Here is a 72,089-nt window from a genome sequence, read left to right on the forward strand (position 1 = left end):
ATTCCACTGTGAATAAAGTGACTGCGCAACAATTCTTCTGTACTCAGTGCAACACTCCGTGCCCCCCTCTTGTACCGCACTCACTAGAGATTTTTGACCTCTTATTAAAGGTATACAACACTTTGCATATAGGTATTCTCTGTCACTTCAAATCCTATAGTTACACTCCATTGGGGGGTCTCCCAGGATGCATGAATGTTAGGGAGAGAAGAAGACCAGAGGCATCCTCCAATAGCGTGATACTATATTTATTAAATATAATTTCTTCTTCCTCCTCTTTTTGTAAAGTTTTTAAGGATTTTATTTTGAGTCAGAAGGTAATTTATTTATATATAGAATGAAGGTGATTGGAGTTCCCCTTTAATAGGAATGGGAAATAGGAATGTATACATATATTTTTTAAAGGATAAAACCTGAAGGATGAACATATAAATGTATATACAAATTTTAACACATTTTATAGAGATTGGAGTTGGAGTGTCCCTTTATAATGTGACCGTACACTTAAATATGAGATATACTAGTATACTGAGATGTAGAGAGTTGGTTAATAAAAAAAAACTATTGTAGTGAGATCACCCCTTGTAACATTACATTTATATTTTGGAACTGCCTTGAAAAAAATATATAATAAATAAAAATAAATAGGAGACCCCCTTTAACTTAGGCGTAGGGGCCCTTTAAGAACACGGATGAGGGATTTGTACACTGTGAGGGATTAGTGCATTTCTATATATGACCATCGAGATATAGTATAGAGGCATTTATTGATGTGCAGATATTGTAGGTCAGTAAAGGGATACATAACATAAGTGTACTTAAGGAATGGAATCGCCGACATGACGCCGCTTCTGATGATGTCAGAGTGACGAAACATGTTGGGAAGGGCTTGTTGCATCAATTCAATTCCCAAACATCAGGTTAAAGTATAACTAAAGGCAAAGGGATTAGAAGGCCTGTCAGTTTGTATTGCTGCCTGTGCCCTCTTTAAGGAGACCCTCTCTATCTGTCCTGTTTATCATTATAGTTCAAAGTGAAAGAAAAGAAAAAAACAAATTTGAAGTTTTCCCAGAAAAGTAATAAAGGGGAAATCTTCCAATGCAGACACTAGTTCTGGTGACCTGGGGGGCCCCAAGGATTTTTCTTAATTTGTAGGGATTTCCACTCACTTCCTTTTTGGCTGTGGGACAGGAAGTGAAGGGAATATCTGCAATGAGACGCAGATGGAGAAAAAAAAAATCTGAAAGTGTTTATAACTCTCCCTTCCTCCAAAAATTTTAAAGAAAGTTAATGGAACGCAAATGGTTTAACTGCTGGCTGGAGAGTGGACAGGATTCACAGCTGGAAGGATAGAAGACTGGATCACAGCTGGAAGGATAGAAGACAGGGGTTACTGCTGGAAGAATAGAAGACAGGGGTCACCGCTGGAAGGATAGAAGACAGGGGCTACCGTTAACAGGGCAGAACACAGGGGTCACTGCTGGAGGGAGAGATGACAGGGGCTACCACTAACAGGGCAGAACACGGGGGTCACAGCTGGAAGGAGAGATGACAGGGGTCACCACTGGAAGACTACAGTACAGGGGTCACCACTGGAAGGATAGAGGACAGGGGTCACCACTGGAAGGAGAGAGGACAGGGGTCACTGCTGGAAACAGAAACGACTGTAGTCACCTGCTACAGACAGTATAATACATGAAGCTGTATAAGAAAGAAGAATGCTACTTTCTTGTTCTTTTCTCCCTCACCTGCTTGCAGTTCAGGTCAGCTTTTCCCCACATCTTCGCTGCTCCATCCAGCGTCATCTGTACTGAAAGGAAGCCTGCGGAAATCGGGATGAACTTAAAATTGCACACTTTACCAATTGGCTGGGAAGGCAGTGCAGTCTGTAGGCTACAGGCTGCACCGTCCCCACTGCCTCCTCAGCAAATGGGTAGCTTAAGCTGCCTCAGTCCTTACCTCATGACATCTCCCTACGGTATCCCAAGTCTTGGCCTGCCCGCACAGTGAACTAACAGGCCAGGACAGCGGGACTGACACATTATAATAATCAGGAAACTGTGACTGCGCAGCTCCCTTCCCGGTCCCGCAGCTGAAGTAGCCTAGCTGCTGCACCATTGACAGAGGCTCTGGGAAGGGGTTTGACCCCCTAACCCCCCTTATCTACATCCCAATGTTTGATGGAGGACTACTTTCTCACATGGATGTATTTATAAAAGGATATTTTTTTTGTGAATTCACATTATAGTTGATGTGTTTGAACAGTTTAGAGTTTGTATAGGGCAAAACTATATCTGTTACTATACTATAATAAACAATTTATGTCCACCTAAGGTTATGTCATGCCCCATAATTCTAGTTCTGCCTTTCATTTTAATAGCACAATCATATTGATTTAATCAGAATTTCAGAATGCATAAAAATAGTCTACAAAGAATCTTTCCTCACACTTACCACGTTATTTGTGCATTGTTTCGCTACATGCATAGGGCAGCTCATTAATTTCAATTTGTTGCCCTACACATAACAAATGATGCAAAGTAGCCACTTTTTTGAGCAATTCTTCACTGGAAAAACAAGATTCTGCTTGTTATTTGGAGTGCCATTAAAGAGGAGCTCCAGTCTCCCAGGAATCTGTCCAGGGATCCAGCCATGTCGGCATCTAAGCTGATTCTTCAATTGACTTTAGGTGCAGGCATCGTCATTGTAAGGAAGGGAACCCGTCAGTGAAGCCTTCCAGTATTAAGCTGCGCTTTGTGAATGGTCCCACAGTCTTTCTGGGACCTGTGTGTGTCCCGGAAGGTTGCAGGGGTAAGGAAAAGGGGCCGAACATGCTTGTAGATCACAGCGACGATCTGAGCCAGAAGTGGGAGCGGGTACCTGTCAAAACCAGGTACATGCTCCCCCCAAAAAGTGCCAGATGTGGCAGTGGAGGGGGGAGGTTGCAAACAAGCATAGCTTCCCCTTTTGGGTGGAGCTCCGCTTTAACAATGAATGGCAGCACAAGTGCAAAATGCATTTTACGCTCTGCATAAGTGTGAATGCAGCCTTAGCCCGGTTCGCACCAGAACGTTCGAACAGACCGCGGGTTCGCACGAACATTTAGAACCCCATTGAAGTCTATGGGACTCGAACGTTCGAATTCAAAAACGCTCATTTTAAAGACCAATATTCAATTTAATGTTGGAAAACGTCTTTCAGAACCCGGGTCTTGCCCCAGGGAACATGTATCAATGGAATTTTTTTTTTTTTTAAACGGCCATTTTTCCGGAGCAGCGATTTTAATGATGCTTAAAGTGAAAAAAAAAAATGAAAAATTCCTTTAAATATCACACCTGCTGTGTGTCTATAGTAGTGGCACGTGTTTAGAAATGTCCCTGCACAACATGAAATTATTATAAGAACAAAGTAATTTAATACTGCTTGCGCACGTGCTGTGTGGCAACAATATCTTGATTATTTTAGGGGTGGTGGGGGGGCCATTATTTTTTTGTGAAAGCAAAATTGTAGAAAAAAGGGCACCACTCAAACATACTGTAATTGGAGCGCAACAAAGAGCCACGTGCAAAGTATTGCATCAAAAATTGTTATTAGGCGCCCCTGTTACACAGGGGCACAAACATTTGTCCTTAGGCACAACACAACACTGCAACCCCTCCCAATAACTGTAATTGGAGCGCAACAAGGAGGCAGGTGCAAAGTATTGCATCAAAAATTGTTATTAGGCGCCCCTGTTACACAGGGGCACAAAAATTGTGCCTTAGGCCACGTGCAAAGTATTGCATCAAAAATTGTTATTAGACGCCCCTGTTACACAGGGGCACAAAAATGTGTCCGTAGGCACAACACAACACTGCAACCCCTCCCAATATCTGTAATTGGAGTGCAACAAGGAGCCACGTGCAAAGTATTGCATCAAGAATTGTTATTAGGCGCCCCTGTTAAACAGGGGCAGAAAAATTGGGCCTTAGGCACAACACAACACTGCAACCCCTCCCAATAACTGTAATTGGAGCGCAATAAAGAGCCATGTGCAAAGTATTGCATCAAAAACTGCGCTTAGGTGGTATTAAAATGCACACGCGCAGTAAGAGCGACTGTGTTCAGGTGCTATGTAACAGCACACACGCAGTCACACCAACTGCGTTTAGGTGGTATTAAACTGCACACGCGCAGTAAGAGCGACTGCGTTCAGGTGCTATGTAACAAAATAGACGCAGTGACACCAACTGCGTTCAGGTGGTATTAAACAGCACCTGCGCAGTAAGAGCGACTGCGTTCAAGTGCTATGTAACAGCACACACGCAGTGACACCAACTGCGTTTAGGTGGTATTAAACAGCACCCGCGCAGTAAGAGCGACTGCGTTCAGGTGATATGTAACAAAACAGACGCAGTCACACCAACTGCGTTCAGGTGGTATTAAACTGCACACGCGCAGTAAGAGCGACTGCGTTCAGATGCTATGTAACAAAACAGACGCAGTGACACCAACTGCGTTCAGGTGGTATTAAACTGCACACGCGCAGTAAGAGCGACTGCGTTCAGGTGCTATGTAACAAAATAGACGCAGTGACACCAACTGCGTTCAGGTGGTATTAAACAGCACCTGCGCAGTAAGAGCGACTGCGTTTAAGTGCTATGTAACAGCACACACGCAGTGACACCAACTGCGTTTAGGTGGTATTAAACAGCACCCGCGCAGTAAGAGCGACTGCGTTCAGGTGCTATGTAACAAAATAGACGCAGTGACACCAACTGCGTTCAGGTGGTATTAAACTGCACATGCGCAGTAAGAGCGACTGCGTTCAGGTGCTATGTAACAAAATAGACGCAGTGACACCAACTGCGTTCAGGTGGTATTAAACAGCACCTGCCCAGTAAGAGCGACTGCGTTCAAGTGCTATGTAACAGCACACACGCAGTGACACCAACTGCGTTTAGGTGGTATTAAACAGCACCCGCGCAGTAAGAGCGACTGCGTTCAAGTGCTATGTAACAGCACACACGCAGTGACACCAACTGCGTTTAGGTGGTATTAAACAGCACCCGCGCAGTAAGAGCGACTGCGTTCAGGTGCTAGGTAACAGCACACACGCAGTGACACCAACTGCGTTTAGTTGCTATTAAACAGCACACACGCAGTAAGAGCGACTGCGTTTCTGTGCAATTCAATAGCCCACTTGCATTAACAGCGACTGCGTTTCTGTGCAAATAAATTGCACACGTGCAGTAACAGGTAATGCGTGTATGTGCAATTAACTAGCACACGTTGAATAACACGGAGTACTATGTTTAAGCTAATCCCTAATGCAGGCAATACAACACGTTAGAGCACTGCATGAAGAACAATCTCCTGCCTGACAGATACTAATAGCAGATCTAGCTGAGCTATACAGTTTATAAATATATTGACAACTCCTAGGGATGTGAATATATTCTGTACAAACTGTAGATTTAACTATACTGACTAGCCTTCCTGCTCTATCTATCTATCTATCTATCTATCTATCTGGTAGAAAAGACACTGTGGGCCAAATTCTCAAAAGAGATACGCAGACTTAACTCCATTTTTCTAAATTTACACGGCGCGTATATTTGCGCACGATCGTCAAAACGACTTAAGCAAACATTTCCGTATTTTCAGCCGTACTTAAATTAGTTACACCTGCGCATTCCCGGGCGCAAATTACGCTAGGCTCGCCGCTGTTTTTGATAGGCAAAGATGCAAATGAGGGAGTTAGGGCGATTCTCAGAATTAAGTGTGTGTGCCGTATTTCCCGCCCTGTGCGCACCTGTTAGTTTTTCTGACTAAATTTCCACATTATAAAACCAGCCCTAATTTTACACATGCTGTGGAAGGGTTTGCTGAAGGTAGTGACTAGAGGTTAGAGCTCTAGTTGTGAAGGTTATTTGTTTAAAAATGCCAGGACCAGCGATGATTTTGACGGCACTTGCTGCCTTACAGGCACAAAGGAGGAGAAGGGCACAGAGGAGGAGGATGAGGGCACAGGCGCGAGTTTATCGTCCACGGCGTGATATTTGGCAAATGCCAGCTTATGAGGTGATTGGCAACTACCGTTTTGATAGGGAGGCCATCCTGGAGATCACCCAACTCCTTCATGAGGATCTAATCGCCCCAACCCTACGTTCCCATGCCCTGACACCTCTTGAAAAAGTGATGGCAACCCTCCATTTTTTAGCGAGTGGCTCATTCCAGCGAGCATCTGGAGGTGTGGCTGGGATGGTGCAGTCAACCATGAGCAAATGTCTCCATCAGGTGGTCCCTGCCATACTGCGGCACATGAGCAACCAGTTTGTCATGCCCACCCAGGAGGACCAGCGTGTGCAAGCCATGACAGACTTTTATAATATTGCTGGCTTTCCTAAGACCATCGGGGCGATAGACTGCACCCATGTGGCATTACAGCCCCCCCATGATACTGAACACCTGTTCAGAAATAGGAAAGGCTGGCATTCGATAAATGTACAGGTTATCGTAGATGCACATGGCCTCATCTGGCACGTTTGTGCCAAGTTTCCCGGCTCGTGCCATGATAGTTACATCCTAAGGCAGACCAAGATCTACAGAGACTTTGAGATGAACGTTTATGGAGACAGCTGGCTGATTGGTGAGTGACATTGGTGTCAGGTATGCCCCCCCCATGATGCAGACATCACAAGGGGCACATGCATGACTAATATCCTCCTGTCTTTTCCCTTACAGGTGACTCAGGATATGCGTTGGGACCCCACCTGATGACCCCCTTTAGGAACCCCCAAACACCCGGAGAACAGAAATTCAATGAGGTGCACATCCAGACCCGGGCTATAGTAGAGCAGACTTTTGGCCTTCTAAAGTCAAGATTTAGATGTCTTGACAAGACTGGGGGTACACAATTGTATTCCCCAGACTTTGTATGCCAAATTATTGGGGCATGTTGCATCCTGCACAATTTTGCTTTAAGAAGGGGCATGCATGTGGAGATATGTCCTGACCTAACCCCCCACCCAGGCAATCCCCCCCCCAAACCCCTCTACCCGGTCTGCTGAGGGCCAGGCAATAAGGAGACAACTGTCTGAAGGCATCTTTGCCCAGTAAATGGATCCTAATTATCTTTTTGTTTTTGCTTTGCCCAGAACAAATCACAGAGATTATGTGACCTTTAAATCTTTACTTTGCAAAATAAATGCACATTACTTATATGCCAATGAGAATGTTTTTTTTTTGTTACAAAACGCACATTAATTATCTCACAATGAGAATGCATGAATGCACGTCACTGTGGTCCCTAGCACAGACACATCACATGCACATCGAATTGGATTAGATCCAAGTACCCCCCCCCTTTGGTACTTGGGAGCAGTAACGCCCCGCCACGGCTCCAATTATGTCACTGTGCATTCATACACCATTCAGGAACCTAGGATGACTTCTCCCTGGTCCTGGGGATCCCTACTCCACCAAAACTGAGGGTGACACCCTTATGTTTTCAGGAATGCCACCCCCCCACATTCACACATCATTCAGACACATAAACCAAATCATAAGTACAGTGTAAAATAAAATTAAAACAAAAAAAAAAAAAGTACCCCTGCAAATTAAGGATGTTGCCGAGTGCTCCTTCTGGGCTGCCCACGGCCACGGGCACGGCCACGGGCACGGCCACGGGGACGGCCACGGCCGACTGGGGGATCTTCACGGGGGGGGGTCTGTGCAGGGGAGGGAGTATTTTCAGGGGGGGACTGTGCAGGGGAGGGAGTATTTTCAGGGGGGGGGGACTGTGCAGGGGAGGGAGTATTTTGAGGGGTGGGGGACTGTACAGGGGAGGAAGCAGCCTTCCCTGGTGTCTGTCCTCCTGCTGGCCTTCCCTCCAAGGCAACGGCTATCCTTGTCAGACAGGAAGTAATGTCAGCCGTATTGGCCTGCACAGCCCGGGTATTGGCCTGCACAGCCTGGGTGAGGGCAGTCACCTCCTGGGCCACACCTGTTGTGGCGTTCCTCAGGTCCCACAAACAGGTGATGACCCCCACGGAGTTGGTGGCCACGTCACCCAGTGACTCCCTCATTGCACCCAGGCTGCGCTCCACCTTGGTCATTGTTTTTTGTATTGCAGACAGACTGCGGGTCTGCCGGACATTGTCCCTCAACAGACTGACCGGCAGACGCACCAACCCTCCCCTGTTTTCCGGGGTCGGCCTCCTACTTGCCCCTGAGGCTTGTGGCCTTGGAGGAGGAGTTGGAGTGAGCCATGGGTGCTGCTGCATGTTGGAGGAGGGTTGGAAGGGGCGACCCATGATGGTGGCCTGACTGCTGGGCGCCTGTGGGGTTCCCTCAGGGGATGATTCAAAGGTCATATCTTGGCCCATCATTATTTCCTGCCCAATCAGAATATTGTCATCTTCCTCCCCCTCATCCTCCTCCCACTCAACATCCAAATTAGGGGAGTTGTGGGCACTCCCCTCCCATGGCGAATCCTGCCCTTCTTGGGACTCTGCATGAGCCTGTCTTGGGGGTGGTGCAGCAGCCTGCCCTGATGGGCCAGCAACCTCCTGACCTGATGGGCCAGCCACCTCCTGACCTGATGGGGCTGCCACCTCCTGGGCTGATGGGGCTGCCACCTCCTGGGCTGATGGGGCTGCCACCTCCTGGGCTGATGGGGCTGCCACCTCCTGGGCTGATGGGGCTGCCACCTCCTGGGCTGATGGGGCTGCAACCTCCTGGCCATCTGGGGAGGACACAAAACAATCACAGGTTGTTGGATCCACACACTTGGCACATCTTCCCTTCCCCCACCCACACATGCTAATCACCAGATAGAAATTGTAAAAAATTACCTGTCCTCATAAGAGGATCATTGTCAAAGCCAGGCAGGCCCACCACCTGCTGTGGGTGGAAACACTGGGCCACTGCCCATTCCTCCTCACTCATCCTGACTGGGCAGGGTCCCCCTCCTCCAGTGCCCCTGGTATGGGCATGCAGCGTTGCCAGCTTGTTCCGGGACACGCTCCTCAAGTCATTAATTTTTTTTTTAACTCCAGCGATGGTCCTGGTCTCCCCCCCCCCCCCCGCAGCATTGATCCGATCGGTGATCTTTTGAAGGATCTCCTTCCTCCTGGCCGGGGTGGTGTTGTGGCTCTCAGGGCCATGGAGAAATCGCCCAAATTTAATGACGCCCTGAGCAAGTATATGCTTCTCTGCCAGGGTAAAATTAAGCTTCCTGCGCTTGGGAGCCATGACAGACAACACCCAGCAACAGGGAACTCACCCAAAAAACAAACAACAATACACACACACAACAAAGAAAATACAAACAAGCAAAATTAAAAAATATACAGACAGCTACTATTAATTCAAAAACAAACAGGCAAAAAAGGAAAACAAAAAATATAAACACACCAAAAAAATAACACTATCAAAAACAAACAGGCAAACAATCAAAACAAAGAACAAATTAGCAAAAACAAACACCAACTATACCCTCCAACTCCACAAACACTTTTCTCACAAACTAATCTTACCAACAAACACTGACAAACGTTCAAAGCAGAAGCAACTTGCTTTAGGAAGGGAACACAGGGAAATACTTTTGCAATTGAAGTCTGTTTGACTGGGGCTATTTAGACACAGGGCGATCTTCAAACTAAGTACGCTTGGCCTTTTACCTATCTCACTGATTGCGCTGACCAAAGTTCTGCACATGCGCAGTGAGGTCCAGATTTGTGCGCGCATGCGCAGTACGGCCGGCACTTCATTTGCATGGGGTCACGGCTCATTACAATGAAGCACGCCCACTTCATTCCCACTTGCCATAACCACGCCTTACGCATTGAAACTTAAGTTAAGGATGGCGCAATTTTGTGCGCAAATGCACTGAGAATACGGTACTTACGACACCAACTTAGGGCGCCGTAACTTAAATGACATAAGTTAGATAATCCTAAATTTACACATGTTTTTGAGAATTTGGCCCTGTGTCTCTATCTATCTCTCTCTCTCTAACTGTCTGACTGCTCCTCTCTTTCACAAAGCCGAAACACACTACACGAGGCCGCCTTGCAGGCTGCCTTTTATAGTGTGGGGCGTGTACTAAACCCCCCTGAGCCATAATTGGCCAAAGCCAGCCTGGCTTTGGCCAATTATGGCTCTTCGTTTTTTCCGCGCTGTGATTGGCCAAGCATGCGGGACATACAGCATGCTTGGCCAATCATCAGCGCTCAACGCCGCAGTGAATTATGGGACGTTTTGCGTCATTCGAATTTGGCGCGAACGACCCGTTTTGTTCGAGTTTCGACGAACGAGCGAACGACCGATGTTCGAGTCGAACATACGTTCGTATCGAACGCAAAGCTCATCCCTAACGAGGGCCATAGTTTGAGGATCTCTGGTTTAAATAAACCATGCTTCACTGATGCCAGAGCAAGCTGATCATTGTGAATACCCAAAAGGTAATATACAGTAACTAGTGGTAAAAATGAAAGACAGAGCACATTGGATAGTGAAGGAAAAACAAATTTTAATATATATAAAAAAAAAGAATAAATATGCACTTACAGAGTGAAGACTTGATCAGGGCTTAACACCAGGCAATACAAATCAATCAGCGGATCACAATTACATATGTGATGTTAATTTGCTAGGGAAATTTCATCTCCAAGGCTGTTCAGTGTCTTTTACATTACATTACCCTGCAAAGAGATACTTTTATTTATTGTACTGTTTACATTAGGGTGACCAGACATCCCCGGTTTCCGGGGACAGTCCCAGGATTGAGGACACTGTCCCCGGACCAAGTCTGTCCCCGGTTTTGTCCCCGGATTGGATTTGAACAGGGGCTGGGGCAATTTCTAAGACAGACAGTGCAGAATAAAAAAGAAAATCTGAATTACACACCCCCGTTTCGCCGCTCCTACTAGCTTAGAGGGGTGTATTTTTTTTCTATATCTGTGTCCCTTTCTGATGATCATGTGCCAGTTGGAGTGGAGGAAATATTATTTAAGTTTCGGGTGCATGCCCATTCAGCTCCGCTCGCATGTTCTTCTGCCTTGGCTCAAGTCCCGGCCAGCTGCCTGCCTGCTTACCTCCGTTCCCCATCTGGTAGCCGGGGCCCGGAGAGTAAGACTTGACAGGCTGTGAGGCGGACGGCCTCACAGCCTGTCAAGTCTGGTCACCTTAGTTTACATTCCACTTGACAGCAGTTTTCATTGTGTAGCACCCCTGCTCTGGGCTGGCTCTAGCTAAATTTAGAAGAATATTCCAGAAATAGAGTGAGAGGATCAATCACTGGAGTCATGAAAAGTCATCTGACCCTAAAAAATCCCTGGTGTGGCTCTGAAGAAGATAAATATTTGGGAGGGGTTGATCCATCTCTCTCTCCTATTGCTACAAGGCCTCACAGGTGCCATAGGCTGATGGCCTGTAGAAACTTGTCTGAAGGAAGTTTGCTTGTGGAAGTTGGGCTGAAGCAGGAAATATTTACTGAAGAGTGCTGCAGGGCAGCTGGGCAGAAGCTGCCCCTGAGCTTTTACCTTGAGGTATGTAAGTACTGCTTGAAGATGAGATGCCACAATTTGCAACTCAAGGACTGTGACTCCTGGCATAGGGTTACAGATTACCTGGCTGTCCCCTATCAGCATTATTTTTGAGGTTGCAAGTGCTACTACAGGTACAATATATTTAGGAAGCTGTCCTCCAAAATGTGTGAGTGCTTTGGGTATTCTGCACAATAAAAACTCTCCTCCCTGCATTTTGTTCAAGACCTTTATTAAATCCTAACACGACTTCTGGACCAGGGCCTGAATTTGTCAGTGTGTCTCTGGGACTGGAAACAGGGTAGGAAGCCTCTGAACAGGCAAAGGGGACCCAGCATATTTCCAGCAGCCCTTTTGGGGTTTATCGCTACAATTGTAACTGCAGATCGGGACTGGGAGCAACAAGAAAGGCATCTTGGTGACGGCTTTCCTTTTTCTGCACATAAAGAATATTCAAGAAAGAAGATTTGTTTTTCTTTTTGTTTTTCTTTTCGTTCACATGTGATGCATTGATTGAACACCTATTGGGACATTTTTTTACAGATTCCTCTGGACACAGAGACACTTTTGGAATATTGTATATTTTTTATATATGCATTAGAGATAGTTTAATTTATCTATTTCTTACTCATTAATTTTGGTTCACTATTCAGTAGCACTGAGTGGTATAGCGCCCTCTACACGTTTTTTCATCTTCTCAACACGTTTGCTTGATTTCATATCTTCAGTGGCAGGAGACTCAAATGAAAAAGTAGATCACAAACAGCTGGTAGAACTTTTGCTAAGCACTTCCTATCCTAGCATGCCCTGTGATTCCAGCGACAGTATCCACCAGGCATGTACTGGCTATAGGGACTACAGGGAGTTTCCCGGTGGGCCGATGGCTCTGTGGGCCGGTTTCAGTGACAGCCTGTCAAAGAAATGGCTAAACAGCTCGCCCTCCACTTCATGCAGTGATGTGAGAAGGATGAGAAAAATACAGAGGAGAATAAGTAAAATAATAAAAGAGGTGAGTGAGGACTCCTTGGTCCGGATTCACAAAGCACTTACGCCGACGTATCTCAAGATACGTGCGTAAGTGTAAATGTGCGCCGTTGTATCTGTGCGCCGTGCCCACAGAACTAGATACGCCTGAAAATAGGCTTCCTATGACCGACGTAACTTTCCTACGCCGTCGTATCGTGGGCGCATATTTACGCTGGCCGCATTTTCCACTACCATTGATTTTCCATGCACATATGTAAATGAGGGTGATACGCTGATTCACGAACGTAGTTGCGCCCGGCACATAATATACGCGGTTTGCGTAAGTCGTACTTCCGGCGTAAAGTTTTTCCCCATATAGGAGGCGCAAGTCATGCTAAGGTATGGACCAGGGAACACAGCCATCGTATTTTACGTTGTTTAGGTAGTACGTGAATAGGGCTGGGCGTAGGTTACGTTCACGTCGTAGGCAGTGATTCGACGTATCTTAGACAGTTGTTTCGACGTGATTCTGAGCATGCGCACTGGGATGCGTCCACGGGACGGCGTATGCGCCGTATGTTATTCATATCTTTATGACGCTCAGTCCATCATTTACATGGGGTCACACCTCATTAGCATGGCTCACGCCCACTTCCACCTACGCTGGATTACCCCGAGGAAGCCCAGCGTATCTTTAACAGCGAGTGGGGGCGAGTGCTTTGTGAATCCAGTGCTTGCCTCTGTGCGCTGCGCCGGCGTAGCGTAAAAGAGATGCGCTACGCCGTCATAAAGATGCGCCGATGTCTATGAATCCGGGCCCTTATGTTTTTTTGCACAATTGCGTATAGTTTATATACTGTTTTTGTGCTTGTTTACAAACTTAAAGTTGGCCGGTCTGGATGAAGAAAGGGGCCTAAATTTCGGTCTCAGTCCAGTCCTGGTACCCACTAGTGGAAAGCAGCATATTTAGAGACCCATAACACTTGTTTTAGGTTGCAGACATTTGCCTTCTATAGTTGAGCAAATTTTTTTGCAGGGAAGCAATCTTTCACCGGTTTGTGGTGTTTATTAGATTACATGAGTGCATGGAGTGTAGAAGACATCATTTGGCTCTTGGCACCAAATGTATAGAATTAGAGGTACATTCCACATTTGATCTATTTATTCCTAAATTTGTCATCTGGAGTTTTAGAGGTACTAATAACTCATGAATGCACTTGGCGTGTGGTATTATATTTGTGTTGGTGTGTGTAACATGTAGACTTGTCATTCTACCTTTGGGCACTGAATTTAGTATCAAACATACAATTTTATCTGACAACTTGCACTGACCTTTTCTCTTGCCAAACATCTACTCTGAGTTCATAACTAACATGATTAGTCTATCGGCCTCTTGCAGATGATGTAAAGAACCATGGTAGCATCTTCTTATTAAATACATGCTGGAAATGTGCAAGACTCTAAATTATAATGACTTGTAAGTCTAAATTGAGAAGAACTGTTGACCTACCTGTCAGGAAAAAGCTAGATAACACTATAAAAGGACACCATGTGGGGAATAGGAAAACAGAGACAATCACAAGCAGAGAGGACACCTGAGCAGCAACAATTTCCCTAAAGAAGGTAAGCTTTTGCCATATTGAAATCTTTTAATTAATCTAGTAGCAGCTAATATATGTCATTTCATTTTGAGCATGTCATTTTATCATTTGAGAAAAAAGTATTATGGTTATAGTTTATGGTGTATATACAATGCAAAATAAAATGTAAAAATATTGCAGTGGTAGGAAAAAAAATATATGTATTGCAGTGGTAGAAAAACATATATGTATGCTTATGTCACATCTCACAAAATGCTACTTTTCATGCATGCCTAGTCAAACTTTATACATCAACTCATTTTTTTTATGTATCAAACTTACTTTAAACATTTGAGTGTTGCTGCAAGGATACATACCATACGTGTCACCTTCTACAATAAAACCATCCTATATTTAGAATATTTATTTTTTAATACAGTTAAAAAATCTGTATTCATCTATATCTACTAAGGCAAAGAAAACAAATTAATATGTTATCTTGATCTGCTTGCATTAAACTGAGGTTTGAGTGATTTGTATTGCATTCTTTATTATTGTACTCTTAATTGCTTGTTTTAAGCAAGTACATTGATTTTGACTTAAAACAAAACAAGAAAACTGTAAATCTAAAATATTTTCCAAAAAGCATACCCAAAATATATTTTTATAATTAAATATAGTAAACCTACTGCATAAAATACATAGTTCATGCCATAATAAGTAATTTTGCACATTCATTTTAACCATACCATGGGTGTATGCCATAGGGTTAGTCTCAGCCACTATTCCCTTGTCCCCACTCCTCCCTGTCTTGCTTGAGTAATTTGGATGATGGTGCGTTGCTATTTATTACTATGCCTTTTAAATGAAGCCATACTCCAATTTTTGCATGGGTGTATGCCTTATTTTGCCAGTAGATTCAGATCACTACAAGCATAATAGAAGGAGAAGGAAATAAGCAATGACAGTCCAATGGCACTTACACAGTCTGACCTTTAATATTAAAGAGTTCGTATCAAAGATACAATGTATATAAATGCGCAACAAAATTTTAATAAAAGCTATACCTGTACTAGACTATAAAGAATATGAAATAATTAGATGCAGAAATACCAAGGCCACTTGCAGAGCAAAAAAACATATCGAACATCATGCCATGAAGCTTGCGGAACTAAAGTAAATCCAAGGCACTGAAACATTATTAAAGCCATATTAAACCCAAAACTAAAAAATTGATTATATTGCAGTTTACCAATCATTAGATGTGGAGGCTGCATTTGTTTTGTACTTTTAGGCATGTTTTCCTCCTTGTTCACTTGGTGTTCTGGCCGGAAACATACTGTACCTCCTGTATTAGAGTGCCCCCACTCTGGATGAAGAAGCAACAGAGAAACCTCTGGACAGCATCATTGTCAGTCTGGGGGGGGAGTGTTAGATGTATCTGTAGATTTGGATACACTAACAAATTGAAGCCAAACTCCAGCTAATGCCACGTACACAAGACCGTTTTTTTCTGTCATGCAAAAAAAAAGTTTTTCTCAACGTGATTTGTCGTGATTCTTCTCAAGCCTGCCTTGCATACACAAGTTCATGAAAAAAACGCTCAAGCAAAGCGCGGTGATGTACAACACGTACAACGGCACTATAAAGGGGAAGTTCCATTCAAATGGCGCCACCCTTTGGGATGCTTTTGCTGATCCTCGTGTTAGTTAAAGTTTGGTGAGGGACGATTCGCGCTTTTCATTCCATTACAGTGTGCCGAATGTGCTATCTCCATTACGAACGCTAGTTTTACCAGAACGAGTGCTCCCGTCTCATACTTGATTCTGAGCATGTGCATTTTTTTCCCCTCAGAAAAGCATACACACGAGCGGTTATCACAACTAGAAAAAGAATGACGAGAAAAACTTTGAGAAAAAATAGAGCAGGTTCTAATTTTTTTGTGGGCAGTTTTCTCGTCAAGAAAACTGCTATGGAGCATACACACGACCGGTTTTCACGACCAATCTAAAAAATGACAGTTTTCTCGTCATGAATGGTCGTGTGTACGTGGCATAATACTTTATATGCAGTAACAGTAACTTTTTTCTTTTGGGATAAAGGTTTTACGTAAAAAAATAAAAGTGGATCGTTTTAGTATAAGAGCACTCACTGCCACATCCGAAAAGCATAGAGAGCCACAACAACCACAAAAACTTTACTGGCATGACAAGGAGTGCCAACAAATGTTAAAAAATATTAATTTTATTTCATATAGTATTAAAAATGTTGCAGAGACAAATAGATAAAAGATAAAAACATACCAAGATAATATTTGATATGCGTGCAGGCAATTTGTTATCTGGTATCATAAAGGATTCAGTCACTACAAGGCTGAATTTTCAACCATTGAGAGTGTATGTATATTCTTCATGGATCAATGTTTCCCTTTCAAGCTTCAATAAGACTCATGAATAAAATTGTAGTGATCACCAGGTCTACAAAAGATCTGGGGCTAAAGCCCATAGCAGCGAAGTAAAGAAAGTCATACACTTGGGCGGGCATACACATGTATATTACATCATTACAGTACTTTGCAAAAGTATTCATCCCCCTTGGCATTTTTCGTGTTTTGTTGCCTCACAACCTGGAATTAACATGGATTGTTTTAGGATTTGCATCAATTAATTTACAGAACATGCCCACAACTTTGAAGATTTTTTTTTTATTATTATTATTATTATTATTATTGTGAAGCAAACAACAAATAGGACAAAATAACAGAAAAAGTCAATGTGCATAACTATTCACCCCCCTAAAGTCAATACTTTGTAGAGACACCTTTTGCAGTTATCACAGCTCCAAGTCGCTTTGGATAAGTCTCCATGAGCTTTCCACATTTTGCTGGGATTTTTGCCCATTCCTCCTTGAAAAACTGCTCCAGCTCCTTCAAGTTGAATGGTGTGTGCTTGTGAACAGCAATCTTTTGCTTCTCGGCCCTTTGGCTAAGATCAAGTGTAACATCTGTTCTTATCAGTTGTCAGAGGATGTGCTGAAGCACCTCCTACATGGGGAGGGTGGATGCAAATCCAATGGTGTCATTGCACCTGGAAGGATGGTTTCAGCAGGGACTATGCCAAGCTGCCCGATAGATACTAGGGGCGGCCTATGGTTGCGTCTGAGCCATCTGGAAGGGTGCTCCTGGTGAGGATGGGTGGCTGCACTGGGTCTGGTCTTTTTGCCGAGTTCTAGTCCGGCCTTCTGGCTGGCCGGTGTAAGTGCTATCCCTGTCAGCGATCTGGTAGAAGGAGCTGGTACTGCCCTGAGATGAGACGGGGTAGGGCCATGCAAATCCGCCGGATTGACAGGGGGTCTGGAAGGGCTAATATTGGTGGAGGCTGCTAACTGGAGCGGCAGTTCTCACTAAGAAAACCTTGAAGGGCTCTCTATCTGGAAGGGGTGGAGGGCTGCACTGGCCGGTCGGGGGGTTGGATTTGGAACTTTGAAAAGCCTATGGTGCATGTACCCCTGGAGTGGCAGTCCAGGGGTACCGATATAATCACTGTGAGTGAGGGTCATTTTGATTTGACTGGTACCACGGTCACTGCACCAATACACACTTTTTTAAGCACCTGCCTCTAGGGCTGGGCCTTTTGGCTGGGACCGGAGGAATTTTTTATTCCTGGCCAGAGGGCCTGGTCATTGTACTGCACAATGGCCACTTCTTCACTCTCCCTTTCCCCACTTTATTTAATTCATTGCCTATGTTTGTCACGTTTTTTGTCTTTTTTGTTTGTGCACGTTATTTGTTCACTGTGTGATTAGTAGGGTGCCGGTCCTCGGGCTAGCCCTGAACGTCTTGGGAGTGGGTGGACATGGCCTTTTTGCTTAGTTCGCCTGCTCTCATGGGGGTCTCCCTTCCCTTCGGGGAGCCCCACCTAGTACTCACTTACATCAGGGTATCCAGAGAGCCTCCCCCTTACCCCAGAGAGCCCCCTTGCATCAGGGTCCCCAGAGAACCTCCCCCTTAACTTTAGGGTCCCCAGAGAGCCTCCCACTTACATCAGGGTCCCCAGAGAGCCTCCCCCTTACATCAGGGTCCCTAGAGAGCCTCCCCCTTACATCAGGGTCCCCAGAGGGCCCCCTTACATCAGAGTCCCCATAGAGCCTCCCCCTTACATCAGGGTCCCCAGGGAGCACCTCCTTACATCAGGGTCCCCAGAAAGCCTCCCTCTTACATCAGGGTCCCTAGAAAGCCCACCCTTACATCAGAATCCCTAGAGAGCCTGCCCTTACATTAGAGTCCTTAGAGAGCCTCCCCTTGCATCAGGGTCCCCAGAGAGCCTCCCCCTTACATCAGGGTCCCTAGAGTGACCCCCTTACAGAGTCCCCAGAGAGCCTCCCCCTTACATCAGAGTCCCCAGAGAGCCTCCCCCTTGCATCAGGGTCCCCAGAGAGCCCCCTTGCATCAGGGTCCCCAGAGAGCCCCCTTGCATCCGGGTCCCCAGAGAGACTCCCCCTTAACTTTAGTGTCCCCATAGAGCCTCCTCCTTACCTTAGAGTCCCCAGAGAGCCTCCCCCTTGCATCAGGGTCCCCAGTGAGCCCTCCACTTACATCAGGGTACCCAGAGAGCCTCCCCCTTACCCCAGAGTGCCCCCTTGCATCAGGGTCCCCAGAGAGCCTCCCCCTTAACTTAAGGGTCCCCAGAGAGCCTCCCCCTTGCAGCAGGGTCCTCAGAGAGCCCCCTTGCATCAGGGTCCCCAGAGAGACTCCCCCTTAACGTTAGGGTCCCCAGAGAGCCTCCCCTTACCCCAGAGAGCTCCCTTGCATCAGGGTTCCCAGAGAGACTCCCCCTTAACTTTAGGGTCCCCAGATAACGTATCAACTGCACCTCTATGCTAAAGCACAGCCGACATATCAGAAAGCTCCCTGGGCGGGCACCAGGACGTCAAGTGATCCCAATCACATAAGGCAGCATAAGGTAATAATCCTTAATAAAAGAACATAGAGATACTGTATATCTCAGAGTACCAATCCATAAATACAGGTTTATAGCCACCTACATTTACATGGTTATCATAAAATTACAGGTCCAAAATGTGACACAGCACTTGAATATCCTCAAATGGTCATAGATCTTGATTCCACATGTCATCAGGCAAACTAGGAAAGAACAAGAGGTTGAACCCCTACATTAGGTATACGTAGTATGACCAGCAAGCTAAAATATAGAACAAAGTAATGGTACCAACAATATATTACATCCCCATTGCCCGGCATCTAGAAGCTCTTAAAGGCTCCAGAGGCGACTGGGGGGAAAGGGGTTTGGGTAATTAACCACTTTCCTCAATGCCATTATTTAGTACAGTGAGCAATGTTTTTATTGCGGTCTGTACCTTCTTGTCCTGGTAACAACTGCACACAGCTTTTCTTATATACAGTGTCTTGAAAAATTATTCATACCCCTGAAAATTTTCCACATTTTGTCATGTTACAAAAACGTAAATGTATTTTTATTGGGATTTTATGTGATAGACCAACACAAAGTGGCACATAAATGTGAAGTAGAAGGAAAATGATCAATGGTTTTCAAAAATGCTCTGAAGCCCACACACGATCGTTTTTAATGACATAAAAAAAAAACTTAATTTTTTACACCCCGAAAAATGATCGTGTGTACGCGGCATTAGATTCTCAATGGGATTTAGGTCTGGACTTTGACTGGGCCATTTTAACACATGAATATGCTTTGATGTAAACCATTCCATTGTAGCTCTGGCTGTATGTTAAGGTGAACCTCCACCCCAGTCTCAAGTCTTTTGTAGACTCTAACAGGTTTTCTTCCAATATTTCCCTGTATTTGGCTCCATCTATCTGACCAGCTTCCCTGTCCCTGCTGAAGGAAAGCATCCCACAACATGATACTGCCACCACCATGTTTCATAATGGTGATGGTGTGTTCAGGGTGATGTGCAGTGTTAGTTTTCCGCCACACATAGCGTTGTGCTTTTAGGCCAAAAAGTTAAATTTTGGTCTCATCTGGCCAGAGCACCGTCTTCCACATGAATAAGGATAGAAATTGGCTACACATCGACGTTCTTGAAGTCCATTTATTGAATATTCCATACAAACAATAACATACACCACGGTTGCAGTAGCTAGAACAGAGGTGGACTAGTTTCGCACAGCTACACTGTGCTTACTCTTCTCCCACATGGCTCCTCGCAAACTGCAAATGGCTTTTTTTCCAAAATGGCTTTCTTCTTGCCACTCTTCCATAAAGTCCAGATTTGTGGAGTGCACGACTAAGGCCCCTTGCACACTGGGGCGTTTTTCATGCGGTACAGCGCTAAAAATAGCGCTGCTATACCGCATGAAAAATCACGCCCTGCAGTGTTCAATGCGAAAGCCGAAGGCTTTCACATTGAAGCGGTGCGCTAGCAGGAGCACACCAAAAGTCCTGCTAGCCGCATCTTTACCGCGGTATGTTCACCGCTCCTATACCGCGTCTTCCCATTGAAATCAATGGGAAAGCCCTGTAATACTGCGGTAATACCGCCTGCAACGCGGGCGGTATTAACCCTTTTTTCGGCCGCTAGCGGGGGTTAAAACCTCACCGCTAGTGCCCGAATATCGCGGTAAATACGACGGTATAGCCGAGCTACAAATAGCGCGGCTATACCATCACCGCGGCTCCACGCTGCAATGTGAAAGCAGCCTTATAGTTGTCCTGTGGACAGATTCTCCCACCTGAGCTGTGGATCTCTGCAGCTCGTCCAGAGTTACCCATGGTCTCCTTGCCCAGCCTGTCAGTTTAGGTGGGCGGCCATGCCTTGGTAGGTTTGCAGTTGTGCCATACACTTTCCATTATCGGATGATGGATTGAACAGTGCTCCATAAGATGTTCAAAGCTTGGGATATATTTTTATATAACCTAACCCTGCTTTAAACTTCTCCACAACTTTATCCCTGACCTGTCTGGTGTGTTCCTTGGCCTTCATGACCTTTGTTCACTAAGGTTCTCTAACAAACCTCTGAGGGCTTCACAGAACAGCTGCATTTATACTGAGATTAAATGACACAAAGGTGGACTATTTACTAATTACCGTATTTATCGGCGTATACCGCGCACTATTTTGCCCTGAAAATCAGGGCAAAATCGTGGGTGCGCGATATACGCCGATACCCGCTTTCCCGCCACGAGTTTGAATACTGCGCCCGCATATAGCGAGCGCAGTACACTCGTGAATCTTCGGGCAGTCTCGGCGCCTCTCGTACTGACGTCCTGACGCCGGACCCGCCGAAGATGGACACCGGACCCGCCGAAGATGGACACCGGACCCGCCGAAGACGGACGCCGGACCCGCCGAAGAGGACACCCGAAGCCGCAGAAGGACGCCGGATCCGACGAGGCCGCAGATGGACGCCGCGCAAGACACCAAAACTGTAAGTACAAAAAAAAAAATAATCTTTTTTTCCCACAGGATTGGGGGCCACTTTGGGGGTGCGCGGTATACGCCAGAGCGCGTTATACCGCGATAAATACGGTAGGTGACTTCTGAAGGCAATTGGTTCCACTAGATTTTAGTTAGGGGTATCAGAGTAAAGGGGGCTGAATACAAATGCACACCACACTTTTCAGATATTTATTTGTAAAAAAAAAATTGAAAACCATTTATCACTGTCCTTCCATTTCACAATTATGTGCCACTTTGTTATTGGCCTATCACCTAAAATCCCAATAAAATACATTTACATTTAAATTTGGAAAATGTCAAGGGGTATGAATACTTTTTCAAGGCATCTTAGGCCTCAACACAGAACTAAACATGACAAAACCACAATTTCATGCATGGTAGAAGTTATGGTAACATTTCCATCCTGTGTATTTTTTGCTCTCCAGCGCACCAAATGAAAAGGACACAAATAATGTACCTCACTGGGGCAATCATCCTGATTATGGCTGGAGACAGTCTGCAGATTGTGGTAAGAGATTCTTCAGATGAAACCAGGTAAGGATGTTTTTATATAAGCCAGTCATTAAAGCAATATGGCACACACTGAGCTAGATGTACTTTTACACAGAAGACTTGTGCCTTTCTCTGGTTAGTTGTTGGACACGCATTTTCCCATCATAAACAGAATTACAGTCATCTCATAAATGCTTATTTATACATTGACACAATATTCTACCCTAATGGATTTTACCTGCATTAAGGTAAAGAATGTAAGTAATGTATATATCCAGTGCTGTGCACAACTGCAGTTCTTGTCACAGTGGGAGTCATTGGCTCCTGCTGCTGTCAATCAAAACCTGTAAGCAGAGCGGGGGCGGTTCAGAGTCAGGCTGTGTGTGTCTATGGACACACACAGCACAGCTCAGGAGTGAATCCACATGTCTGCCCCATAGCATGTGGCTTGTTATGCTGGGGGCAGACACAGAAGAAGAGGAGCCGACAGCACCAGCAAATGATCCAGAAGAGGAGGTCCGGGCTGTTCTGTGCAATACCATTGCACAGAGCAGGTATTTATAACATTTTTATTATTTTAATTGAAAAAAAAGCTTATAGAAATGTATGTTTTAAGGTTCTTGGTTCTACACCACCCCAATGTAGATATGTATGCTTTGTCTAGTTGGAAGGTGAGCCTCTGCTCAGACCACTTTGAGACAAACACAGTTTTGTTCTTGTTTCTGCTGCTGAACAGAATTCACTCAACATAACACTAAAGCCTTGTACACACGATCGGATTTCCATCGGATACATTTGTGGATTTTTGTCCAAAGGGTGTTGGCCGTGAACTTGTTCTGCATACAGACGGCAGAACTTTTTTCAGCCAACATACAAAAAACTACGTGGATTTTCTGCTCTTTAGCGCCACCCATTTCGGTGTGTTATGTGCCATTTAATGCTGTATTTTTCTGAGCGTATACTTCGATGCAATCTGCACCACACAGGGTGATTAGGGTGTGCCTGTGTGCACGCCTATGTTAGAAACACTGGCCCAGATTCAAAGAGATTTGCTCTTTTTTTGCGGAGGCACAGGGCAACGATTTTGCCCTGCGCCCCCGCAAATTTGCGCCGCTGCCCTCGATTCACGGAGCAGTAGCTCCGTAAATTGCGAGGGCTCGCCGGCAAAATTGCCCGGCGTAAGCGCGCGCAATGTAAATGATCCCGCCGGGGGCGGGAATCATTTAAATTAGGCGCGCTCCCGCGCCGAGCGTAGAGCGTATGCTCCGTCGGGAAACTTTCCCGACGCGCATTGCGGCAAATGATGTCGCAAGGACGTCATTTGCTTCAAAGTGAACGTGAATGGCGTCCAGCGCCATTCACGAATCACTTACGCAAACGACGTAAAATTTGAACGTCGCAATGCGGGAAGGGCGGGTATACTTTAGCATTGGCTGCCCCTACTATTAGAAGGGGCAGCCTTACGCTAAAGACGCCGTACGGAAACTCCGTACCTTGTGTACGCAGGGCCCGCGCAACTTTGTGAATCGGTGTTAGTATGCAATTTGCATACTATACGCTGATCACAATGGGAGCGCCCCCTAGCGGTCAACGCAAGAATGCAGCCTAAAATAAGTGTGGCATAAGAGCCTTATGCCACGCAGATTTTAGGCTGCAGTCGGCGTTACGATGTTCCTGAATCAAGAGCATTCGTAACGCCGGAGCAAGTAAGCAATTGCGCTGCGTAACCTATGGTTACGCAGGCGCAATTGCTTACTGAATCTGGGCCAATGTAACTAATGCCTCGTTTCCACTGAGCGGATCGGTTCGGTTCGGTACGGTTCGGTTCGCTTTTTTGGGTGTTTCCATTATGAAAGCGTGCCATAAAAGCGAACCGTACCGGACCATTCTGGGTCCTGCTTCAGATGTGGGGCCATAGAGAATGGAACGGTTCCATTAGGGCGGACCTACAAATACATCTCACTGATTGGTGGATGTGCTAGGCTTTTTTTCTAAACCTTGCATGGTCCCGGATGGTCCGATTTGCAGTGGAAATGCTCTGCAGAATAGACCGGTCCCATTCTAACCGCTCCATTCTTTCTGACCCGAACCGATCCGTGCAGTGGAAACAAGGCATAACTGAACATTGAAAAGGACCCTATAGAACGCTTAATGGCCATTCGTGTGTATTGTCACATGCTAGAATATTTCCTTGTTTGTTATATGGCACACACAGTCACAAGGCAAAAGCCTCAGATATTTATGGACAAGAGCCAAGAGCTTTTACGTCTTATCAAACAATTAATAACTATTTACTTCAAATACCTAATCATCCTAGGTACATTTTGTATACCAAAAAACATATTTGAATTAAGTGCCATTTTTATGACTAGACAGATTTTTTTTTTCAACACTGATCTAGCAGAGTACCATTTTTTTTATAGCGCAAGGCCTCCCTCTACTGGACAGAATGTGGTATGCAAATATATTTTTTGCTAGAACATCACATTTAGAGACACAGCATTGTGATTTTAAATAATTTTGAAAGTGTATACACACCCATGAGTCAGACAATGGCAGCCTTCACCAGTGGGTCTTTACTTATTCATCACCTTTAACAATAAAATACATCATGTTCTACTATTTAACATTTTTAAAACAAAACAATTTTTCTAATTTTGGGCAGAAGGCTACCTGTGATTGTGATTTAGGCAGGTAAAGATGAAAAATGACTGAAGTTCCGCTTTAAATAGGATTTTTTTTTATCTTGGTCTCAAATCTGTAGGGAGAGTTATACTTTCCATATGATAACCTAGTCACATATAAATAATGTATTATCATCTAATTATGTGTACCAGTGTATCTAACACCACATTCAAATTACAATACCGTATTTTCTGGCGTATAAGACAACCTTTTGGATGGAAAAAAATGCATCCAAAGTCGAGGAGTCGTCTTATTAGCCGAGGACAGTCTCCGTGACTCCGTCAGGCTGCGGGCATCCATGATTTAATAGCCGCGCCTCCTCATGAGACTGTTCCGTGATAGGCGGAACACACATTTTCCCAGCAGGGCCTCTGTTCAGTGTTCTGCCTATCACGGATGCCTTCTCATCCTCGGACGAGAGGACATCCGTGATAGGCGGAACACTGAACAGAGGCCCTGCTGGGAAAATTTGTGTTCCGCCTATCACGTAACAGTCTAAGGAGAAGGCGCGGCTTTTAAATCATAGATGCCCGCAGCCTGGAAGCCAGAATCTGCAAAAAAATAAGGTAGGGAGATCGTCTTGGCCGGCACAGTGGGGGCAAGTGATGGCACAGTGGGGGCAAGTGATGGCACAGTGAAGGCAAGTGATGGCATAGTGGGGGCAAGTGATGGCACAGTGGGGGCAAGTGATGGCACAGTGGGGGCAAGTGATGGCACAGTGGGGGCAAGTGATGGCACAGTGGGGGCATGTAATGCAATGGCACAGTGAGGCATGTAATAAAATGTAAAAGCACAGTGAGGCATGTAATGTAATGGCACAGTGAGGCATGTAATGTAATGGCACAGAGAGGCATGTAATGGCACAGTGAGATTTGAAAAAAGCCTGTTTCTGTCAGCGGTTGTTCCTGTCAGTGGTTGTTCCAGCTACCCCTCAGCTTCCAGAAAGACTAGTAGGAAGGGGGTAGTCTTATATGGCGAGTATATCCCAAAACCAACATTTTTCCTGGAAAAATAGGGGGTCATCTTATACGCCCAGTCGTCTTATACGCCGGCAAATACGGTATTTGTTTTTATTATAACACAAAAGAGTTGATCTTACTAAAACTAAAGTGGAAAATCTGGTATTGGCGTGCATCGCAGCCAATCCGTTTCTAACTTCAGAGCTGCACCAGATGTCTACAGTTTTCGTAAATCAACCTCAAAGTGTTCTGTATAAACATAATTGGGAAGATTTACTAAAACTGGTGCACATAGAATCTGGTGCAGCTGTGCATAGTAACCAATCGGCTTCCATTTTTTTTTTGTCAAAGCTTAATTAAACAAGCTGAAGTTATGCCACGTACACACGATCGGAATTTCCGACAAGAAATGTTTGATGTGAACTTTTGGCCAGAAATTTCGACCATGTGTAGGCCCCATCGGACATTTTCTGTCGGAATTTCCGACAGCAAAAAAAATTTGAGAGCCGGTTCTCAAATTTTCTGACGGGAAAAGTTCTTGTCGGAAATTCAAATCGTCTGTATGCAATTCCGACGCACTAAAATCCTACGCATGCTCGGAATCATTAAACTTCATTTTTCTCGGCTCGCCGTAGTGTTGTACGTCGCCGTGTTCTTGACGTTCCGAATTTCTGGCAACATTTGTGTGACCGTGTGTATGCAACATAAGTTTGAGCCAAAATTCAATCGGAAAAAAATCCACGGTTTTGTTGTCGGAAATTCCGATCGTGTGTACGCGGCATAAGAAGCTGATTGGTTACTATGCACAGCTGTATCAGATTCTTTAGTAAATCTCCCCCCAATGTCCCTAAATCCTGAACCACCCATTCGTAATGATTATTTATATGGATATTTACACATAAATGAGATATCTACAGTCATGGGGCCAGATCCACAAAAGGATTACGCCGGCGTATCTCTTGCTACGTCGCGTAATTTAAAATTTTGCGCGTCGTATCTTTGTTGTGTATCTACAAAACAAGATACGACGGCATCTCGGATGGATCCGACAGGCATACGTCTTAGTACGCCGTCAGATCTTAGATGCAATTTTTCAGCGTCCGCTAGGTGGCGTTTCCATCGATTTCCGCGTTGAGTATGCAAATTAGCTATTTACGGCGATCCATGAACGTACGTCCGGCCGGCGCATTTTTTTTACGTCGTTTGCGTTCGGCTTTTTCCGGCGTATAGTTAAACCTGCTATTATGAGGCGTACTCAATGTTAAGTACGGCCGTCGTTCCCACCTCGCATTTTGAATTGTTTTACGTTGTTTGCGTAAGTCGTTCGCGAATAGGGATTTGCGTAGAATGACGTCACCGTCCTAACCATTGGCTTGTTCCGGTTTCATTTCGAGCATGCGCACTGGGATACCCCCACGGACGGCGCATGCGCAGTTAAAAAAAATACGTTGTTTACATCGGGTCACAACGTATTTACATAAAACACGCCCCCATCATAGAGATTTGAATGCCGCGCCATTACGCCGCCAAAGATACACTACGCCGCCGTAACTTACGGCGTGCATTCTTTGTGGATTTGAAAAAAAAATAAGTTACGGTGGCGTAGTGTATCTTAGATAGATGCCCCTAACATTATGCAACATCAAAAACTACCAAATGTGCCCTTGTTTCCTGATGAACAACCTAAGGCCAGCCAAAAATATTCAGAACGTTTCCAACAATTAGGCTACTTCACACTGGGGCAGCGGGTTCGTTAGCGGTAAAGCGCTGCTAGTTTTAGTGGCACTTTACCACTGTTTAAGCAGTGCTTTTCGGCCACTAGCGAGGGAATTTTAACCCCCAAGATGGGGTTAAAAGTGCCTGTGTTGCTGTGCTTCTGAATCACTTTTCAGGTGCTTGGAAAGTGCTGCCTGTTCATTCCAAATGGGCAGGGGTGGTGTAGGCACGCTGTGTACAGGGCACCTACACCACCCCAATGATGCTGCTTGCAGGACTTTTTTTCCCGACCTGCAAGTGCACTGTCTCACTGGGAGGCATGAGAGGCAGTTTTCAAGCCCTCGTTACAGGTGCCATCTTTAGCGCTAAAACAACTAAAAACTGTCTCAGTGTGAAAGGGGTCTTATGTGTAGGGAGTACGCCTGTAAACATTCCTATTGGGTTACATCCATTCAGTACATTTGCTTGTTTGGTGATTGAATTTGCCAAAAAAACACTTTGTTTGGCCAACATAGCCAGCCAAATCATGAGTAGATAAATTGGCAGAAATCGAATTGGCAGAAATCGATAATTAAAAAAAAAAATCTTTGATTTTTATCAAATTAATTTTAATAAAATGCTTTTGGAGCAAAAATCTATCCAAAGATAGTTTTCTATTTAAGATACATTATTAATTTAGTTTATTCATCATGAAATGGAGCTTAGTTATGTAGCATGAGGTTGTATATTTTGCAATATTTTTTTTTTTGTAAACTCATTTAATGAATCCAAGCTCTGCAAGCTGAGATAACATGCACTGCATTGATGCATTCACACTTTTTCACAGTAACCATGAGATAAAACAAAGTTTAGGAATATTCCTTTATCCCATTGTTTTGCAAATCTATGTACACTACAAACTGTATGATTGAATCGGTTCTGATATCGCCATTTTACTAACCTGACAGCTTATTATTCTAAATAGGAAACCTTCATTTTGTTTGCAAATATTAAAGATTCCAGCTACCGGCAAGAATAAGTCCTTACATTTAAAAATAACCTGTCATTTCAGATCCATCATGGCAGCGCCTGTTAGCGGGCACCCACTCACCTGCTGCCGCCATGTCCCTCGCCTTGTTGTGTCACTGCCACATCCCCAACCGTCCCATTAAAGTGAATGGGACTGTCGGTGAGTCAACAGCGGGTCAGAGGAGGAGCCGCTGCGGGACAGAGATGACAGTTGCTCTTTAACCAGTTAAGCCCCGGACCAATATGCAGCCTAAAGACCCAAGGTGTTTTTACAGTTCGGGACTGCGTCGCTTTAACAAACAATTGCGCGGTCGTGCGACGTGGCTCCCAAACAAAATTGGCGTCCTTTTTTCCCCACAAATAGAGCTTTCTTTTGGTGGTATTTGATCACATCTGCGGTTTTTAGTTTTTGCGCTATAAACAAGAATAGAGCGACAATTTTGAAAAAAATTCAATATTTTTTACTTTTTGCTGTAATAAATATCCCCCAAAAACATATATAAAAACATTTTTTTTCCTCAGTTTAGGCCGATACGTATTCTTCTACCTATTTTTAGTAAAAAAAAATCGCAATAAGCGTTTATCGATTGGTTTGCGCAAAATTTATAGCGTTTACAAAATAGGGGATAGTTTTATTGCATTTTTATTAATTTTTTTTTTTTACTACTAATGGCGGCGATCAGCAATTTTTTTCGTGACTGCGACATTATGGCGGACACTTCGGACAATTTTGACACATTTTTGGGACCATTGTCATTTTCACAGCAAAAAATGCATTTAAATTGCATTCTTTATTGTGAAAATGACAGTTGCAGTTTGGGAGTTAACCACAGGGGGCGCTGTAGGAGTTAGGGTGCACCTAGTATGTGTTTACAACTGTAGGGGGGTGTGGCTGTAGGAATGACGTCATCGATCGTGTCTTCCCTATAAAGGGAATGACGCGATCGATGCGCCGACACAGTGAAGCACGGGGAAGCCGTGTTTACACACGGCTCTCCCCGTTCTTCAGCTCCGGGGACCGATCGCGACGGAGCGGCTATAAACAAATAGCCGCGCCGTGGTCCCGGATCGCTCCCCGAGCGGACCCGACCTCCGCATGTAGCGGGGGGGGTCCCGATCGGACCCCCCACCCGCTAATAGGCGAGGACGTACATGTACGCCCATGTGCCTGTACGTGCCATATTGTGGACGTATATGTACATGCGGGGGTCGGGAACTGGTTAAAAAATATGATTTAAATCGAGTTGATTTATATCAAGCCTTTTTACTAGTGATTTAAATCTTGATTTAAAACGTGATTTAAATTAACTTGATTTAAATCAAATCCACCCTGGCCAGACACAAAGACACAATTGAAATGCTCTCAGATCATTTTGTTTACAACAATACAAAGCATTAAATAATCTTGTAAGTTTAGTTCTGCCATGATTTCAAGCAACTCCTATGGAGAAAGGTGGAGCTGCGAGCCGGAGCTGGCATGACTTATCAGTGGCAGAGCAATAGTAATTAGGACCCGTTTCCTCATTCTAATATTCTGATTGTTTCCCTGAAGGGAGTAGCCACTCATAATCACCCAAATCAATTTGTAGCTTAATTAGCTGACTCATGTGTGTGCAAATCATTATGTTACATAGTTACTGGAAAAGGTTTAATTCTGTTGCTGACTTGACAGATCATATTAAAAAAAAAAAAAATAGGCAGTATAATGACAAAACATTGGCCATAGACATTAACCACTTCCATACTGGGCCTATTTTGGCACTTCTCTCCAACATGCATGGTTTGAGCGGCGTTTACTAATGTGGGCGGGACTTACGCGTGTGTTCTGAGCGCGCTACTGGGGATCGGGGCGTTTAAAAAAAAATGTTGTATTATTCTATTTAATTTATTTTATTTTTACACTTTAAAACAAAATATATTTTGATCACTTTTATTCCTATTACAAGGAATGTAAACATCCCTTGTAATAGGAATGTGTGTGACATGTCCTCTTTATGGAGAGATGCCGGGTCAATAAGACCCCACATCTCTCCTCCAGGCTGGAAAGCATGGGATCGTGAAAAAAATTCACAGATCTCATGCTTTCAACCGTGATTGCGGCTTTGTTTACATTCCTGGTACCCGGCCGTGACGTCATAACATCGCGCCCAGGCCTCTCATCCGGCGCCGGCAGATCGTTTCTCCGTGTCTCCGATGGCACGGGAGAGCCCGGATGGCGGTGGGAGGGGGGGTACGTCCCCTCCCGTCGCCTATAAGAACAATCAAACGGTGGAACCGCCGCTATGATCATTCTTATGGTGCGCAGAATCGCCGGCTGAAGAGATGAATATCTGAATGATGCCTGTAGCTGCAGGCATCTTTCAGATATCCCCACTGAAAGCCCAGGACGTCATATGACATCCTTGGGCGGGAAGTGGTTAAAGAGGGGTTGAAGATGTAATCACAATCCTATTATTATTATTATGTAGAACTGCCCCCATAGGGATTGCTGTGTGTAGACTTCCCTGGGCTTTCCCCTTCTTTCCCTGCAGCCAATTACTAGGGGCAATGCCGTCTTAATAGCATCATGAGCCCCTGGGCAAAGTAATTCTCTGGGGCCCCTACAATGGAGAGAGTGTGGGAAAACAGACATCAGATAGGTAGGAGGCACCTTTTGGGCTCAGGGACCAGCTACTTTTGGGAAAAGGGCAGGGGCCCCCCATGCAGCTGGGGCCCCTGGGCAGTGCCCAGGTGCGCCCTCTCATTAAGACAGTCCTGGCTAGGGGTTTTCACACAACCGCCCATACTCTCATCCACTCTTTTTCAATAATTATTTCAGGGGTTTGGGGTTTTTGGTATTTATTGTTGGAACTTGGATAGGAGAAGGGAATTGGGATACTCCAACTCAAACCTATTACAGATGAGGACAACTCTCACCAAGCCTCACCAGGTTTAAGGTGGTAACAGACTTTCTGCTATACCATACTGCACTCGTATGGGAGAAATAAGTCCTTTGCTTGCTCTGGCAACAGACTTGATAAAACTGTTCATCTTCAGAACACTAACTAGCATCCCCTTTGACTGACACCCATCCACTGACTCTACTAGCTGAAGGAATTGCCCCCAGAGAACAGGCCCCATGACACTGATCTGTATTCACTGTAGGCCGGAACTGATCCATCCTGTCCTGTCTCCCTTCCAGTCAGCCCTGCAGGACATCTGGGTTTCAGCTATTCTTAGATTCAGGCCCTCAGGTCAGCTGCCGAAGGCCGCATGGCAGCTTCTACAGAGAAGGGGCAGCCATCCCCTCCCTCCGGGACCCCGCTCTTCAGCCAAAGACCCCGAGCACATGTGTCTTTGGCATATATACAGTCACCCAGCATGCACTGAGGCACTTTCCTCTACCAATGGCCAGGGCTACAACTGTGCCTGTGCTCTCATTTGTCAGGTTTGCTCCCACTGTCCAATATGCCCTGTCCTATTGGACCAGTGTGAAACATTCAGACATTGTGAGAAGAACCTGAGCTCCATGAGCAGACCCTATCAAGGGATCCCCGCTCCCTGGTAGGCAGAGAGCATCTACATTTACCTGGCAGCCTTCCTGGTAAGCAAAAAGACCCAATAACTATACTCTCTTCTAGCACCTACCTAGGAGGGTGCTACAATTATTATACAGGACTTATATAGCGCCAACAGTTTGCATAGCGCTTTTCAATACAAGACGGTTATTATCAATAGGTTAACACAGCTTGATTTGGGTTTGTTCCTATTGCATTTAACATCAGTTTTGATACACTCCTAAGATCATTCAGGATTTCTGGCCTGCAGTTGACCTCCTAAGCTGTATGAACCTGCTTCAAGCAGCTTTTGTGTTTCCATTCACTTTTATAAGGCGAGAAACAACTCTGATTTGAAAAAAAGCCTAACAACACTTTGCCCCCTTATATTGTCTGTGGGGATAGCTGTAGCACTAAACAGAGAGTTTCTTACTTTTAGGGAAGTCTAGGCATTTGCAGTTAGCAGACAGGCCCAGTGCTACCTTATCTCAGGGAAAACTACAATTACATGCATACCTCTTAAATTTTGAGATGGGAATGAGGGACACCTATCGGCAAAAGTATGCAGGCACAGGACACACGCCTGGCCACTCCCCCTTAAAGGAGAAATGTACAAAAAAACAAGATTTGTTAAATCCACAAGTGCTTTTTTCTACATAAAAAATAGTTAATATCACATAGGGAGACTCAAAGAAACAGAGGGACCCCAGAGATATAAGGGGCTACTATAGGTAGTAACGGACACGTTTTTATGTGCTTTTTTCTACCACTAGTATTCCTTTTTATTGGCTTTTGGAATTTACAAATGCAGCAATTTAGAAATCAGATGAAAGATTTGGTGCTGGAAAACACTTTTTTGATGGATAAAAAGTAAATTTTACATACATCTATATAGATCAGACCAAAATGAGGGACACATGAGGAGGGACAGAGGGACATTGCTCCAAATCAGGGACAGTTCCTCGAAATCAGGGACCGTTGGGAGCTATGTACATGGTACAATTCCCCCCCCCCCCCCCCCCCCCCCCCCCCCCGACTGTGGTGCAAGACTGCCTGAGCCTGTTCCAAAGTCCATCACCTGATCGTCTTGGACAACTATTATACTTCCCCATACAATTCTTCCATCTAGACTGCTATCTCAATTGGAACTGAGGTCTGTGTGGTTGTCTACAATTTCCTAGGCCTGGTAGACAGCTTCCAATAGTCATATTGCTTCTAAAGTGTATCCATACGGTACCAGAAATATACACATAGCTCGACCATTAAAAATATTTAAACTCTATTCTGTTTATTAAAATACCGTGCATTCTCATTTAATTGTTCATACGTATACAGTGAGGGAAAACAGATCCCCTGCTGATTTTGTACATTTGCCCACTGACAAAGAAATGGTTAATCTATAATTTAATTGTAGGTTTATTTTAACAGTAAGAGACAGAATAACAACAAAAATATCCAGAAAAACGCATTTGAAAAAAGTTATAAATTGATTTCCATTTTAAATGAGTGAAATAAGTATTTGATCCCCTATCAAGATTTCGGGCTCCCAGGTGTCTTCTATACAGTAACATGCTGAGATTAGGAGCACTCTCTTAAACAGTGGTGGCTGGCGGTTTTTTTGTTTGGGGGGGGGGGCAAACAAGCACCCACCAGAGGCTTGGCACTGACAGCACCCCCCCTTGGGCGGCTTGCTGCGCGGTACTGACACCATCTGACACCAACCCCCCTTCCTTTCTGGAAGGCCGGCGGCACGGCACTGACAAACCCCCCCTGGGCTGCTGGTGGTCAGGCACCTACCTGATCTAGGGTTGGCGTGCTGTGGTGTCCTCTCCTCCTCTACCTGGGTAGTGGGCATCGGCTTCGGTGTCTGCTTCTCCCGCGGCTTCCTCAACCATGTGTCTTATCTCTGTTCCGCCTAAGTGCTAGGCATCCAATAGGATTGCCTGATGCTTTGGCCAATTGGGAAACAGTTCTCATGACCTGCCTCCTGATTGGTGGGGAGGAACTTTAGTGTGGAAATCGTTACACAATTGGGTGGGATCCCCCTTTTTGAGCCCACCCTTTTTTGAAGCCTATTAGAACATCTGGCTCTAATCAGGTGCTTCAAAAAAACACTCCCTGCCCCCATTAGAATCCATAGTCCGGAACCCTGATATGTAGATCAGGGGGCCAGATGCATGGATGGGGGGGGGGTGCCCATGCGCCTTCTATGGGCGGGCTGGCACTGCTCTTAAAGGGAGTGCTCCTAGTCTAAGCTTGCTACCTGTATAAAAGAAGCCTGTCTATAGAAGCGATCAATTAGATTCCAATCTCTCCACCATGCCAAGATCAAAGAGCTGTCCAAGGATGTCAGGAACAAGATTTTAGACCTACACAAGACCTACACAATGGGCTACAAAACCATCGCCAAACATCTTGGTGAGTTGGGGCGATTATTCCCAAATGGAAGAAACACAAGATAATTGTCAATCTCCCTCGGTCTGGGTCTTAATGTAAAATCTCACTGAGAACAGTGAGGAATCAGCCCAGAACTACACGGGAGAATCTTGTCAATGATCTCAAGGCAGCTAAGACCATAGTCACCAAGAAAACAATTGGTAACACACTACGCCGTGAAGGACTGAAATCTTCCAGTGCCCACAAGGTCTCCCTGCTCAAAAAAGCACATGTACAGTACAGGCCCATCTGAAATTTGCTAATGCATATCTGAATGATTCAGAGGAGAACTGGGTGAAAGTGTTGTGGTTAGATAAAATCAAAATCAGGCTCTTTGGCATCAACTCAACTCGCCGTGTTTGGACGAGGAGGAATGCTGCCTATGACCCCAAGAACACCATCCCCACCATCAAACATGGAAGTGGAGACATTATGTTTTGGGGGTGTTTTTCAGCTAAGGGGACAGGGCAACTTCACCACATCAAAGGGACGATGGATGGGACCATGTACTGTCAAATCTTGAGTGAGATCCTCCTTCCCTCAGCCAGGGCATTTCAAATGAGTAGTGGATGGGTATTCCAGCATGACAATGATCCAAAACACACGATCAAGGCAACAAAGAAGTGACTCAAGAAGAAAAAGAACAATAAGGTCCTGGAGTGGCCTAGGCAGTCTCTCCTACATTAATCCCATAGAAAATATGTGGAGGGAGCTGAAGGTTCAAATTACCAAACGTCAGCCTTGAAACCTTAATGACTTGGAGAGGATCTGCAGAGAGGAGTGGGACAAAATCCCTTCTGAGATGTGTGCAAACCTGGTGGCCAACTACAAGAAACGTCTGACCTCTGATTGCCAACCAGGGTTTGCCACCAAGTACTAAGTCATGTTTTGCAAATACTTATTTCACTCATTAACCACTTGCTTACTGGGCACATATACCCCCCTCCTGCCCAGGTGAAATTTCAGCTTCTGGCACTGCGTCGCTTTAACTAACAATTGCGCGGTCGTGCGACGTGGCTCCCAAAAAAAATTGACGTCCTTTTTTCCCCACAAATAGAGCTTTCTTTTGGTGGTATTTGATCGCCTGTGCGGTTTTTATTTTTTGCGCTATAAACAAAAAAGAGCGACAATTTTGAAAAAAATACAATATTTTTTACTTGTTGCTATAATAAATATCCCAATTTAAAAAAAAAAAACACATTTTTTTTTCTCAGTTTAGGCCGATACGTATTCTTCTACATATTTTTGTAAAAAAAAAAAAAAATCGCAATAAGCGACTGGTTTGCGCAAAAGTTATAGCGCCTACAAAATAGGGGACAGAATTATTATTTTTTATTATTTTTTTTTTTACTAGAAATGGCGGCGATCTGCGATTTTTATTGGGACTGCGAAGTTATGGCGGACACATCGGACACTTCTGACACATTTTTGGCGCCATTCACATTTATACTGCGATCAGTGCTATAAATATGCACTAATTACAGTATAAATGTGACTGGCATTGAAGGGGTTAACACTAGGGGGTGAGGAAGGGGTTAAATGTATCCCTGCATTGTGTTCTAACTGTAGGTGGAGGGGGGGTGACTGGGGGGGGTGACCGATCTATGTCCCTATGTACAAGAGACACAGATCGGTCTCCTCTCCAGAGACAGCACCGCTGTCTCTGTGTAAAACGGCAATGAGAGATGATCTCATATGTTTACATAAGAGATCATCTCTCATTGGCCGCACAGATCGCATCGCAAACGGTCACTCTGATTGGCCGTTCGCGGCGATCTGTAATTGGCTGTGTCCAAGGGACACGGCCAACACAGAGTTTCCCCGCTGCGCGCTCTGGAGCGCGCGCGGGGAACGCCCAAAGGGGCGGACGTCTATTGACGTCCTGTTGGATTTTGGGATCCGCGCTGTAGCCGTCACTTGACTATAGCGCGGGTCCCAGGAGGTTAAAGTGCAAATCAATTTATAACTTTTTTAAAATGCATTTTTTTGGATTTTTTTGTTGTCATTCTGTCTCTCACTGTTAAAATAAACATACCATTAAAATTATAGACTGATAATTTTTTTGTCAGTGGGCAAATGTACAAAATCAGCAGGGGAACAAATACTTTTTTCCCTCACTGTACTTGTATTCTCTCTATTTCCATTGTATGAACCGGAAGCTCTCTGCTTCATCAGGGACCAGAGAAATTTTAATCAGTGCGTGGTTGTCCCTGTTCAACAGATGTCAATCATAAGAGAAGAATTCTTCCTCTTCATTTGATTGGATGGAGGAATCTGTTTTTTTTTTTTTTATTATTATTTAGCCTGCTAGCTTAATGAAAGAAAATGAGCAATCTATGGCTGAATTTGTTAATTTGTTAATTTCAATAGAAAATTTGAACAAAAAGAGATTACTGTATTTATCTGCCAATAGCGCGCACCGGTGTATAATGTAGAAGGGAAATTCCTGGGAAAAAAAATTGAATTACTTACAGTTTTGGTGTCTTGTCCGGCCTCCATTGGCGGCCTTCGACCGGTCCGGCGTCCGTCTGCAGCCTCGGTGGTGCCCTCCCTGCTTCTCCCGCGCTGTTGTTGAGCCGATCCCTGCTTCCGGCGCTGTGTTTGAACGCTGCCACCGACATATACCGAGCGCAACACACTCGGGCACGCTCGGCCACGCTCGGCTCCTCTCGCACAGGGCGTGACTGCGAGCGGAGCCGAGCCTGGCCGAGTGTACTGCGCTCGGTATATGTCGGCAGCTGGTTCAAACACAGAGCGGGAAGCGGGTATCGGCGTATATCGCGCACCCACGATTTCCCCCTGATTTTAAGGGGGAAAAAGTGCGCGGTATACGCCGATAAATATGGTAATTATAATCATAATCACTAATTGAACTTACAATATACAGAAACTACAACAACTTTGACCATTCAGAAGTCTTGTTTCCAATCCTCTTTCAGCTTTAGAACTCCATGGCTTTCAAATGACACTAACCATATTGATCATAGTTGAAGCCCCAGACAGACAGAGGCAGAGAAAAAGGTTTTGCATCCGGTAGTCAAAGATTGGTATGAGTTACACATCACTGCTATCTGATCCTTGTTTTTGGATTGTACATTTTATCATTGTGTTTCCCAGTCTGATGGTCACGAAACAAGATATACCCATTGTATGTCATTTAAAATAATTTTCACAAATAGTGCATGAAAAAGCAAATAGTAGTTCAAATATTAACATGTTAAGATAAAAACTTCCTGAGTCTGTAATGAAATTAGGTTATTCCCATGACTAACATACTGTCATATATGATTCATGATCCCAGCCTGGAATTTATATGTTTGGCCGGGAAGATGTATAATTCGTCATGAATAGTGCTTCTCTGCATCAATTCTCTGGGGAATTCATTTCATGCTTTCAATGTGCCCTAATGCACTTCTAATTTGAAAGTCAGTTTAACTATATTAACTTAATTAGCCTCAGATCACAACGGTCGTTGATCCTGTTCGCCTGAATGGGAATATTTGATGGGAAAAAAAAACACTATATTTCTTTGGTATGTTTTCTGTAAACAAATTTCCTTACATAAGATCTGATGTAATTTTCTATATATTGTAGATATTCATGGTTTTGCCACCCCAATAACCAGGAACTGGGAAGTCGAATATCCCACAATAGCTGTAGTTCCTTTGAGAGTTCATTGATATCGCAAACTTGCAAATATTGAATAAAACTGCCTTAATTCTTATGCCTTTTGTGTACCAGTGTTGTAGAATAATATACAAAGTACTGTTATACAGCAGGTTCAGATCAGTGGATTGTCTACAAGGGCATTATGGCAGCAACCTACAGTGAGGGTGGGGGTCAGCAGTCTGTTTCTTATATTTTTATCTAAGCAAATATAACACCTTTGAAAGTCAGTAGCAAAAAAAAATAAAAAATAAATTGTATTATACCCATACTTCTTTTTATATATGATGTTGGAAACTAAGGGACTATAAAGATCTCCAATTATTGGTGCAGGGATGTTGAAGTGATGTAAATAATCTGACCAGTGTAAAAATGGGGCTACTGGTGACACCTTGTGGTCAAGTATGCTTACTGAGATCAGCAGGACTACAGAGATGATTAAGGAAACATTTGTGAGTAGCAGATCTGCAAAATTATTGGCACTATGGAGTTGATTTACTAAAGGGAAAAATACTGTTAGGTAGATTCACAAAGAGTTAGGCCGGCTTATCTACAGATAAGCCGGCCTAACTCTGAATCTAAGCCGACCTATGTTTAAGTGTATTCTCTAACAGAGATACACTTAAACATATCGAAGATAGGACGGCTTGCGCATTCCTATCTTAGATTGCAATGTGTTGGCTTACCGCTAGGTGGCGCTTCCATTGCGGCCGGCGTAGATTATGTAAATGAGCATTTACGACGATTCCCGAACGAACGCGAGACCGCCGCAGTCGATTAATGTCGTTTCCGTAAGCGATAGGCCGCCTAAAGTTATTCCACCTATGAGGTGGAATAACAATGTTAAGTATGGCCGCCGTTCCCGCCGCGAGGTTCGAATTTTTTACGTCGTTTGCGCAAGTAGTCCGCGAATCGGGATTTACGTTGTTTATGTACGCGTCAAAATCAATAGGCCCATACGGCCTACTTAGCCGCAATGCGTACTGGGAAATGAAGTCGCCCGGCGCATGCGCAGTGTCAAAAAACTTCAAAAAATTTGAGGTCAAGCCTCATTTCCATACAACACGCCCCCCTCCAAGTCATTTGAATTAGGAGCGCTTACGCCCGCTCGTTTTAGGCTACGCCGCCGAAAATTAGCAGGTAAGTGGTTTGAGAATCACTACTAGCCTAACTAATTTACGGCGGTGTAGCCTAAAAAGACTAGGCTAGGCCGCCCTGAAGTTAGGCGCCCCTACGTGAATCTACCTATGTGTGCTTTGGTGCAAGTGCAGTTGTTCCAGAGTTCAGTAAATGAGCATAAACTCTGATTATTTCCATCATCCAATCATGTGCAAGGAAAAAATGCATTTTTCTTTCTTGCACGTGATTGGGTACTTATTGCCTAGTGAAGCCTTGCCTCATTTACTAAGCTCTGAAGCAACTGCCCTTTGCATAGTCTATTTTCCTTTGGTAAATCAACCTCTTATGCCCTGTACACACGATCGGATTTTCTGTCGGAAAAACCTTACCGCTCAAGCTTGGCTTGCATACACACGGTCACACAAAAGTTCTCTGAACTTTCGTCCGTCAAGAACGCGGTGACATACAACATTACGATAAGTCGAGAAAATTAAGTTCAATGCTTCCGAGCATGCATTGAATTGTTTCCGAGCATGCGTTGGAACTTTGCGCGTCGGAATTGCTACAGACGATCAGATTTTCCGCTAGGAATTTTTTCCGTCTAAAAATTTGAGAACCAGCTCTCAATATTTTGCTGGCGGTAATTCCGCCAGCAAAAGTCCGATGGAGCATACACACGGTCAGAATTTCCGTTCAAAAGCTCACATCTGACATTTTATACTCAATACCCAGGTATTCAAGTCTCTAATACACAGACTTTACCTAACAATAACGACTGTTTCTCTTTTTGCTTTTTTGTGTTTAAAGGTGGCAAGAATATCAGTCTCAGATCTTTACATCAAATATTAAACGGCACTCTGAAGGAACTTTCTCCAGTGACCTAACAAGATACCTGGACAGAATGAAAGCAAAAGACTTTGTCCAGTGGCTGATGAACGAAAAACGATTCAGGTGAAAGATACATTACGGGGCCCGTTTGTTAACTACTCATGTATAAAAGGCCTGGTGTGTAATAGAATGTAGTGTGCATCCTTTATATGATGACTTTTTAATGATATCTGAAAAATGAGTAATAGTTGAAATCATGTTAATATAGTTAACATTAAATAGTACGTTGATTAAAAAAATTAGGAAAATACCAGAAAGAGAAAATGTACCAGAAAGCTCTAAAGCTAGCCATACCCAGATGGAATTTCATCTGATTCCTGCTGTATCAGCTGAAATTCGTTCTGTGGGTGGCCCAGACAGCACCACCAAGATCAACAAGAGTCATTTTTTAATTTGACTTTTGTCAAATGAGCTGGATGGACAATTGTTGGTCAAACTGCATCTGTATCCAATCAGATGCAGCCACTGTTCGGTTATTCTGAGGCCGCGTACACACGACCGAGAAACTCGACTGGCGAAACACATCGTTTTCCCCGTCGAGTTCCTTGTTCGGCTGTCAAAAAACTCGTCAAGCCAAATTTTCCCATTGCCCGTCAAGGAAATAGAGAACATGCTCTTTTTTTGGCTCGACGAGTTTCCCGACGGGTTTCACGGTGAAAAGTGTACACACGACCGGTTTTCTCGGCAGAATACGTCTCCCATCGAGTTTCTTGCTGGATTCTGCCGAGAAAACCGGTCGTGTGTACGAAATACAGAAAGGAGCACCAGACCAAAATCAGGTAAAAGTCCAATATAATTTTAATTGTTGATAAAAAAAGTCCTATAAAAACAGCCAACACACTACCTTCATCAGGGCTCAACACAAAATAATAAACTTATAAAACTTGGGGATAAAACTTGGATGGACTCACAGGTCTATACAAGTTTTGAGCATGGAAGAAGAAATTGACAATATTGCTGCTCAGGAGGCATGGTCACGATGTTTGAGTCGAACGTAAGGCTGTTTGGGTGTTTGTTCACAGAAAAACCAAACATATGGGTATGGGGCGTTTGCATAAAATTTGAGCGCAGCGGAGTGCCCCATAATGCACTGTGAGATCGCTGTGCATTGACGGCTGCTGGCTGTACCTGACCTGCATGCTTTGACCAATCACAGCGCGATCTGCTGTGAGAGCCATGATTGAACAAAGGCACGCTGCCTTTGGCCAAATATGACTCAAGTCCTCGCCCCACACTATATAAGGCAGCCATATGTGTGTGAAACGTGGAGATTGAGAGAACTTGAGATAGATTAAGCAGGTTAGTTAGTGGCATGCAGGCAGTTTAGTGTATATATATATATATATATATATATATATATATATATATATATATATATATATATATATATATATATATATATATATACACACACACACACACATACTTCCACTATAAACGGTTTCTCTCTTTGTTCCATCATTTTCATACTGACAAAAAGGGATCACTCTGAATAATCCCAGCTTGCTGGCTGCAATTAGTTTTACTTGGTGGCAGTTGGCTGCATAGTTACTAGGCCAGAGGTCTGCAGTACCTCTCCCAGTGGTCCAGTAATTTAGCAGCATTAACTTGGTGGACTACTGATCCCAGCTAGTCCGGCCTGCAAATCCTGAGCCGGCAGACCAGAGCGATTTGACACGATTCCCACAGTCTCTCCTCTGGCCTCTCACCCAGCTCCTCTGGCATGCCTCTTCCAAAACATCCACTGTGTCACACTCACCGACCTTCACCTGCCCGAGTGCGTAATGGAGAACTTTAATCAGACATCCGTTCCAATAGCTTCTTCAGCCCCTCTGTTCAAGGAGACCTCTTCCATGACTGTGTAAGGATGAGGCTCCCTTCCAACTCTCCACTGGGCCTTGCACCCCCCCCCCACCAGATGTGGATGGAGCCCCTGCTGCTATCTAGGATTCCATTCTCTACTTCACCCGGCCGACAACGCCTCCCCAGTGAGTTTTTACCTCAGCTTATATTGGAGGCCTGCCCCCTGCCAATACCAAGTGGGGATTGGTCAGGGCTCCTCACATGAGCTGCCTGTCACTCCAGCTCCTGGCCCTGACCCTCTTCCAGAACAATCTCCCTAAAAGCAGCGGAGGTGCCCAAGCACTGAAGTACAGGTGGTCACACCCTCTTCTACACTAACCACTCCCTGCCCCCAGATCAAAACAAGCAGGCCTAACATGCAGCATAGGCCTGCCTTAGTCTTAGCCTTCTATATGCCGTTTAGCAGGTGATACATCCTCTACATCCCTTCCTTCCCACCTGACACTGACAGTGGGTGAAACCTGATGGGAAAGCTGAAACACTAGTTCCCCATTAGGTCTTCTCTCCTCTTTGTGACTGAAAACAGGCAGTGAGCGGATTCTATAGCAGACCTGATGGGGAAATATTGCTTGTCTGATGTATAGATCACAACATAGAACGACTGTGTTCTGGTTTGTGCATTGAACCTCCACAGTTGTACACTCCAGGAAGCATTTGGAGATCCGTGCAGCCAGCCACCTGTCATTGATTTGAACAGGCTGCCTGCACGAATTTGGTCCTATGCATGGGTGTACGGATTTTGTAGAACCTCATTGGTTTGCTTCTTCTACTTCACTGCTCAATGACAGGCTAAGGAGAGGTAGGCATGAATTTTAGCTTTACTGCCTAGCTGCGGAAAAGAAAGGTCAGCTCACCAATATGGCTCTGCTGTCTGACTCGGCTCTGTAAATCTCAGGACTGGATGAACAGCATTAAAACTCCTTTTGGCAAGAAAAAAAAGTGAGTTTACTCCAATATACATCGGCAGAAGGGCACGGCTGGGCACAAGCACGTACCTGTAGGCCGCCTTTAAGAGCCCAGCCATGGGTCGCGAGCGCGGTGCCGGCGGCAGGCATGTGACCTGGTCCTGTGCTCCGTGACCATGCCCGCAGTACCAGCGGACCCGATCGCCGCCGGTATCCCGCGATCGGGTCACAGAGCTGAAGAACGGGGAGAGATAAGTGTAAACAAACCTCTCCCCGTTCTTCCTACAGCCATGGCCAAAAGTTTTGAGAATGACACAAATACTAATTTTCACAAAGTCTGCTGCCTCCGTTTTTGAGATGGGAAATTGCATATACTCCAGAATGTTATGAAGAGTGATCAGACGAATTGCAATTAATTGCAAAGTTCCTCTTTGCCATGAAAATTAACTTAATCCCATAAAAAAAATTCCACTGCATTTGTGAAGAAGGCTTCAGGGTGCCCAAGAAAGTCCAGCAAGCGCCAGGAACGTCTCCTAAAGAGGATTCAGCTGCGGGATCGGAGTGCCACCAGTGCAGAGCTTACTCAGGAATGGCAGCAGGCAGGTGTGAGCGCATCTGCACGCACAGTGAGGCGAACACTTTTGGAAGATGGCCTGGTGTCAAGAAGGGCAGCAAAGAAGCCACTTCTCTCCAAAAAAAACATCAGGGACAGATTGATCTTCTGCAGAAAATATGGTGAATGGACTTCTGAGGACTGGGGCAAAGTCATATTCTCCGATGAAGCCTCTTTCCGATTGTTTGGGGCATCAGGAAAAAGGCTTGTCCAGAGAAGAAAAGGTGAGCGCTACCATCAGTCCTGTGTCATGCCAACAGTAAAGCATCCTGAGACCATTCATGTGTGGGGTTGCTTCTCATCTAAGGGAGTGGGCTCACAATTTTGCCCAAAAACACAGCCATGAATAAAGAATGGTACCAAAACACCCTCCAACAGCAACTTCTTCCAACAATCCAACTACAGTTTGGTGAAGAACAATGCATTTTCCAGCACGATGGAGCACCGTGCCATAAGGCAAAAGTGATAACTAAGTGGCTCTGGGACCAAAACATTGACATTTTGGGTCCATGGCCTGGAAACTCCCCAGATCTTAATCCCATTGAGAACTTGTGGTCAATCCTCAAGAGGCGGGTGGACAAACAAAAACCCACTAATTCTGACAAACTCCAAGAAGTGATTATGAAAGAATGGGTTGCTATCAGTCAGGAATTGGCCCAGAAGTTGATTGAGAGCATGCCCAGTCGAATTGCAGAGGTCCTGAAAAAGAAGGGCCAACACTGCAAATACTGACTCTTTGCATAAATGTCATGTAATTGTCGATAAAAGCCGTTAAAACTTATGAAGTGCGTGTAATTATATTTCACTACTTTACAGAAACAATTGAAACAAAGATCTAAAAGCAGTTTAGCAGCAAACTTTGTGAAAACTAATATTTGTGTCATTCTCAAAACTTTTGGCCACAACTGTAGTGTGACTGCCACTGATCGTCTGTTCCTTGTCATAGGGAACGAAGATCAGTGATGTCACACGCCAAGCCACACCCCCACACAGTAGTAATCACTCCCTAGGAAACACTTAACCCCTTCAGCGCCCCCTAAAGGTTAACCCCTTAACTGCCAGTGTCATTTTTACAGTAATCAGTGCATTTTTATGGCACTTTTCTCTGTAAAAATGACAATGGCCCTAAAATAGTGTCAAGTGTCCGATGTGTCTGCCATAATGTCGCAGTCACGATATAAATCACTGATCACCGCCATAACTGGTAAAAAAAAAAAATATTAATAAAAGTGCCATAAAACTATCCCCTATTTTGTAGACGCTATAACTTTTGCGCAAACCAATCAATAAACGCTTATTGCAATTTTTTACCAAAAATATGTAGAAGAATACATATCGGCCTAAACGGAGGAGATTTTTTTATATATATATATATATATATATATATATATATATATATATATATATATATATATATTTTTTTTTTTGGGGGGGATATTAATTATAGCAAAAAGTAAAAAATATTGATTTTTTTAAAAATTGGCGCTCTATTTTTGTTTATAGCGCAAAAAATAAAAACCGCAGAGGTGATCAAATACCACCAAAAGAAAGCTCTATTTGTGGGAAAAAAGGACGTCAATTTTGTTTGGGAGCCACGTCGCACGTCCGTGCAATTGTCAGTTAAAGTGATGCAGTGCCGAATCGCAAAAAGGGCCCTGGTCCTTTAGCTACAAAATGGTCCGGGGCTTAAGTGGTTTTAACCCTTAAAAAAAATGATCCAGTTCCTTTTATGTTTTAGTATAGTTAGCATAGTGCTTGTGTGGTGTCATTTGTCCCTCTCTATGCTGTAAAATACCTGGTTGATCCTGCTTGTTCCTGTGTCCCCCTTAGTGTGCTGACCACATTTATCATCGCTGCTGATCCCTGATCACCGTGCTTAGTTTACATGCCTCTGTCATCCTGCAGTCTCTCTCTCTCCCCCTCCCTCCCTGTCTGTCAGCTCGAAAATCTCTGTGTGTTAGCCATCTCCTCCCTGCCCCTTCCCTCTCCTCCCACTCCTATGGCTGTAAAATCACTAATCCCAAATGCCTCTGTTACAGGAAGATATACCATGCAGTGTCTGTTTTAAAAATTATGCAGCAAAATAAATTATTTCAGAATGCCATTGTGCGCTCACGTGATCTGCTGCTCTCCTTTTCTTATCCCGACTGACGTCAATGGTAAATCTCAGCCCCTCCCACTTTAGTCCTCAGATCTGGGAAGCTGAGCACTGGGAGATCATGTGAGTGCATAGCAGCGCTCTGAAATAAGGTATTTTGCTGCATATTTTTTTTAAAACACAGATAATGCACAGTATTTCTGTAACAGAGGGGCTTCCAGGATTTGTGATTCACGTCTTTACAGACTTATCTGCGGGAGGGGAGGGGCAGTGAGTAGATGACTGACACACTGACTCCTGAGCTGACAGGCAGGGAGGGAGCGGGGGAGACTGTGGTCTGATCATGTGTATATGTAAAGTTTATGGGAATTGACATATCCAGGGTTCAGGTCTCATAATTTTCCAGGTCTGGCTTTTCAAACTCTGTTTTTAATATCAAGATTGCACTGTGGACTCGCTCTCCTCCAAGCTGATGAGAACTTTTTAATTAGAAAATGAGGGTTAATGCTGGGAGGAGGACCGATATTACTGGACCCAGTGACTGTATTTGTTTTCATCTTTGTTATTTGTAATTACCATGTGATGAGAAATATTCTCTTTTCTTTTTTTGTAGTCACAGCAAACGGAATATTGGAAGTAACTTAAGACTTTCAAAATTCCCACCTGATGTCTCATTTCTTAGGTAAGAAATGGTGGGTAACTGTTTTCATAATTGAGTTGTTCAAGGTTTCTTTTATAAAGATATGTCCAGTTACATGTGTGGCCATCTTTTGAGTGGTTATGAGAAATGCATAGCTCCCAACTGTCCCTGATTTTGAGGGACTGTCCCTGATTTGGGGCAATGTCCCTCCGTACCTCTTTCCCCCTCATTTGTCCCTCATTTTGGTCTGATCTGTATAGTTGTATAACAAAAAAAATGTATTTATCCTTCAAAAGGTGTTTTCCAGCACTAAACCTTTCATCAAAATTCTAAATTGCTGCATTTGTAAATTTTAAAAGCCAATATAAAGGAATAGTAGTGAAAAAAATAAAAAGCCCCTGTGAATTTCAATAACCTTTTTTTGGCTAATTCTCCTTTAAGGGGGTGTGACAGGGGGCGGATCCTATGCCTACATATGTTTGCTAGTAGGTGTCCCTCATTCCCAACTCAAAATGTTGGGAGGTATGGAAATGGCCCTCCCCAAACAGAATATTGCACTAAACCTGTAGGTAAATAAGAGAACCAGAACCTTCGCTAAGTGGAAGAGTAGATTTGATACTAAAGTTTGCAGTACCTCCACTCAGGACAGGACTTGTGTGAACAGAGGAGATTCCCTTCCTGGGAAATTATTCAAAGTAATTGTATGCTTCAACCAGCAACAAACAATAGTACATACATCCAATGTACAAAAAGGTATTATCAGCAAAGGGCCCAACCAGAGTCCTGGTGGAGTTGTACACATATACTTTGCTATATACAGGGGAACCTTGGATTGTGAGTAATGCGGTTAATGAGCGTTCCGCAATACGAGAATCATTTTTTTAAAATCCTGACTCTGTTTGCGAGTGTTGTCGGACGAGATGAGAAGGACGTCCGTGATAGGCGGAACACAGAACAGAGGCGCTGCTGGGAAAATATGTGTTCCGCCTATCACAGAACACTCTGAAGAGAAGGCGCGGCTTTCAAATCATTGACGCTCGCGCTCGCAGTACGGAGACTGTCACCGCCGCCAAAAAAAGTGAGTGTTTGCGGTGATTGCACTGGGGGGCAACAAGTTCAGGCACAGTGGGGGCAACAAGTTTAGGCACAGTGGGGGCAAGTGATGGCACAGAGAGGGGCAAGTGATGGCACAGTGAGGGGCAAGTGATGGCACAGTGAGGGGCAAGTGATTGCACAGTGGGGGCATGCAATGTAATGGCACAGTGAGGAATGTAATGTAATGTAATGGCACAGTGAGATTTGAAAAAGCCCGTTTCTGTCAGCGGTTCTGGCTCCCCCTCAGCTTCCAGAAAGACTAGTAAGAAGGGGGTAGTCTTATACAGTGAGTATATCCCAAAACCAAATTTTTTCCTGGAAAATTAGGGGGTCGTCTTATACGCCCAGTCGTCTTATACGCCGGAAAATACGGTAATTTGTTTTTAGGAGCAGCACTTTCAGCATGCCCATACTTCATGGAATACACATCCTCCAATGCCTGAGTGGAAATGCATTATGGGTAGTGTAGTTATTTATCAATAATAATGTAAAGGTCAGTCACACCTGATCTAACAGCGTTTTTCAATGTGGCTCCTTTGATAGGTCTGATAATACCACTGAAATCCCAGCTGATAGTACACCCTAATAACCAAGGTCAAATGTGTCACATGCAATAAAAAAGTCAATTACTTTTGCTTTTTCTACTCTTATTCTTCACATGAAGTTCAAAGGTTCTTACAGAGAGAAGATAGTCACAGTGTTTTTTTTTACTTTCCAGTAGAATAGTAATATCACCACTCAAGATTGTCTCAGTGCTGTCACTTGTATGCCCAATCACGAAGATCATAGGTCACTCCATAATGAAAAAAGGTATAATCCACTGCAAATCTTAATATAGATATGGAAAGCCAAGACATCATGATATGGTTTATTACAAGTATGTTTATCTATTACAGATTTGCTAAGAAATTGCAGCAACCTCTTACAATCATTTCTGTTTCCTTCTTTCTCATTCATTAAGGGCACCAAATTCAGAAACATCTAGGTCAGGGGTGGCCAACCAGTGGCCCGGGGGCCACATGTGGCCCGCGGAGCCCTTTGATGTGGCCTGCGACCTCCTGCTCTGGAATGGCGGGTTGGCAAGCCCAAATCACAGGTTGCTGAGCCGCCATACTGCAGCATCAGTGTTGTGAATATAGCTGGTGGTAGAGGAACAAAGCGGCTGCAGAGCAGAGCTCCATAAGCCGATGCGTCCTCTACAGCGCATGGGGGAGTCTATGGCAAAGTTCAGCTAACCTGCAGGATAGTGTGAAAGCAGTCTTGGGCCCTTTTCACACGATCAGCCTGACCAAATGGAACCTTCAATTCCCCTCTATAGAGTGACAGATGTCCGTTTATGCCCGCCTACCTCCAATCCGAAAAACAAAGGAATTTGTCCCCTTCTATCTGGGCAGATCAGAGGGCCTATAGAGTAGCTGTGACCTGTCATGCGCCCGCTCCGCTCATTGTGGCCCACGACTGGTTACCAAGTTGCTTAAGTGGCCCTTGCTCTTCAAAAGTTTGGGCACCCCTGATCTAGGTTATACTTCTGCCGATTTGCACATTAGCAATAAAAAAAACTGTGATTAGTCTTGAATAACCCTTCCAACACCCAGCATGCCTCCGTTATTTGTGTCCTATAAGCAATTACTTCTCCACACTGAGATAAGTTTAACTGCTGTACTTTAAAAAAATGTTTGCTTCATTCGAGACTTCTACTAGATGTTGCTTGGGTCAGTATATTTTATGCAGTAAATGTGCATAAAATTAATGAAGAAAAAAACAAACAAAAAAAAGTTCATAAATGTAGATATCCATTAAATGATTTCCAGTGTAGAAACATGGATATGATCATTCACCACTTGTGCTGCCCGTCACCTTAGATATAATTGGAGGCTTACCAGAAAGCCTGCGACCGCCCTTATTCAGGGGGGTCAGACAAGGCTTAGTAGAGTGATGGGATCGTCACTGAGATGTTAGAAGCTGCCTTCAGGAAAGACCAGCTGGCAACTGTGAATGCACGATCAAAAGCAAACTTACTGGAGGTGATCCTATTCACATCTGTGAACATTTCCTTCCATAGGTGAAAAAGCAGGCATCCAGTGGGTAACCAAATGTTTTTAAGGGGACAAAGAAAAAGAGAAAAACATAAATCCAGTAGTGCAGAGATTCCTTCAGTGTCTTTATTTAAAAATTCCAAAAGTAGGACCAAGTCCTGGTACATAAAATTTTCCTTGCAAGGACTTAAAAAAACAGCTCTAATTCATATCGATAACTCCGGTTCGCACATGCGCAGTGCGTGTGTACGCGACGACCCTAAGGCTGGCCATACACAGTGCAAATTTGCATAATTCCCCCATCAACACAGACAGCGCATACAGGGGAATCAGCAATTGTTTTCTCATGGTGGGGAGGCGGGGGGTGGCAGGGGAAGCCGTCCCCGCCGGGAGAAGACAGTGATAATCGCAAGAGAATCCGGCAGTCTGGTTGTACCAAAGTTGTTTGATCGATCAACTTGTTACATTCAGCCTGCCTATTAACACTTTGAATCTCAAATTGATTTGAACCGTATATGGCCGGCCTAAGTTTTACAAGGTGAATGTTTAGGCCTTATTTGGTGCAGGCTTTGGGCGTAATGAAGGGTTCTTCAGGTGGCTCTATGAGCTGCAGGCAGCCCCTAGTTTCATTGTTTATGTGAGATCATTAGTGTTTAGTTACTGTTGCCCACCCCTCAGTTGGATTGTTTTTGGGTGTCCCAATCTCCTCTGAATTCTGTGTCCCTTAACAAAGGGAAAACATTTTTTTTTTTTTTAACCTACGATAAATCTGTTTCTTGGAGTTTGATAGGGAAAGTACCCATCCCTCCGTGTTTTGTTTCTTCTATTTACTATATATATATTTACTATACTGTTTAACAGCTTCTATGCAAACTGAGGCATGAAAGAAAGGGACATGGGTGCCAATATAACCCATTTGCCTCTGAATTCTGTGTTCCTTGATAATTCGAAGAAATGCATTACATAGTAATTACAAAAATCCTATTTTAATTCCTATGGCTTTCCAATCCAGTTTCCATCTTGTGAAAATGTTTTGCACAATCTTCCATCCACAGCTATATTGCAAGAAGACTATTTACGGTAATACAAAAGCTATTAAAATCGTAAAATCTAAATTACAGTGTTTAACACCCCCTGTCCTCTGACATAAGCAGTGAGATATGCTATAAATATATAAGTGCTACACTTGAAATGTGTGTTTGATTGAGCATATCGATGAATGCGGACAAGGTCTTGTTCCTGTTTGAAATGTACATGAAAAATATGTTGACAGATGGCACATAGCCTCAAAATACCAGGTAAAATACCACACCAGCACTTATCTGTATTGCGTTTGGTTCTAACACTAAAGTGTGCATTCCTTAATAAGCCCAAATTATTTGACCTGGTCTGCATTAGATACATTGAGTCATACATCCAAAGTCTGGCGCTAAGTCTGTTGCGTTGTATAGGATGGAATAGCTTGATAGTCACAGCTACTGTACAAAACACTTGGAGTAGTGTATAAACAAATAAAAGCAACAGCGCTCGGGATCTCTTTAGAATGGTTCACTGTGAAGCATAGAATATCTTATAACGTATGGCCATGAACACCCAGTTGGTCCTCAGAACAAACTTCACAGTTAATTGGAACCATTGATGAAATGCATCAGAAGCATGTGCAGGTATATACTACAGGCTGACATCAATTACCATTAACCATGACAAAGCATTTGTAGCGCGAAACGCATTGTCATGGCAACACAGAGGCTTGCTTTCATCTCCATCCATTCACGGCTTCCCCCCCAGGTAACCTCTGATGTCACTTCCAGTGTCAGGCAGTATATTGGCAAGGCATTCATCCCCCTGCCAACCGAGAGAGGTTTTCTTCTTGCACCACAGCAGCCACAAATAGTAATGGATTTCAGCCTGTAATATATACCCGCACACGCTTCTGATGCTTTACTTTTCAGCAATGGCTCCAATTAACTGTAAATTTTAATAAAGTTTGTTCTGAGGACCAGCTGGAAGTTCATGGCCGTACATTATAACATATTCTATGCTTCATAGTGACTCATTATAAAGATGTCCCGAGCACTGTTAACTCGGTTGCTTTTACTAGATTCATTGATGTAATAGCGCAAGACAGTGATTTGGTAAGTTAGACTCATATTGTGCCTACTGAAGCTACTGGAAAACCCATTCTAATGTGCTTTCAAAACTGGTATTTTATTTTTATAATTTTTTTTATGTTTTACAGGTACAGCTAAAGCTTTGTAACACTGGGACTGTTGGTACATCAGATATTCATTGAAAGCAGACTCAGCGATTATCCAAGAAGAAACATTAATCAAGAAAAATGACACATTGTACAGTAAATGTACTTGTATACACAATTTACTATAAAAGAACAAATATAATGTATTTTCTTTTGCTTACCTAGTAATATTGTTTTTTTTTTTTTTTTTACCTATTTCATTACTCATTATTCTACAGTTGACTATAAATACACAGTTATATTACTTCTGTTTGCTAGAAGAATAAAATGATTTGTGTTACTAAAGAATTCTAACTATAAACAGTTGTGTATTAAGTCATCACTAAGTACCACTATGACGTCATCATCAATAGTGATGGACGAACATCCGACGGGACGGTTCGCGAACGCTAACCGCAAACTTACGCAAATGTCCGCGAACCACAAGTTTGCGGCGGGCCCCATTGACTTTAATGGCAGGCGAATATTAAAAACCTTCAGGTCATATTTGCAGCCACAAAATACTTACTAGCTGTGCACCAATAGTCCCACAACATGGACACTGGCCTTCCAGAAGTATTAAGTGAAAAACTGCATACATAAGTATACATAAGCCATTACAAGCCCCAAAAATTAGCCGACAGGCGTTCACCTGACAGCAAACAATTTTGCATTCTGTGGCTGGAGGTACATTAGGCTATTCACCAGATACAGAAGAAAGTGTTGGCCATTACAGGCCCCAAAAATTAGCCCACAGGCGTTCACCTGACAGCAAACAACTTGTATTCTGTGGCTGGTGGTACATTAGGCATTCGCCGGATACAGAAGTAAGTGTCGGCCATTACAGGCCCAAAAATTAGCCCACGGCGACTGGCGTTCACCTGACAGCAAACAACCTTGTATTCTGTGGCTGGTGGTACATTAGCCATTCAACGGATACAGAAGTAAGTGTCGGCCATTACAGGCCCCAAAAATTAGCCCACAGCCACAGGCGTTCACCGGACAGCAAACAACTTTGTATTCTGTGGCTGGTGGTACATTAGGCATTCAACGGATACAGAAGTAAGTGTCGGCCATTATAGGCCCAAAAAATTAGCCCACGGCCACAGGCGTACACCGGACAGCAAACAACCTTGTATTCTGTGGCTGGTGGTACATTAGGCATTCACCGAATACAGAAAAAAATGTTGGCCAGTACAGGCCCAAAAAATTAGCCCACGGGCGTTCACCTGAATTTGAATAAAACATGGTCTACTGGTCACATGTGTTGAATTCCTCCGAGATCCATGCTTCATTCAATTTTTTAAATGTGAGGTAGTCAACACTGTTGTGAGCTAGGCGAGTGCGCTTATCGGTCACGACCCCTACTGCTGCGCTGAATGTCGTTTCGGACAGGACACTGGATGAGGGGTAAGCCAACAGTTCCATTGCAAATTGTGCAAGCTCTAGCCAGATGTCAAGCCTGCCCATCCAGTAGTTCATCACTTCTCAGTGCGTCCACATCGGCCGTAAACCCAATGTACCTGGCATGTCGAATAGGTTCTGGGGATCTTGGGCGGAGCAGCGGAAGAGGCAATAGCTTCGGAAAATGAGGAGTCAGCCGAGTAGGAGAGGGAGGATGGAGGAGGAGGAGGAGAAGAAGAGGCAGGCCTGCATGTAATCCGTGGCGGTAAAACCAAATCTACATGGGTGCCACGGGTTACATGCTTGACGGTCGTCAGAAGGTTCACCCAGTGGGCAGTGAAAGTTATATACCTTCCCTGCTTGTGTTTGGTAGACAACGTGTATGTGGTCAGATTTATCTTGGCACCGACACTGTGTGCCAGAGATACATTCACTTGCCGCTGAACATGGCCATATAGCTCTGGGATACCCTTCTGTGAAAATGTTTTCCTTCCTGGGACCTTCCATTTTGGTGTTCCAATAGCCACAAATTTTCGAAAGGCCTCCGAGTCTACCAGTTTATATGGCAGTAGTTGGCGGGCTATCAGTTCAGACAAGCCAGCGGTCAACCATTGGGCAATAGGATTATCCGGCGTCATCGTTTTTTTAAGATCGAACATTTGAGCCACGGAAGCCTGCCTTTTTGCAGAAAATTGTGAGGAAGGCATGATGGAAGGTGGAGTGGAGGACTAATGGCGTTGCTCCCACTGGGCTCAGTGATGGGAGGCCAGGTGCCTTCTTAAGGCGGTCATCCCTAGGTGAGTGTTGGGCTTACCGCGACTTATGCGTTGACTGTAAAGGCTGCAGATGGCAACACTATTGTCTGCAGAGGACACGTTAAAAAAAGTCCACACTGCGGTCCATGGGCCAGCGTCCTGGGAGCGCCAGATGTGACCGTACATGGTTGATGGCTCGCTCCTGATACATTAGGAGTCTGATTTGTCCCTCCTGTTCAATGTAAGTTTGGCCTGCTTCTCCTCCCTATCTGCTGGTCCATCTCTCCCTCTGGACTCCCCTCCTCTTCCTCTCTTGTGGGCACCCACATGACGTCTGTAGACACGCCATCATTAACGTCACCTTCCCCATCACTAACAGTAGAGATTTCGGAGTAGGCAGCAACAGCAGGCACCAACCTCCTTGGGCTGATCTGAGTACCGTCGTCAGACTGCTGAGTGCCGGCTGTTGCTACCTCCTCTTCCTGATCCAATGCCAAGAATGGCTGCGCATCCAAAATGTCTTCTGATGGATCGGAAAATAATTCCTGTGACTCAAGCGGAGGGTATATGGTGGTGGTGGTGTTGGTGGCGAGCCACTCAACCAAGTCTAGTGTGTACTTTGATGCAATCGAACGCACCTTGTGCCACTTCCCACTTTGGCTCCGGCCTGGTGCTCCTGTCCTACCCCTACCACCCCTGCGGAAGGGCCTGCCTCTTCCTCTGCCTGTCATTTTTTAAATGACCCTGTGACAACAAAAGTCTCTAGAGAAGCGCAGTATATGTGGAAGAAGGTATACAACACTGCTTCAATCTGTCGTTTTGGGGGCCACTGGGTTAATCGCACCAGTTATGAAACTTTTTTTTCAGGATTTTTTTTTAATGTGTGTAGCAGAGGTAACGCAGCGAAAGAGGCAAAAATCCAGCAGTAACCAAATACACCACCAGTCACAATGCTGCACAATACAAATCCACTATAATATGCTTTCTATATTCGAAAGTATATTATAAGTGTATATTACACCAATATACTGCAGAGCAAGTAGCACACCTATACCAGTGCTTGAAAGGACTCGTGTGGACCTGTTAGGTAATGATTTGTGTTGCTTAACTCTGTCCCTGCTGGAAACGCCAACCTCGCCCTACACTGACAAAAAGTATATGAATGTATTAGACACCTATATACTAGAGCAAGTAGCACACCTATACCAGTCCTTAAAAGGACTTTTGTGGAACTTTTAGATAGCTATTTGATAGAATACAGCCTGTCCCTGCTCCAAACAGCACCCTCTCCCTACACTGACAAAAAGCAGAATGTAAGATGGCCGCCAGATCAGGTCTATTTATAAGGTAGGGGGTATGTCCATGTGCTGAAATGTCTCAATTGGCTGTCCTGCACCACCCAATGGATGTGCCATAGGTCAAAGTTCTTACCCATGTAACATTGCGGACTGCCACCAACATCGCCAGATGTCCGCCGGTTTGGCGGACCGCGAACGACCAAAGTTTGCCGCGAAACGACCGCCGGGTGAACCGGCAGGCCATCTTTAATCATCAATGCTCATGTTCTCTGCACTGTACTAGCCATGCAACTGAGGCAATAAAGACTGTGGGCCGGATTCAGATACATTGCAGTATCTGTCGGCGCAACATATCGCAGATACGGTAAGCCGCCGTAACTTAGGGCACAAGTTCCGTATGCAGAAAGAACTTGCGCCCTTCGTTACGGCGGCGTAACGTATGTGTGTCGGCGTAAGCCCGCCTAATTCAAATGGGGATGATGTGGGCGTGTTTTATGTAAATTCACTGTGACCCCGCGTATTTGACGTATTTTAAGAACGGCGCATGCGCCGTTCGTGAAAAAATCCCAGTGCGCATGCTCGAAATTACGCCGCAAGTCGTTATTGCTTTAGACGTGAACGTAACTTCCGTACAGCCCTATTCGAACGACTTACGCAAACTACGTCAAATTGACGACGAAGGGCTTCAAAAACAAAAAACGTCTTCAAAAACCTTGTCTCCTTGAACGCCACAGAACTGCTCGTTTGGACTTTGCAAGAGAGCTTCAAACATGGGACATTCAAAGGTGGAGGAAAGTTTTATTCTCGGATGAGAAAAAATGTAACCTTGAGCCCTGGTTCACACTGATGCTACTTTGAAATCATGCTACTTTACTTGAAGTAGCTTGATTTCAAAGTAGCAAGGTCAGCGCGATTTCAGGTGCTACTTGATAGACATTTGTGTGGCTTAATCCACAGATGTCTATAGAAATCGCACCTGAAATCGGCAAAAGTAGTGCAGGAACTACTTTTGCAAATCGGTGCGGCTGGGCAAAATCGGTGTCGCACCGATTGGAACAGTGCCATTGACGCCAATAGGCTGCGACTTGTCATGCGATTTGATCTCTCAAATCGCATGACAAATCGCTCCAATGTGAACCTAGGCTGATGGTTTCTAACGTTACTGGCATGACAAGCAGATGCCACCTGAGATGTTTTCTACGCACTACAGTGGAGGGGGAACCATAATAGTCTGGGGTGCTTTTTCCTTCAGTGGAACAATGGAGCTTCAGGAAGTGCAGGGGCGTCAAACGGCCGCCGGCTGTGTCCAGATGTTGCAGAGAGCATTCCTCATGACTGAGGGCCCTCGCCTGTGTGGTAACGACTGGGTTTTTTAATAGGACAACGCTACAGTACACAATGCCCGCAGGACAAGGGACTTCTTCCAGGAGAATAACATCACTCTTTTGGCCCATCCTGCGTGTTCCCCTGATCTAAATCCAATTGAGAACCTTTGGGGATGGATGGCAAGGGAAGTTTACAAAAATGGACAACAGTTCCAGACAGTAGATGGCCTTTGTGCGGCTGTCCTCACCACTTGGAGAAATGTTCCCACTGACCTCATGGAAACGCTTGCATCAAGCATGCCGAAACAAATTTTTGAAGTGATCAATAATAACGGTGGAGCTACTCATTACTGAGTTTATGTTTGGAAGTTGGATTTCTGTTTTGGGGGGGGGTTTAGTTTTTTTTTGGGAGGTCTGGTCCTAAACTTTTGATCAGCTGAAAAACTGCCTGTTTCAGTTTAATCGTTATTTTCAATTAATTGAATGCTCAAAAAATGTTTTGTCTCACTCTCATTTCTTCTTATTGCATGTTGAAGCTCTACTTGGAACCTTGTTAAGATCCAACAATGTAAAATATGATTTGACATTTTTCAAGTGGTCTCAAACTTTTGATCAGGACTGTATAATAAATCAAATTAGAATGGAATGAAAAAAACAGTCTTCTGAAATGTGAATGGAATAGAATCAGTTATTCTTCACAATGAATTTGGATCAATTTACTATTTTTTTTTTCAAATACTTAATATCCATTGGAAAATTTTGAATCCGATCAAAAAATAATAAATTAAACTAAAATGAATTTCACTACAAATGCAACAAAACAAAATAAGTAACTTAACAAATTGATCCAAAATTAAAACACATTTTTTCATTCTGAACATGTCTAATCAAAGGTGTACACTTTCTTATGCTCTCCTGTGAGCCAGCATTAGCCAACAGATGGCTAAAGCCCACTGTCAGCTAATGTCACAGAGCCACTCTGTGCTCTGTAAGGATCCCAATAATAATGTTAGAATCTACCCAGATGCCTGACAGGAAGTGACAGCTGGCTCAGCTTTTCAGTAAACTGAGAGCCTGAGCCAGCCACTCCCACGTTTTGTACCTTACGCCGTTGTTGGCCCTGGCAGTGGCAGCTGGCTCAGTTTTTCAGTAAACTGAGAGCCAGCCAGCCACTCCCACATTTTGTACATGTTTTCTGGGGGCTCCCTTGTCCCCTACACACATTTTTATACAGCCACTCCCACCCCCTCCACAGACTGGTACTCCAGTGATTACTGGCATCGAAGAGCAGGGAGTGATGACAGTCATCTTTTTGCTCAAAGCACAATGAGAACTGAGCAATCATCTGTCATGTGATCGCAGTTGCTGAGCTTAGAGCCAGCGGGGGACAGCTGCAGTATCGGACCATTGCTGTAGCAGGGATGCAAGTATACTATACTATTTAAACACTTCGGGATTTTTTTTTTTTAAAACAGTTTAATAGCCATTTTTTGTTATCGAATAAGTGCTTGTAACCCCTAGAGCTTGTTTATAAGAAGAAAAATCACACACAAAATATTTGCAAGTTTCTCCATTTATTAAACTTTAATCAATAAATTTATATGTACCCCAACTAAAGTACACAGTGTATGCAAGTAGTATCAAAGAGACAAACCCATAATGTAGATATTTACAAGCCGCTGTCTACCACCACCAGATAAACCCTACCTGACTCATTTCCAGACATCTTTTCATAGATTTGCCAGCTAACTGGCTGACCAGTAGGTTTGTGTCCGGAGGCTCAGGTATGCCACATTGAGTAAGAACTGTTCTACCAGTGTAGGCAGATATAAAGTGAGATGGTGCTAATAAACAATATTAGGGAAACGTCACAAAAGACAAACAGGTTGGAGTTTCTATTAAAGCAGAACTACAACCAAACAGCAAAATACACAGTGAAATGCTAGGTAAAGATAGGTAAACTGGTTTACTTCCAAAGTATTGTATAAGTATTTACTTCAAAATTATTGTATAAGTATTTGTATTTATATTGATTCACTTTTCTCATTCACACATCCTGGTCACACTATATATGTGGAGTGACGTCACTAGTCATCATTCATTAAGAATGTGCATCGGCACAAAAGTAAGCACTACCAATTTTAACACGTGTTTAGCTTTCATGTCTTGCCAAAACAGGCACCATGGGTTCATGATACCATCTGATGTTCTTGATACCATCTGATGTTCTATCTGTGCTTGTGTGAGGATTTTTTGTTTTCTCCCACAAACTATAATTTATCCAAACTGGCAACCCTGTATTAATGTAGTAAGAATATTTATATATTTCCGATATGCTGCAAAACAGGCCAGAATTAAATAAAGGTGTAAAATCAACCAATATCAACTACCTTCAGGCCTCTGGGTAAACAATAAGTTAGGATGTCAGCACAGTGCAATCTAAAGCCTGGTACACATGATGAGAATAATCGGACAAATTATATTTTTTTTATGCTAGTCTCATGTCGAAAAACGTTACTAGAGTTACGAAAATTCTCATAAGACAGAATTCAACTTCCGGCGATGATGTAATGTATTCCTTAATTTCCAAACATGCGCGGCCTTGGTCATGCCCCAAGCAATTGGCTTTGTGTGCAGGTGCTGGCATTGTAAGTAAGGGCAACCAGCAGTGGTCCCGCCATACTCTGGGACCTGTGCGTGTCCCAGAAGGCAGCGGGAGGAAGGAGGAGGGGGCCAGAAATGTTGCAGATCATGGATCTTACCCGGAAGTGGAAGCAGGTACCTGTCAAAACCAGGTACACGCTTCCCCCCAAAAAGTGGAGAGTGCGATCAAGTGGAGCTTCCACTTTTGGGTGGAGCTACACTTTAAAGGGAAGTAAATGTGAACCTATACTTTGCCCATACTAGGCAGAGTAAAAGGTTTATGGATTGCATGCATGGTAAGGAGCCTCTGCATCTCCCTGCTGGCCTTCTTATCCACTTGAGTCCCCCTGAATTGCTGTGTAAGGGCTAAGGATGGTCCCCATCCCCTACAAGACAGTGCATTGGCCTAGCAATTATCTACTCAGGCACATCGTGATATACTGTGAGAGGTAAGGGAGAAGGTCAGATGCTCCCCATATATGCAGGTATAAGGTTGTTGTTTGAGCACCAGCAGATGAACAGTGCAGTAGAGAAGTACTTGGAAGGCAACTACAGACCATACCAGCGATCCAGAATACCTGATACTTTGCCCTGATATACAGATAGGTTTCATGTAAGTATATTAGCATTTAGAGATTTTCTAGTATGTTTTATGATTTAAATACAAAACATAACTGGACTAACCATTGTTTTATATGTACCTAGAGTTCTGCTTTAATTGAAATAAATCTCCAAAATTCTAGAAAAATTAACACATTTGAAGTGTACCTGTCCCCTATTCATGATGCAGTCATAATGTGTGCTGTATCAACAGTGATGTCACCGATTTCTGGTGAAAAATATATTGGTTTATTCCAGGAAATGGCTGCCTCTATGTCTAGTTTTTATCATTTGCAATGAATCTATTTCCCCATTAACCTAAACATTTTCAAGACTTTGCGATTCGTCCACCAAAAATACACAGTACACATTTTATATGCCTGCTTTAAAGCCTGACAAGTACATATACACTCATCACTAACGTGTTGCACCTATAAAAAGAGTTGTGCACATTACACATGGTTAAAATTACATCTCTGATTGTCAAACACAGCATACATGTGTACATCATATGATAAACTAAACATTTCAGACATACGTTCCTTAACATTTTCTATGAGTAAAACAGACATACATAAACTACTGAAATAATTAAACAGACATTTAAAACACTGTAATACTCATTAAGGATTTGTCTCATTGCACCACACCGACAGATGTTACAGGACATACAGCTTTTTTTTTTACTCACTGCTCAAGGTAAACAACATATACTGTATACCCAAGACTGACAAAATTTAGACAGTGAAACACGCAATCACAATCACTTACGAAGTCTGACTGAAAAATAGAAGAGCAACCAGGATTGGGGGGGTTTTGGAAGGGCATAGATCACCCCGACAGTCTATGATCAAATGTTGTAAATCCGATTGCCTCTCGGGGGATCAGGAGGGAATTTTTTCCCCTGCTGTAGCAAATTGGATCATGCTCTGCTGGGGTTTTTTGCCTTCCTCTGGATCAACTGTGGGTATGGAGTTGGGTGTATGGGATTGTATTGTGTTTTTTATTTTGTTTGTTTATTTTTTTGTGGTTGAACTGGATGGACTTGTGTCTTTTTTCAACCTGACTAACTATGTAACTATGTAACTATGTAACTATGTTGTAGAGCAAATAACTGGTGCAGTCTTTACAGAAGTTGAGCCGTTAAGCATTGCGGCAAAGTACAGTTCCACAGCTCTTAGGTAACCAAAAGTGGCTCAGCTATGCCCACACTGGTTGAAATATTGTTAGGCCAACAGTACATAACATTGTGGCCAAACGACCATAGACAAAAAGCCTACTACAGAGAATGTGCCAGTTAACATTAAAAACTAACCCATGGCCCCCTTTCCTCCTGGTTGCTCTACCACAAAAGGACACAGTGCTTGGCGAAAGACAGCTAGTACACTGTCTAATAACATAACTTCATGGGTAAAATGATAAGGATTAAAACATACATTGGTTTCATACCACTCACAACAAGAAGTTTTCTACATTCTTTAAAACAAAATAAATATATTTCAGTATTTTTTTCTTTAAAACAAAATAATCTCTATTTCTACGGATAGTGGTTAAGGAAGAAACGTTCTTTGTGCCAGCACCTTAGTTGTATTCCTTCCTTAGTAAGGGACCACCTACCTACCTGTTCAAATGAAGAGGTAATCTGGTGGGTGGGTGAGGGTGACAAAGACCTGCCTTGACAGTAAGTTTGAGATTGGAAAGGTGGCTTTGGTAGGTTTCCTGTCTGGTCAGTATGTCTATCATTTAGTATTGTTCCCAAAGACTTCTCGGGTAAGCGTGGTGTGGAGGAGTTTGTGGAGGCAATGAGTTTAGGATCCTGCTGGTAAAGGACACAGTGTGCCCCCTCAAACGAAGGGGAAAGGTGTACAGTAGATTCAGTAGTCTGAACTGTCTAGTTTTGCTTTTCAGCAAAGATTTTCAGTAATGCTAGCCTGCAGTTACTCTACAGTACATAAAATCTCTCCTACTCTTATCCTTTTAACTAGAAACAAGAACAGTACACTGGGTTTTACTCATTTTTTTCCCAAATTTAAAGCATTTGTTTTTAATATTGTTGAGTTTCCAGTATGTATTGTTGATACAGAAATGTTAAAAGCCAGACGAACAGTGTATACATATAATTGTAGGTTTATTAACGATGAACACCATAAGGGTGTGGTATGCATAGGGTGGGCCTGCCTGCCAAAGGACCTTTAAAATTAATGGAATGCCACTTGGGAGGGAACTCTAAAGGTCTCCTATTAGGCTATCCTTTAAAAGCAGTGGTCGGCAACCTTTTGGACCTCACAGACCACTAAACTCACAATTTTGAAACCCGCGGACCACCAACATGAATTTGATATGCCTTATACACACACAATGCTCTGGCTCTCTGCCACCCTCCCCCTGGATTACACTGCTGCTTTATACACACAATGCTCTGGCTCCCCCCAACACTCTGCATCACACTGCTGCCCTATACAGATTCATCACTGGATCTCACCTTACCCAGCCATGTGCTCGAGCTCCATGCTCCTTCTCACAGTCCGATTAGTGCAGCCATTGAAAGTCCCCCCCTTTTGTACCTCCTGCTCTCTGCACAACTCCCTGGACACAGGGAGCCGGTACTACAGAGGAGGCATTGGGTATCAATGCGTACTGACAGTATTGACTGTCAGTGTGCATTGAGAAAAACACTGGAAACATTGTGCAGTATACATGATTTGCAGCAAAACCCCTGGGGTCCACCAAAATATTCTTGTGGACCATCAGTGGTCCATGGACCACTGAAAGGAGACAAGTGCTTTAAAGCATAAAAAAAAAGGATCAGTACAGTAACATCTCTCCCCAAAACCGGATAATCAATTTTAGAGCAAGTACTATCAGCAGACTCTTGACCCACAGATATTGTCCTAATGCCTGGAAGCACAACAGCAGCAGCATACATTTGAGATAGATGCTAATGTATAATGTAATACAAAAAGACAAAGCGCCATGATAATGAGCAAAGTGAACCATGTAAGCCAATCACCTTTACCGATTTCAGTGAAGGCTCGTGATTGGTTGTTATCAATGACTATATTTAGTACTTTAGCCTTATTTGAGATTCCTTCTAGTAATGTGATTTATTAAAACATATGCAATATTATCAGAGATAAAGAGAGCATAGAATATACTACTTTAATCTCCCTGAAGAAGGTGTGCCTTCAATAAACCAGCTAGTGGTCGAAGTGGAGGAAACAGCTGGAAGTGGCAGCAGAGGAGGCTTTGGATTTGGTTTTGGTCTATTGCATAGCAGCCGGATCTATCAGGCTCCCTGACCAAGTCATCGCGCTGAGCCTGTGAATACATTGGAGTGGATCGATCTGTTGATTGTGGGAGATATCATTGGGAAACTATTCCTATAGGCTATTTATTAGCCTCCTTGAGGTAAGGGGCTAGCACTTATATTTCTGGTCACCGTGGAGAATCGGGCTGACTGCAATCACAATTTCTCTGCATGTCACAGCAAACCTGAGCACAGATGCACTTTATGAACTCAATTTAGTAGCCACTGGATTTTTACTTTTCACTTTTGCACGATTTGTGCACTGGATATTGATTTTTATTTCATAGTCTTATTGGGACCTTTTTTACACAGGGATTCTCGTGTGGATTTTATATCTGTATAATTTATATTTTTTCACTTTTTGCAATTTTTGGATTGTTTTTTATCATCGGATTTATTCACCTTTATTTATTTATTTGCATCATTTTGTGGACAGTTAAAGATTGGATATTTATTTATTTATTTGCATAGTTTGCACATTGCACTATTTATGGATGAAGCACTGTTTGGATTATTATTATTTGAAGGATATGTTGTATGCACAGTTTGAAGTTTGCTACTTTATTTAGACTACTGTGCTGTCACTGGCACATTGGTCACATATATTTCATTATTTTTCACTCTCAATATCCTCCACTTTATGGTCATTTTTGTTGGATGGTATTTCGGTCTAAAGTGATACACTGCTAATCATTACCAGGAGGCGGAGTTTATTACATATAATATTTTAGTGATTTTTTGTTGCAAGCGCCACCTCATCCCCCATTTTATCAGCTCTGCCATTAGAAACTACAGATATGTATCCGTTTAGACTAAGGATTTACTTAAATTGCATTCCATCCATTGATCAGGTAGTAAACGATAGGGGAGTTCTTCAATACTTCACAACACATTTTCTGCCAAGTATCTTAAAATAGTAGTAGTCAACAAAGATGATAAAGACTTTATCCTTTATGAATATTTCTGTAAACATAATAGGAGCTCTCCAGAAGACATTTACCAACAAAGGAGCACGTGCATAGGAACCAATCAGCTTCTAACTTTATTTTGCTCAATTAGGCTTTGATAATGAAACCTAGAAGCTGATTGGTTACTAGGCACAGCTGCACCAGATTCTGTATAAACCAGTTTTAGTAAATCTCTCCCCCTGTGTTTTTCAGTAGCTTAGTAAAACCAGACCACTATATATGTAATTGAAGAACTAGTTTGCATTCACACTGTGTTTTAAATAAACGTTATGCATGTAAACCTCTAGTATGAGGTAGGAATAGAATGATTCCGTCTGTGCTTCATTAACAGACTTGCACACATGAAGGTTCTGTGCATCCACCATTATGTTATTTCCCCGTTGAAAATGTTAATATCTTCCAGGAGGTAGATCGTGCCTGTAAGTCAAGCCTTCCTCTAGTGTCTGTATAGAAATTCTGCACTACTCACCCTCTATTGGATTCTCCATTGTAAGGCTGGGTTCACACTACGGTTTTCCCGTCCGTCAGCCGCATACGATTTATATGGAAAACCGTATGCGGCTGAAACAGACGGGAACGTATGGAACCGCACACATGTGCGTTTTCCATTAACATTAATGTTAAAGGAAAACGTATGCGTTTGCCATACTGTTTTAAAAACGACCGCAAAACCGTGGTTGAACACGGTTTTGCGGACGTTTAAAAAACGTTTTGCCAGCAAATCGTACGCACCCGGATGCATCTGAGTGCATACGATTTGCAATGCATTCTCTATCTATACGTTTTCCCGTCCGGGCCCGTACGTTTTCAATACTGAAATCGTATGCGGCTGACGGACGGGAAAACCGTAGTGTGAACCCAGCCTAATACATGCGGAATTCATGTGCGTCAGGCCAAGATCAACCTATCACAGCTGTCCTGGGTAGGAGGACTCAAATTTAGCCATACTCCACTTGAAGCAGAGGAATCAGTCTTGTTGCTTTAGAGCCAATTCACACTACCGCGACCTGGGGGGCGACTTGTGTCGCTCCAAGTCGCGCGACATGACAAATTACATGGAAGTGAATGAGAGACGTCTTAATGCACACTACTGAAGTCGCTCCGACTTAAGAAAAGGTTTGTGTACTACTTTAAGGTGACTTGTACCCATTGATTTCAATGGAAGTCGCCTTCAAGTCGGATCCCCTGTGTTAACTGAAGCAATCTTCCAGGAAGTGAAAATCGTTTTCTAAGGCAAATCCCTCCCTCCCAGAGAGCATATTATTATGTGATTGGCCACTGGCAAAGTCACCTGTCCTGGAGGCGACTTGAAGTCACTCCAGGTAGCGCTCAAGTCGCCTTGTAAAGTCGTGCTGAAAGTCGTGTTGTCCCAGTGTGAACTGGCACTTAGTTAGAATGAGAACAAAAACATGGTTTTCTCATCGATGTGATATTTGTATCTAAGGTACATTAAATACTTCTCCATTTATTTGTTTCTGAAAAATAAATGCATTTTTACACTTGGCACAGAAATCGATGATTAAAAGTATATGGCAGCTTAGCATGGTGTGGTGTGTCAGGTGCTGAAATCTGAATGGCAAAGCATTCAGCTGCTTAAAGTTCTCCGCTCTCTCAATCAGCATTGACTATTTTAATCCTTATGTAGCCAACATTAATAGATAGAAAAATATGTTGTATTTACTTATTTTACACTTTTTTTTAACATTTCTTCAGTTACTTTCCATGCCTAGGCAAATGTCATACATCCCAGGAGTCTTTAGGAGAGGCTTACTCAGCTAAGCACACCCTCCTACCTGCATGACTGAGCTAAGAGAAGATGGATTCCAGGAAGTAAAATGCTACATGAAACATCTGCCCTTACTCAAGATGGCCAGAAAAACTAGGGGTTGTTTTTTAAAGTGATAAATCATGTAGACAAGGATTAATGCGGGAAGTTTGCTTTATACATTAACAATTAAAAAAAGCCGTTTTGGTTTGTGGTGCCCAGATGCAGTGTAGTTCCACTTTAATGGACACTTTTAGTACTGACTATTAAAAAAAGGGAAAAATGTGTTGCTCATAGCGACTAATTAAGAGATAATTTTTACAGCTCAAAATTCAAACTGATAGCAGGTTGCTAGGAACAACACTGATATGTCTTCTAGTTTTCATAACTCAGCCTCGAGTTCTAAAATATGCGGAGGTCAATATGCATTCAAATTCCCTCACAACTGCTGACAACATTTAACAAACGCACATGGTAACGAGCACACCGTACATCACAGAGCAGTCAATGAGCATATGACATGTAGACCAGGATTACCAACATGCTGGTATAGTAATAAGCCAACCGTTTGAGAAGTGAATTGTCAGCCATTAAAGCTTATTTTAAACTTACGCTGTACATATTTACACAGATAGTTGCAATGTAAAGAAAGAAAAAGAATAGCAAATTACGGTAAATTGAATCTTTTAAGATGTAAGTGATAACTATTTAAAATGAAAGTATGCTGCCTAAGGCCTCGTACACACGATAGGTTAACCAGAGGACAACGGTCTGACGGACCGTTTTCATCAGTCAAAACCAATCGTGTGTGGGCCCCATAGGTTTTTTAACCTTCGGTTAAAAAAAAGCAAACTTGCTTTAAAATTTAACCAAGCGATTGCTAACCGATAGGTCAAAACCGATCGTTGGTATGCAAAACCATCGGTTAAAAACCTGCGCATGCTCAGAATCAAGTCAACGCATGCTTGGAAGCATTGAACTTAGTTTTCAGTACGTCGTCGTGTCCTACAGACCGTTGTCCTCTGGTTAACCTATTGTGTGTACAAGGCCTAAAAAGCCAAAAGCAAAGTATAACTGAGGAATAAATGCCATTTATATGCAATAAAAATGTGTATTTAACTCCTGAAAGTGTGTAGTGCTTAATGACAAGTACCAAAATATTCCCTAATTGTTTCTCTTATGACAGATATTTCGAACAAAATCGTTTTTTTCAGGCCATTCCAGTGTTTGAGGCTGGATTCACACTTTTGCGTTAACGCAGGTTACATGTTAAAGTGGTTCTGAAAGGCTCAAGGCATCACTCTGAGCTGTCCTGGAAACCCTGCACAGAGAAGAGGAAGGAGAGCATGGATTTCAAATCCCCAGGCTTTAGCACCTATGAAGGCAAGTACAGTGGGGACCTGGAGAGGGGGGGGGTGTATTGTGTTACTTTACCTTTTCATTTTTCTGCAAGGGTGAACTATCACTTTAAATCATAAACTCACTACAGGTTGCAGAGGAGATCAATTTTAACTGGCCAATATCTGGGCTATTAAATGGCACAGTGAGGCCAGTGGGAATCGGAGGAAGGCTGACCACACAGGTAACAGTTATACAGAATATACAATCTAAAGGAGATTGAGGCAGGGCCAGGTTGGACACACTGTCAGGGCCTGGTGAATGCATTGTTCATATAGTCTATCGCTTTAAAATTGTTAATATTTTCAAAGGAGATAGTACAGACTTTGTACAATCAGAGTATACTGTGTGTGGACAGTTTTTTCTTTACCCTACATGGTGATGCCCAGGTGAGTATTATGTGCAAATATGAGCACAAAATAACCAATAAACTGGCAGATACTGGGCAACCAAATATCCTAGCTCCACAAAAATCATTCTTGTTTGATGACTTTAATGTACCCTATTGTACAATATGGGAGGGCTCTGGAGTCAAAGTGATTGGAATGACACATTTTGAAATGGTGTTTTTTTTGCATTTTCTGAACACCACGATAAGGTTTTATAAGGATTTGCAAAGGTTACTCCTGCTATCGGGCAAAAAATATCATCCCCTCGTTTGCATCTATAACTTAATGTGAACATAAAAACAGTTGTAGCAATAGGGTTAGTTTGTGCCTTTTATAACGCAAAGCAAACCTGTGTTTTGCCAAATGAGGGTTAACTCGCAAGGTTTAGGCCTGGAAATGTGAGCGGTTTATTAAAAGCCTTACTTATTATAAATGTGTTCTTTATTTAATTCTCAATGTGCGTTACTGCTTAATAACAGGTGTTAAATGGATACTATTTCTTATTTCTCTACTGGCATTTATTTTGTGACTTGCATCAATTTAAAATAACTTTATTAAGACTCTTCACTAATGAATTACAAATTATCACCATTTGGAATTCAGTAAAGCAGTACTAATGAATTTTGACTTGATAAGCTGCCTAAGGTTAGGCACTAATGATTACTGCAAATTCTTACTGTCAGTCAGGTCAGTGCAACCATTTATATGTATTAATGCATTAGGCCTCGTACACATGATCGAGTTTCTCTGCAAAAAACAGCAAGAAACTTTTTTTTGCCGAGGAAACCGGTCGTGTGTACACTTTGACAAGGAAACTGTCGAGGATCTCGTCAAGCCAAAAAGAGAGCATGTCTTCTTTTTCCTCGACGGGAATGGGGAAATTTGGGGAAATTTGCCGAGATCCTTGACAGCCTAACAAGGAACTCGACGAGCAAAACGATGTGTTTCGCCCGTCGAGTTTCTCGGTCGTGTGTACGAGGATTCACGGTGAGGCTGCCTACACAGTTTTAAGTTTGCTCTTTTTCATTTTTTTATTTTATTTTCTCTGTGTTGCAGCAAGGGATGAAATACATTTTACCGGCAAGTCAGCGGTCTTTAGCTGTCTGACATGCCCCCCCCCCCCCCCCCTGCACACTGCTCCAATCTACATCACTCACACTCCGAGTGGTTGCGATTTACTATTCTTTGTCATAATGCGAGTCAATGAGCTGGCCATTAGCATTAAAACCGATGCACTCTCTCTGTGGCTGATAGCGTATCTCACAGAGGTAGAGTAATTGAACTGAATCTCCTACCCTCCCCCTCTAATGATAAATCTGAAAAACTTGTCACATAACAAAAATTTTTGAAAAAGTAAAAGTCACCAAGAATTACTGAATTGTAAACAACAACTCAAATGTGTGCACTTTATGTAACTGTAGAAATCTTCAAATCGTAAACTGATGGCAACTGCACTAAAAACTGAAGAGTTGGCTTTTAATAGGGCTGGTACTGAATTTTATTTAATTGAGACAGTTCATTTCTTAATGTATAAATGGCTTAAAAAGAAGCAAAAATTTGATAATTTATGTTGAATAAGGCCAAATGTTTAATAACAATTAGAATTAAAAAGGTACACAGACAATTAGTAGGTGGTCAGAATATATTTAAGACCTGGCTGCCCTCAAACAGCAGTATTGTGCAACTGTAGTATTAACGTAGATCATGAATGACCATGTCAACAGTGAGCAGCAGAGAAGGTAGACATGGGAAGTGGCTTATTTTAGGGTAATAGACAAGGCTTATTTTAGGGTAATAGACAAGGTTTTCAAAGATACCAGTTTATTCTACTCCTTCCCCCCTCCCCCCACCCCACAAGAACAGTCAGCAGGAAGTGTTTGCAGGCACTCAGACACCAAATTGTTGCCTTATCTAGTCGGAAAAAGACACACTGGGTGATTGTCATTTTACGTGTGCCTTAATAAACATGATATTTGATTTAATAGAGACTGCATTTTAAGCCCTTCAGTTAACCTCCCTGGCGGTCTTCCCGAGACTGACTCGGGGTTTGATTTTCCTGCTACGATCGGTCACCCCGAGTCAGTCTCGGGCTCGCCTCGCTGAATCCACAGGCACTTTTTACTTACCTTGTCCCTGGATCCAGCGATGCCACCGCGCTGTGTGAGCGAGCGGGACCTCGCTCGATTCACATAGTGCCTCCGTGTGACGCCGATCTCCGTTCCCTGCGACGTTACGACGCACGGGGACGGAGAACGGCGCCAAATTCAAAAAAGTAAACAAACACCTTACATACAGTATACTGTAATCTTATAGATTACAGTACTGTATGTAAAAAAAACACACCCCCCCTGTCCCTAGTGGTCTGTCCTGTGTCATGCATGTCATTTTATATAATAAAAACGTTTCTTTCTCCCTGCAAACTGTAGATTGTCCATAGCAACCAAAAGTGTCCCTTTATGTCAAAAATAGTTTTAGATCAGCTAAAAAACAGCGATAATAAATTATAATCACTTGCAGAATTGTGCGATAGCTATTTGTGGGGAAATTCGTCATAAAAATAAAAAAAATAATGACAGCAACAATTCTGCAACTGAGCAAATTTCAGTGATTTTAATTTGATTACATTATTGAATAATTTTTATTATAATTATATTATTATTTGTTATAATTATTTAAAATTATTTATTATATTATAATTTATAATTTTGTTTTTAAAAAAATGTCATACCCGGGATGCCTATTAGAATCTTGTTTGGACAGATTTAAGTGAGTTATTTCTAAAAATGACAGACCTACAATATAAAACGCCAAATTTCCTTGCAAATAATGGTACCGCTTTCAGCACCTTTTTTCTGACAGAATCATACCGCCAGGGAGGTTAATAGAAAGGCTTTGTATTACTTTAATGGAATGTAAGAAGAGTTGGGCCGGTGCAGGTTGAATGAAGATAGAAAACTGAAGAATCCCTGTTATTCTTTATTACCATGTAATAAATTAATACACATAAGATTTGGGTGAGGGGGGAATCGGGATCTAATTTTGTAACATGATTTATTTAAACTTTACTTGAGACAGATTCAACAGGAACAGGCAAGCCACATATGCACTTTCAGCAACCCTACTAGGGCTTGAGGGCCAAAGAGAAACCCACCTGGTATGCTAGACTGCTAACACTTAGCTAGGTCTAGGCCATGAAAGTTGTATGAAAGTTTTGGTAAATAAGAATAAAAAAAGTAAAAAAATGTAATTCCCTTTTAATTTGACCAGAGAAGTCTTAAAGTGGTTCTAAAGGCTGAAGGTTTTGTACCATAATGCATTCTCTGCTTAAAAAGGTAAAAAACCTGAGTGCAGGCCCTCCAGCCCCCTTTATACTTCGATCCAGTCATTTGCATGACAGCAACGGCTCTCTTCCTCCTCACAGGTTCAGAGACAGCAGCAGCAGCAGCCATTGGAGCCTTGTATCGAAGCTGCCATCATGCTGTGAGATTGTTATAAGATCAGGACTGCTGACTGAGGGGACCAATACAGACACGGACACTTGGCTGTATACGTAAATGTGCTGTATACCAATGTGCTGTGCTTTTGCATCCTGTGAATGTATTTTCAGATTTTTTACCGGTAGATAATTAAAAAAAATTGTGATGAGCAATATTAGTTCCTTCTTTTCAGGCTTGGCTGAAAATCTGCCTGTAGAGAAACCTGGAGGGGAGCCATATAAAGGAGCGCTATATGGAGGAGGATTTAAAGGGGACATGCACCTGAATATGGCACAAAGTTTATTTTGCTGGTTTTGACCTTAGAATTGTAAAAAGGTGAACATACTGGATGTTGTACATGGTGAAGAGCACAGGTTTAACAAGAAAGTCGTGTTGAAGATATGAAAATAAAAAGAAAGGCCTGGACTCTTTCCCAAATATAACTGGGTACCAACATTTATAGGTAAAGTTGATCCAGGGAAAATCAGATAGGAATTTTTAACCCTGCTGTAGCAAAATGGATGATGCTTTGCTGCGGTTTTTCGCTTTCCTCTGCATCAACTGTGGGTATAGAATTGGGTATATGGGATTGTAGGATTTTTTTTTTTTTTTATGGTTGAACTAGATAGGTTGAAAAAAGACACAAGTCTGACTATGTAAAAAAATGTGCACTGGGCAATGGGATACAGGAGTTGGGACCTTGGACTTCATTACTATTGTTTCATTATTATTATTATCATATAGTGATGTTTTTGGGTTAATTTGTGGTTGAGATGCACGATTTGGGTATAATTAGACATGTATACAATGTTTGTTTTTAAAAATCAAATTCAGGGTTTATAACCACTTTACAAACTGGCCTAGTGCATATCCTTTGAAAACACGGAGTTACATACTGGAAATCCACCAATCTTTTAAGGGTGAGTACAATGAAAACACTCTTAAAGTGGAGTTCCACCCATTTTTTTATGTTTGTATGTGCTGCATGCCCTAATCTAATAGTGTTCAGAATGAACAATTTTTATTTATTTTTTTGCTTGTAAATACCTTTATTTTGTAGTCCTTCATTACTTCCTCCTCCTTATTAGCCTAGGCTATTACGTCACAAGGCTATTCGCAAGGGTTTCTGGGATAGGCATCATGTATCCCAGTAGTCCTTGCAAATAGCCTATTTGCATAGAGAAGGGGCGGCAACTTCCTCTGACACTCCCGTTGCTATGGAAACCTGACTGAAA

The 72,089-nt window shown here is 43.4% G+C and overlaps 1 protein-coding gene and 1 pseudogene across 1 annotated transcript; both read left to right on the forward strand.

Annotated features, from left to right (window-relative positions):
* The first annotated feature begins 13,488 nt into the window (after window positions 1-13,488).
* LOC120929410 (pro-glucagon-like) lies at window positions 13,489-51,707 on the forward strand. The gene is made up of 5 exons (XM_040340819.1): window positions 13,489-14,120; window positions 21,961-22,069; window positions 39,960-40,103; window positions 46,133-46,201; window positions 51,530-51,707. Exons 2-5 carry the CDS (start codon window positions 21,969-21,971, stop codon window positions 51,537-51,539), a joined length of 324 nt encoding a protein of 107 aa, XP_040196753.1. The 5' UTR covers window positions 13,489-14,120; window positions 21,961-21,968; the 3' UTR covers window positions 51,540-51,707.
* LOC120929978 lies at window positions 17,042-17,150 on the forward strand (annotated as a pseudogene).
* Window positions 51,708-72,089: the final 20,382 nt, after the last annotated feature.

This window comes from Rana temporaria, chromosome 2 (genome assembly GCF_905171775.1).
Source record: "Rana temporaria chromosome 2, aRanTem1.1, whole genome shotgun sequence".
Classification (NCBI taxonomy): domain Eukaryota; kingdom Metazoa; phylum Chordata; class Amphibia; order Anura; family Ranidae; genus Rana; species Rana temporaria.

Bases quoted from the DNA above. Each gene is read 5' to 3' on its own strand.
- LOC120929410 (XM_040340819.1), top strand. From the start codon at position 21,969: ATGAAAAGGACACAAATAATGTACCTCACTGGGGCAATCATCCTGATT. The intron at 22,070-39,959 runs GTAAGGATGTTT...TTGTGTTTAAAG, and splicing joins GATTCTTCAGATGAAACCAG to GTGGCAAGAATATCAGTCTC. The intron at 40,104-46,132 runs GTGAAAGATACA...CTTTTTTTGTAG, and splicing joins ATGAACGAAAAACGATTCAG to TCACAGCAAACGGAATATTG.